Source organism: Xiphias gladius, chromosome 20 (genome assembly GCF_016859285.1).
Source record: "Xiphias gladius isolate SHS-SW01 ecotype Sanya breed wild chromosome 20, ASM1685928v1, whole genome shotgun sequence".
Classification (NCBI taxonomy): Eukaryota; Metazoa; Chordata; class Actinopteri; order Istiophoriformes; family Xiphiidae; genus Xiphias; species Xiphias gladius.
In genome coordinates, this window is record NC_053419.1 from 843,633 (window position 1) to 915,721 (window position 72,089).

Here is a 72,089-nt window from a genome sequence, read left to right on the forward strand (position 1 = left end):
GAGCTGTAGTCAACCAAAGAAAATCCCGGTCGACTGATATTGTACCTACTCTTCAACCAATTAATTGGTTGCGGGGGAAAACACTAAATCTGCATGTTATCTGTAGAATAACTAAAAAGGCCACAGTGCACTGAGTGCACTCTACCGGGTAGCATTATTAGTCTAAATGACTTAGAAATAAATAGAAAAGGCCACTATCTGCAGCATATTAAATCATTTCAAATTAATTATTTTATACTGAAATGATAACAGACTCAGAGCCGACCAGCATGCACTTGCCCATATTCATATGATTTCTGAAAATAGAACTATATCAATTGGTGATCCTAGCACATAAACTATTAGGAGGAATATTCACGCAAAGCCTCAAGCGTTAAACAGGAAAGCTGCTGTTGTCTGTCTCTCCCGCACGTTTCTCCTAGTGAAAGTAACATTGGCGGTTGGACGTGAGCATATCGACTAACCAGTAGACTGGGAGACTACAGCCCATTATTTACACAGTTGTTATTTAACACTATGTAAAATCAGATTCTGAGATTTTTAATTTTGTTGTGAAGTGGATGAAATTTACAAAACACCTTTTCACATCACACGGTCCATTCCAACACCACCACAACACAGTACTTTCTCAAAAGTCCCTGGCTCACAACACCACCTACCTGCTGCTGTATGATGTCTACAGATATTTAATACCTGTAGCCTGGGGTAAGTGTCCAACTCCTGCTACTGCCAATACTGCTGTTTTCATTTCATCATACTGTTGATATTACTACTACCACTAACACTACTATAATATAGCTACTGCTAGTACTACTACTACAATGAAGACTACCACTGGTATTATTACTGTTGCCATGCAAACATACAGATTGCATGGCTTTATGATCGATTTTATGAGCCCATTACTATGTTTGTGGCAGAGGGGAGAGACATTGCCCTGCAGTGGTAGAGAGAGGCAGCAGAGCAGTGGAGTTAAATTACATGTAAAACCAAAATATTTTACATCTGTGTCTGTGAATTAAGAGTTTGTTCCGACCAAAACTGTTTGTTGAAGCATTAGAAAGATTAACCAATACGGTTTTGGTTTCCCTTTGTTTGATCAAGTTCGGTTTCAGTTTCTTTAATCAGAAAAACGGTTGTAAAAAAAAATTTCTGACAATGGCTAAAAACAAACTGCAACCACTGACATTTTTAATTACTGTTCTAAAGCAAAAGAGTGTGTCAGTATATATGTCTTGTAAACTGTGAATTTTAGGAGGACTATTGATCAAAGGGAAATTTGCTTTACAGCCTGTCATGCAGGCCAGTTTTTTTTTCCACTGGCAGAGTTTGGCTGAATCCTAATGAGCCCCCTAAAGGTAATGTTAGTGAATTTTGCATTACTTTACAATAGCTTTTACGTTCCCATCCCAAAACTGCCCTGGTGTTGCATGTGAGCCAGTTGTAGACTATGTAGCAGCTGCACCCTTTTCAGGTAAACAGTTTTCTAACGTTGATAAAACCTGAATGTCATAGCATTTTTGGCATCCTGTTCATCCTGCGCTCTATGTAATCAACTTAATGCCTCATTCTGCTTAATCTAGACATGGATGAGGAACTTGAAGATTTTCTAAGGTCAAGAAAGGGTGCTGAAGAAGATATAAGCCAAAAGAAAATGGACAAGATAACTATTTTACTATACTAAAGAATTATTTTTTGAACAAATAACTTTTGCAGTCTTTACTGAACACATTTTTAATATACCTTTTTTTTTCGGGTAAATGTACTTTGTATACTGTCTTTCTAATTATCAATGGCAAATTTCTATTGCACTGCAGGGTGACTACTTATGACATGTCCAGATAAGGTTATTTTTCATGGTACTACATCACATACATACATGTGTGAGATTCAATTGGATACTTAATTCTGAACATTAAAACATGTTGTATATACAAATACAAAGAATTATTTAACTAATTTTATTTATGTATTTAGTTTGAAAAAATAACTAGCAAATTTCATGATTTTGTGTCAATCGAAGTGACCTATGATCCTCAGTGGGCTACAGCAATCTACATGCCCAAGTTTTGTGTTCATTGCACCCGACGCGTGCAGTCTTTAACACACTTCTCGTTGTAGGAAGATACTCCTTCCTTTTTTTTTTTTTTTTGTGGACTCAAAAAATTTTTTAATTAATTTTTTTTTTATCAGGTCCTTAGAGAGAAGATAAGTGCAACAATTTATGCAGATTGGACTGAAGTTTCGCATTAATAGGAATAATTGTTGCCAAGATATGCAACACTTCCTGTTTTGACTGCAATGTATAGGAAGTTCTTCCTTTATAACTTGTCTATTTATTTTGGATTTTCAAAATTCTTTTAATAACTCTTAATCATAAGAGTCCATAGATTCTATTGCAAAGTGTCGCGCACGATGTAAATCTCAGGTTGAGACTAGCACAGACCCTGGAAAACATCCCACCAAGGCTGGAATGTTTCTATTCCAGTGGAGTATTCAAGAAAATGTGCTTAACATAGCCTGGCATAAACCCTGGACTTGGGGTTCATTGAACCTATTGCAACTTACCCCAAGTTTTGGTCTAAGTTATCCAACAATCATGAGGGTGCTTAAATGCTACATGCAACAGTTTATGCAGATTTGACTTCAACCAAAAATGAGTTTGAGGCCTTACATTATGCATATTTTTCAACTTTGTGTAAAAGCTCCACCTAGTGGTCAATATATACCAAATCTTTTAATTTTTTTCTCGTACATCCTGCTATGCTCTGTTTTTCCTTCCTCAGAGGACACATCTGCCTTTGTTACTCACCACATGCCCACTCACTACACTACATGAGGCATGATCGTGGAGGAGTAAGATCATGCTGGCAAACTTCTAATGAATGGGTCTTTTATTTATTTTTTTTTGCTTGTTCTTCTTTTCAAACTAGTGCATTGAAGTTTTGGACTGAGCGTGCTTGAGCCATTGACTGCAATATAACCCAATGCATTACAGAATAAATTTGAATTTTTAGATTATTGCACTGTTCATATTTTTATTTGATTGAAATGCCAACTTATGCTCACTGGAGAGCTGGGTTGATGGTAAGTGATAAATTGACTGCACTTATACAGCGCTTTTCTAGTCTTATCGACCACTGAAAGTGCTTTACACTACTGCCACATTCACCCGTTCACACATACTTTCATACAGGGCTCTTTTCTATACATACGGTGCTTCCTACACACACTCACACACCAATGATACTTTAGTGTGTTTGGGGTTCAGTATCTTGCCCTAGGACGCACTTAGTGGACGACCCACTCTACCTCCTGAGCCACAGCCGCCCCTGGCCACATGGTTGATGACCAGATTTTTTTGTTTATTACTGGCAGCTTACTACTTTTTTTTCTCTACCTATTATTCACTGCCCCTTGAGATGCTGCTTAACTATGGAACTGAACTTTATTGTACAGCTGCTCTGCACTCAGGGGTATTAATTAACCAAACCTAAAAGTTGGCTTCTCCCCCATTGACTGTTGGATGGACATGAAGAGAAGGACTTGTGCTCGGACTACAGCTGTCCTTGATATAACTTATGGGTACTAATTTTGCCCTAGAGTATATGTAACAGTCAGACAAAGGACACCGTGTGTAACTCCACTCTTCTTTTGAACCCCATGCTACGGGGCAGATAATACTTTACTCAGTTTCCTTGAAATATTTGATTTATTATTATTAATTTTTTCTCTCTAATAAGTCTTGGCCTACATTTTGAGTGTAATTCCACAAATATTGTTACTATCTTTACTAAATGAACACTTCTACCTTTTTGAGCAATAGAGGAATGCCAAGGAATGGCAAGTTTGAGGTTTAATTTGCCTTTCGCACTTTTGTTAACAGCAGGGCTATGTTCCACTTAGTTTGGGTAAGTGTGGGGGATTGAGGAGTGGGAGGGCTACGTCATTGTCTTTGTGGTGGATTTGTCCAAGTTTTTTTTACATTTCTTGACTGTTGAAGCTACAACTTATACCTCCCCATGTTTCCTACTCACGAATAGGACTAAAAACAGGAGAGTAACCTTTATAACATGGACCGTAAAAGGGGCAAATCATCCTCGTTAACTGAAACAAATTTTTGCTTAGCTTTTGCAGCTTAATGTAGAGAAAGTCTTTCATTCTAGATTTGACTCTAAAGCCAGAGGCACAGCAATACTTATCCATAGAGACATTCCCTTTGAAACTAGTGAACGATTACAAATCCAATGTGATTAAAGTGAACATAGTCCCTAGGTTTCTGTATCTCTTCAAAAACATTCCAATTTTAATCCAATTTTTGCTCTATTTTAGAGCAAAAATAAATCAAAGGAATTATCTTAAAATATATATGGAACAATAATCAGTAGGCATTTCCTTGAGAGACACAACAGAGAGCGAGGAATGGCTATGCCTAACCTTTTCGATTATTACTGGGCAAGTAATATCCCAAAAGTTATCTTTTGGGTCAAGGATCACTGTGATTACAATGTGCCAGAATTGGTTGCTGCAGAGTCTTATAATCCTCCTACTCACTGTTAAGTCTCCTCTGCCTTACAAATCTCTGCAGGCAGCTCGGCCAAAAATCCTGTGTTATCCCATACACTTAAAATTAGGTTGCAATTCAGGAAGCATTTTGGTTTGCAGAGCCCCTGTGTAATGGCACTTATCATTTCTAACCACCGCTTTCCCATTCCCATGCCTCGCAACAGTTTATTAAGGATCTCTATTTGGATGGAATATTTGCTTCCTTTGAACAGCTAGTAAAGAAATATACACTGCCACATGCCCACTTTTTTCAGTATTTACAATTGACGGATTTTGTTAAGAAACTGTATTACTCCTTTCCCAACAAGTCTCCAACCACCCCAGTCAATAATTTAACAAAAATATTACATTAACCGTTTAGGAATTAAAGCCATTTTTATACATAGTCCCTCATTTTCAGAGACTCAAAAGTAATTGGATAAAACAACATAATTATAAATATAAGGATTATTTTTTATTACTGCATGAAAATCCTTTGCAGTCAATGACTGCCTGAAGTCTGGAACCCATGGACATTACCAAATGCTGAGTTTCCTCCCTTGAGATGCTTTTACAAGCCTTTTACTTCAGCCGCCTTCAGTTGTTGCTTGTTTGTGGGTCTTTATGCCCTCCGTTTTTTTCTTCAGTAAGTGAAAAGCAGGTTCAAGTAGGTTGATGTCAGGTGACTGACTTGGCCATTGAAAAATATTCCATGTCTTTGCCTTGAGAAGCTCTTGGGTTGCTTTCGCAGTATGTTTTGGGTAATTATCCATCTGTACTGTGAAGCACCATCCTATCAGTTTTGCAGCATTTGGCTGTATCTGAGCAGATGGTATAGCCCTGTACACTTCAGAATTCATCCTGATACTTCTATCAGCAGTCTGATCATCAATAAACACCAGTGTCACCCTGTTCCAATGGCAGTCATACATACCAATGCCATAACACTGCCTCCACCATGTTTGACAGATGATGTGGTGGCTTTGGATCATGATCCAAAGCCATGTTGTAAAGGGTTTTTCTTCACCAAGGAGAGAATTCTGCGATCATCCACTTTAGTTGTCTTCTGTGGTCTTCCAGGCCTTTTGGTGTTGCTGAGCTCACCAGTGCATTCCTTCTTTTTAAAAATGTAGCAGATTGTTGATTTGGCCACTCCTAAAATTTCTGTCATGTGTCTGAAAGGTTTGTTTTGTTTTTTCATCCTGATAATGGCCTCCTTCATTTGCATCAACACCTCTGTGGACCACATATTGAGAGTTACCATGAACAGCTACCAAATGCAAATTCAAAACTCAGAATAAACTCCACACCTTTTATCTGATTAATTTGTCAGCAAATCCAATTTGTTTCTCAATCATGTGACATGGCTTTCCAACGTGGAAGCAGGAGGAATGAAGGTCCCTCATCTTTCCCTCCAAACAATCGCCCTGTCAAATTGTCCTCCATACTGCCAAAAAACTGTACTCTCTGATAGTGTCCTGCTAGGAGTAGCATGGATGCTGCTCACTCTGTCACTCTGGATTTGACGTTGTCATTTTGTGAAACGTTGCGCGTGACACAAAAGACACTTTGAGATTCGAGTGGTCAGAGCATCCAGACTGATATGCATCTGTGGAAATCCAACTTGTTCCAATCCAAAGTGATTCCAGGAACATCACTGACGATGTGTCCAGAGGCACCAGTAGATGGATGTACACAGCATAGGTCAGCAGCCCATTATTCATGACAAGATTATGAAGATTTTGCAATTAGCAATTTGCAATAAGGCTGTTGGCATGTGGTTTTAGGTTAAAATTTTCTAAAGCAAGGTAAATATCTTGCACATCATCTCCTCTCTTTTAACATTTGATAGTTCTCTCATGTCTAGGTCTCTCTCCTCAGGCCTGTCACTGCCTCCAGCCTTTGTCCCACATTAATATTACCGGCACAAGACCTAGGGGAAATCTGGACCAACAGCAAGCGGCACACAGGCTAGGGAGCACTGGGTAGCCAATATATAAACTGTGGATTGATAAAGCGCCAAAGTTATTCTCCTGCCCAGGCCAGATCTTGTTTATTTCGGAATATAATTTCATCCAAGTCCAAGTCAAAATGTTTCAAAGTTCTGAGTAAATACAAATTATATTAAAACTAAAATATTCCACAAATTAAATAAATAATTGTGTAACCAAAAATTTAGCATAGCATTAGTTCAGGCAAGCCACAAAGTCAAGCTCAGCCCACTCCCAGTACATTAGGTTATAGCAGCTAATCTAATTGCCAGCCCACGTCAACTGATGGCTCAGTTGATTCCCCTGTACACTTACAATTGTCAAATCTCATACAGGGCAACCTATTTAAGGTGCTTTAGCCTACCTAACCTTGCTGCTTCCTCTGCAAACCGCTTTCGATCTCCCTCACATGAGAGCGCCCAGACTTTTGGTGTATACGCTTCAACTTACCCTGCTGCTCGTTATGTCCATCCCCATCCATGATGAGGATCCTTCGCATATTGACTGCACGATGGAGTCACAGAATCAGCGATCTGAAGCCACTTGTGAGGAGGATGCCATTTACTTCTAACGGAGCTCTCGTCTGGAAAGCTGCCGAGAAAACAAAACACTGCTCCTGTATCTCCACTGCAGTCTGAGCTCCAACTGTTGGTCCAATGTCAAAAAGAGCACAAGTCCCAGTCCCAGCAGCCAACCGCGCAGACCTGGAGAATAACCCCATCTTGTCAGGCTTTTCCAGCATCCATTCATTGTTTGCCAACATGAACCCTAAAATCCAAGCCCCGGAGTCCGTTTTAGCACCAGCCAGTGCGTCCCCCCAGCCCTGTGTCATTGAACGATGACAACACCCCACCAAGCATTGATGGCATCACAGTCCCGCAGAGATCGCGGAGAAGTGCAGTCACAGGCTCCACTGGGGTTCCATTCTTTGCTCCTGCTGCTGGAATTTCGCCCAATCTAAGAAGCCAAATCCCACCAGGTAATGACTTCAATCTAGTAAAAATGTGTCTGTGCTCAGAGCTAAGTGATTGTGGCTTATTATGGATTGTGGAGATGTGTCAGTGATGCTGAAGGCTGGCGACCCCCAGCTTTCTAAAACTCTAACTCTTAATTTAATGTGGCTTTTGTTGTATTCAGATATGTTATATGTGAAGTTTATCCATTATGTAGAGCAAGGCTGGGCACTTATCTAGGCATCATTTCTGACCTGGCCATGACCTACGAAGGAACACTATTTTATGAATACCACAGGTCGTTCTCTGCAAAAGTTGCCATGTATGTCCAGAGGTTCACCCAGAGACTGGACTGGTCAGTAGTCGGCCTGGCTCTCATAAGCAGCCATTTCATGGGGCATCAAGCTTTCTCCTACTCCATCTGTGGCTCTTTCGCTCACTCCCCCAATCCGTGCTCCAAATCTCTGGCTATAGGCCAACCACTCAAGTCTTTCCCAAGCGCCCAACCTGGGTAGACTGAGCTGCTGTGGACACGGGCATCCAAAATCAGTGTGCCTGAGATAAACCCGCTTGTGAGAAAGGAAAAGAAAAAATCTAGCCATCAACCCCGGTCAATGTCCCTGAGCTGGAGAAGGCTCTGAAAAAGCATCCTAACTTCTGTTTTATCAATTATTTGATTACAGGACTGATTCAAGGGTTCAGGTCCAACTGGTTGCCAAAAGTGTCATTTGTTTGCAATAATTTACAATCTGATTTGAAGGAGCCTGAGATAGTCGATACATTACTGGAAAAAGAGGTTAAGAAGGATTCAAAATTGGTCCATTTTGTAAATCATCCCTTCCAACGAGAGGCATTAATCCTTTAGGTATAGCTACCTGTAAATATTCTGGGAAAAAATGCCTAATCATTGATTTATCTGCTTCTCATAAGGACAGAGCTCAAAGCATCAATAGTTTAATTCCTTTTGCACCATTCTCCTTGTTTTATGTTTCAGTTGACAATGCCATTAAGTTTATTAAAAAAGCAGGCAGGGGAGTGTGGCTAGTCAAGGCAGATATCACAGTTGCTTTCAAGTGATGTCTTTACACCTTTTGCAATGGCAAAATTGGGTATTCCTCTATCTGAAGAATAAATGTCAGCCCCCCTTAAGACTACTGACTTTCTAAGCACCACCTTAGACAGCAATCTGATGCAAGTCTCCCTGCCTCTCGGGAAAAGCACAAGAGGCAGTAGTGTTGTCAAAAAGAAAATTATTTTCTTTGTTTGGGCATCCAATTTTGCAATGCATGTTATTCCCCAGGGACACTCCTTTAAATCCAGGCTTCTTGAACTGGATTCTTGACCTCTCCTTGACCTATTCAAATCTGTATGGTGAGCTTGGAGGCAAGCTGCAGATCTGAGCTGCAGCTCTGGTTGCTTTTGTGTGACTAATTGAACAGTATCTCATTCTTTTATAATGAGAACCTAGAATTTTCATTAGCTATTAAGTTATATAGAGACACAATCTCCTCCGTTGGTTTGGGGGGATTTTCAGTAATCAGTGGTTCGCTGATATTTGGCCAAAAGAACTGTCAGCTATAACAACTGTACCCGGTTGTTATAGCTTGTGTTCTGTGGGTTAAAACAAATCAAGGAGACAAATCATATTTTTTTTTCTTTTTTGTGACAATGAGGCCACTATTAATATCATTAACAAAGGGCACTCCTCAGTTCCTTTATTCGATTTACAAGGCGCCTTACATGGTCATCCGTGTTGTGCATCTTCATTATTCAAGAAGCTCATAGTACAGGCTTGGATAACAAAATTGCTGATTCTCTGTCCCAGTTTGAATTTCAGAAATTGTAGCTGACAAACTGTGCCAGATAAAACATGACCTTGAAAATGTATATGCTCTTCCCTGCTTCCTATATGTGATCTGGCTTAATCCACATGAAAAAATGTACGATTCTGGCCTTACTTCACCCTCTTTTGTGCCACCTTCTCTGTAGCTATTTTGCCTGTCAGTATCTCTATAATATGTGTCTCAATAGTTTACTGTTTTGAATCCTGCAAAATGCAGTCATCCTCCATAAAAGGACATCGTGGATGTACAATTCCATCTGTGCTGTTTGGATCCACCCACCAATAGCCTGCTTGAAAACCCATCTATTCATCTCCTGTTAATGGCCTTAAGAGAGAAAACCACAAGGCAATGATATACATCTTCCTTTCACTCTCCCATTCCTGCAAAAATTGATCACATATTTAAGGGATGGGTGCTTTGATCCTTATACAGACTTAATATTAGAAACAGCCATCCTCACAATTTTTTATGGATTTCTCAGAGGTGGCGAGTTCACTACATGCACAGAATTTTCCAATCCTTTGCATGACCTCACTATAGCCGATGTAACAATTACCCCTCACTATTTCTCTATATACTTAAAACACTCAAAGACTGATAGGGATAGGAAACTAGGAGACTAATTCTACTTTTTCATGTCTTCTATGACTCTCCTCCTCTGCAATCCTGCAGGCTCCCACCAGAGCGCTCACTGCTCAATCTCTCCGCATCCATCATCCATGGCTCCTGTCTCAACCCTCAAGGCTATGGGCCGATGGTTGTCATCTGCCTATGAAGATTACCTTCAGACCGAGGCTCAAGTCATCCTCGTTGTTTAAAAAACGATGGTTGCTCTGTGATCTGCTAGCTCATAAAATAATATTATGGCTTAACAATTTGGGCTCTCTTCATAACTCACTAGCTATGTTACCTCAACTAGCAAGTCTGCGTAGATTCAATTGGCCTCACTGCATGTCATTTTAGTCTAAATCCCTCTGAAGTTGCACAACTAGCTTCTCCTGCTGGCACTTCATGGCGGTGCATGCAAGGTCAGGGAGGTTTGCCTGGTATGGTTGTTTTGGGGGTCTTTTCTGCTGCTCCTCCTGCCTCAAGGTTTCCATGTATGCACATGGAAGGGCAGGGAGGTGTGCTTTCCCTGCCTTTGGCTTTCCACATATGCCATGGGGTGCAATTGTAAGAGAGTGTAATGTGTGAGACTGTTGTAAACAGGTTATGTATATGTTATGCTGTGTGTTTAAGCAGGATTGTATGTGCTAATATTACAATGAAAGTAAGAATTAGCACAACTGAATGAGTTGCTCTGGACTTTTATCATTATTATTATTATTATTTTGGTACCTGTTAGTATTTAGAGTAAACCAATTTTTGTTTACGTTGAATGTATGTTAAATTGTTTTGAATTCATGTGCACTTATTTTCCTTTGGGAAGAATATTAATGTGACTTAATGTAGTTCAGCCAGGACCACTCAAGTCAAAGAATTTTTTTTAAATTTCCATCTGCAGTAAGTTATATTTGGCAATTGAGAATTTGCGTTGACACCATTGTTTTTTCACTACTTGTTATTAGCTGAATAGTGTGTAAATATATGCGAAAAATAAACATTAAAAAACTGATACTTTGAGCTCGTAACACACTGTCTCTCATTTTAACTGAATTAATTGTTCCTCACAGTAATAACGTAACAAGTCTATCTTTACAAAATGGGCAAAACTTCAGAATGCCAGTGGAGATAGAAGAGACATGGGAATAATAAATAAATGTATTAAAACAAGTGTATGCTTACCAGATCACAGAGGGAAACAAGGAAAACATGAGAAAACACAAATCCAATTTTGTTAGCAATTGCAACAAGTCACATCTAGTGGAGCCAGAGGCAGATGTAACAGCATACTTAATGATACTGTCACATGTATGCGTTACATTACATCACCATATGCCTCATCCAGGAAACATAATGAACAGAAAAATAAAAAGGGAAATGGTAAGATTATTTGAATATAGTTTACTTTATTACGAACACCATGCAAATACTGGCTAGTTCCTCCCTTTGCTCTCAAAACAGCCTAAACTATTTGTGGCCTGGATTCCACAAAATGTTGGAAACATTCCTTTGAGATTCTGGTCCATGTTGACATGATTGTATCAAATCATGTCTGCAGATTTGTCAGCTGCACATTCATGCTGCCGATCTCCTGTTCTACCACATCCCAAAGGTGATCTATTGGATTCAGATCTGGTGACTGGGGAGGCCTCTTAAGTTCACTGAACTCACTGTCATGTTCATGACACCAGTTTGAGACGACTTTTGCTGTGTGACATGGTGCATTATCATGTTGGAAGCAGCCATTAGAAAATGTTAAACTGTGGCCATAACAGGATACACATGGTCAGCAACAATACTCAGATGGGCTGTAGCATTCAAACCATGATTGGCTGGTATTAAAGGGCCCAAAATGTGTCAAGTAAACATTCCCGACACCATAACAACACCACCACCATCAGCCTGGACTGTTGACACAAGGCAGGTTGGGTCCACTGATTCTTGCTGTTGATGTCAAATTCTGACCCTACCATCAGTGTGCCTCAGCAGAAATCCAGATTCATCAGACCAGGCTACGTTTTTCCATGTCTGTACTGTCCAGTTTTGGTGAGCCTGTGCTCACTGCAGCCTGAGATTTCTGTTCTTGGCTGACAGGAATAGAACCCGACTTGGTCTTCTACTGTTGTAGGCCACCCCCCTCAAGGTTGGATGTGTTGTTCATTCTGATATGCTTTTCTGCTCACCACAGTTGTAAAGACTCGTTGTCTGAGTTACTGTACCAGTCTGGTCATTCTGCTCTGACCTCTCTCATCAACAAGGTCCTTCCATAACCGCTCACTAGATTATTTCTGTTTTTCACACCATTCTATGTAAACTCCAGAGACAGGAGATCAGCAGTTTCAGAAATACTCAAACCAGCCCTTCTGGCACCAACAGTCATGTCACAGTCAAAGTCACTGAGATCAAATTTTTCCCCCATTCTGATCTTTGATGTGAACATTAACTGAAGCCCTTGACCTGTATCTACGTGATTTTATGCATTGTACTGCTGCCACATGATTGGCTGATTGGATGATTGCCTGAATAAGCAGGTCTACAGGTGTTCCTAATAAAGTGCTTAGCAAGTGTATATTCATTACAAACCTGTTTATTGATATTTTGCAAAAAATCATAATCCAGGAGTAAATATAAATTTCAGGCAAAATGTAACTGAGAAAGAAATTTAGTTGTATATGAAAGTGATACTGGTAGTGATCTATCTTTAAGAGTTTTTTGAGACCTTTGAGATCTCAAACAACTATGACAGCCTGGCAGCAAAATCATCCTCATCAACCCAAAGAGCTCTCTATCATTGTGGCTAACCACTCATTAACACAACACTAGTATACCAAGATTTATATCATTGTACTTACTACATTTGTGCCAATACAGGTCTGCTGTTTACAGTACTGCTGCTGCTGCTCTCTGTGGTTCTTCAGCCTTCAGGATCATCACTGACTACAAAGGATTTGCAACCAAAATCATGACATCAAATATCATAATTGTATTTACGTCAGTTTCTATCCCTTTCTGGTTGCCACTGTATATATCGTGTAACAATTCCTATACTGTGGATGATGTGATATGGATGTTAAAGACCTTCAAATGAATGCTGAGTCAGCACTTAAATCCAATATGATGGAGTGCAATGCAAATACAGCAAATCATATACCACTGTATATGAAACATAGCCTTTTTACATAGCATATTTACTGAAGAGAAAAAAAAACAAGCAAAGCCTGAGTACACCATAAATTGACAAATAGACAATATTAAACCACCCAAAAGCACTCTGTCCTCTGATTCCTTTCTTCTTCTGTAAGAGAGCAAACATTTATTTCACGTACTGGTTGCACACTGCAGGATGTTTTAAATATTAGCATTTTATGCCAGCAGTTGTATTCTGCAAAATCATCAAAGCAAGGAAGGGTGTGGCTGTGGAGGGCTCACTGTAAATGTTGCATCGTTTATGCCCTGATTTTAACCTCTCAGGAGATATTCCTCTTTGTGGAACATTGTCAGTTCTTCAGCACCTCTGGCAATCCCTAACCTGCTCATGGCCTATGTCTAACCTCAACAACAATGGCCTTTGTCTAACCTAAAGGATTTGATGGGCAGAGCGTTCTGCAAAAGTACACAATGTGGGGGAATGCAATGCCTATAAGACTGAACTCAGGGCTGAGCCCTCCGCTCTTTATAGTTGTTGAGCACCAGCGGCACCAAGCTAGCCACGGTTACTGTAGCTGTATGAGACCATATTTATTTCCTTTTATCTTCACAGTAAACACGTATGCAACACTTACCTGGGGTGGGATTTCTAGAATTCAGACAACAGACAGACGAAACGTGCTGTAATTGTTACTTACAACTATAAGTGGGATGGATTTATTTATGTCAGTTTAAAGAACAGTTTGAAATAGAGATTTAAGGATGACTCATCATGCTAGAATTAAATGAATATATCGCCTGTATGCTGCTGTATGAAAAATACCCTTAGTCTACTTTGGTGTTCCAACTGTTATTAATTGAGACTGGTGGGGATACACCTTTGATCAGTGACCATTTATTATATAAAGTAAATAATGAGTAGCATCAGACTAGGTCCAGTGGAGAAAAATAGCTGTCAGAAACCACATTTGAAGCTAGACAATATAACGTTATATTTTCATGACCAAAGACCAAAAATATATTGAGTTTAGTGGTGTATACATGAAAATCTAGTGGTTGTACTGTTTTCAAGATGAACTTTCAAAGTTTCGACATAGTTTCATACACAGAAATAATCTGTCACAGTTGAACTTCAACAATAAATATATAAATATTATATGTATATATATACATATGTATGTAGATACAGTGGGGTCCTTTTCAAGTGGATGGGAAAGTGGTCTCAGACTATTTGGCTTTTAACTTTTGATTCCAGGCTTCTAAGGGGCCCTTTTCATGTTGGGGCCCTGGTTACTTAGTTCCAACATTTCCCCCACTAATCACGTACACAATCCCTTATTTGCATCTCTAATTCACATCTACCTGAATGAATTTGATTAATGATAACTTAAACCATTTATCAGACAAAAATAGCAAACATATGTGCTAGATGCTGGACAAGGAAAGTCATTCTAAGATATCACCTTGGGCTTTAATAACGTGGTGAGCCATTGTTTACATTTTTATTGACAAAAGTTCAAGATGAACTTTCATTGTTTCAATATTGTCTCATAAACAGAAATAGTCTGCAACTAAAATGTGCAGCGCTAAATAAACCACCTGCTTTTATTTTGAAGCTTGTGATCGGGGGCGGGCAGGCTCACCCTTTCTGGCTTGACGCCTCTGAGAACAGCGGTGTATTGGGTTTCAGGGGTGTCGCAGTTACTTACAGAGCAATTTCGTAATTCGGGAGCATCGCTTAGTAAGGAAGTACAGCCATGGCGCAGGCTCTTAAAGAAAGATTCGAAAATTTTCTCCACGAAAAGAATCTTTTGACAAATGTCCTCGCCAAAATCGAGACAAAAACTGGAATAAGCAGGACATACATTGCTCTCGGTGAGTGTTGACAGGGATGGGGATGGAAAAAGAGAGAGACAGCAGGAAAAGACGACTGCATCACAGAGGAAAAGATTGTAAGGGACGGAGTCCGACCGAGGCAGAGGCTCCGCGTTCCCCTTTGGCCATAAGCTAACTAAAGAAATGAAACGTTTTTAATCAGTAATAGTCGTTCCTGTTTTTTATAATAGGTCTTACATAATATGTTAGGTATAGTATATTTGTAGGGGGAAAGCGTGACAAACATCTGGTATGATTTGTTCCAGCTGTCATCGGTATCATCGCAGTTTACTTGGTCATTGGTTATGGAGCCTCCCTACTGTGTAACCTCATCGGCTTTCTTTATCCAGCCTACATATCGTAAGTGTATTCATCTTAGAGCAGTTTTATCAAGGAGGGGCCTGCCCGGCACCCTCTCTCACACACACACACACACACACACACACACACACACACACAGTAAAACAACACTGATGGATTTGAAACCACCTAACTTAAGAGTTTGAATTATTGTTGTTGTTGTCATTATTATTGTCATATTCTCACCTTAGAGACTAACATACTGTAGTCTTGAGTAGTCACTGTTACAATTATTATTATTTCTTGAAAAATAAAGGCTTTTATTTTAATCACAATGTGAAGGACCATAGGCTACCTGTGTTTTCAACATTCTAGCTCCTCAGCTACGATTGAGGTATACTACATATTTTTGCTGACCAGTTTTGAATGAATGCTGTACAGTTTTTTAATTTTTAAAAATAATTTTATCCTCACCATTCCAGGCCCATATTGTTGGGTTTGTTTCTCAGACTCGACTAAGCTCCTCCAGAAGACATTACACAAGTGTTTTTACAGGTCACTAGCTACAAGTAAAATGATCCTTATAAAATTATTGCAGTTTCCCTCTGACAACTGTGTGATCCTGACTTGATTAACTGATTTTCTCAAATTACAGTTTTTTGTGGTTCTCATTTATTCTTAAGACTGATATTGTGATGTCATTATCTCATAATCTCAGTGACTGGTGTTCCATGTAGTTAACAAAGTATCACTGTTGGCCTACTACTGTTCTCCGTCACTTTGGCTTTGCAGTCTTCTTGGATGCCTCTTTGCCTCAAGGCTGTGAGCAATGACCAGAAAAGTTATAAGAGGAGACAGACCAGTTAAAGCATTTTCAATAGAAAAGTCTTAAGGTCAAGATGGTGGTTGTACGACACATATCTTGTCCCTTCCTGCTGAAAGCCAACTGTCTGCTTTATAACAGCGAAATGGGAAACATATCAAACCAATCCTGTTGTTGAACTGACGCAAGAGAAACCTTGTGCGTGCGTAGTAGAAGTATAACCTGAGGAAAAAAGCATTTTAAACCTTATTTTTGGCCAAACTTTTTATACAGTTTTTATCAGATTCGACCGGTGATTCTATACATGCAGTTTTTATGTTCCGGTGACCATTGGAATTGAGGTTATGGCTCTCTCCCCATTTAGATAAATTTTGGTCTTGTTAGCACTAAATAACTGCCCGGGGGTTGCCAAGATGGCTGCCGAGTGGCAAGACTTGTCATAAGGACTTTGGAATGACTCCATGATGAGTCTTATATTGAATGACCAGAATTACTCTCAGCAAATGAGACTTTGATACTATGATTACAAAAATAGAACATTTGTTAGCTTTAGTTAATATTATGATCAGGTCATTATTTTAGGAAGCTGAATTAAAAATGTTAATATGAACAGCAGTTACGTTTAGAAAGTAACATGATTTGGGTATGATCTCTAATGGGCTGAAGAAAGTCAGTTTAATTGTGTAACCACAACTACTTCTTTATCCCTTATGACAGCTTTAGCTGTATTGCTGTTAGTCACAATGAGCCATTGAATACGGTTCCTCAATATCACCACTATGATTTAAGTTCCTTACAAAAGAAGGGTGCAGGAAGTGTCTAAACTACAGAGCTATCTTCATCATGTTTTGCATTGTTTTACTTTTGATCTGAGAGAAGACCATTTGACACTTCAGAGACACATGTATAAAAAGACACATAACAGCATAAACTAACAATGTTTCTAAATAACTTAAATTGACGACTTAAGTAAACAATCTATCTGACATTTTGTCAACTGAACTCTGAACTGAACTAATTATTAGTTCTGAAAGTGATAATTAAACAATTTAACCCTGAAACCACAGCTGCAGACCTTCTGGCCTGCTGGTACCTATCTGCTGCTTCAGAAGACCTCTGGGTCAGCCAGGCCCCAAAGGCCTTGCTCTTCAGCTTGACGCCTTCCCTCATCACCGGTGTCCATCAGCGGATTCTCAGGTTGCCACCACGACAGGCACCGATAACCTTCAATGACCTCCACACTGGAGGCTTGACATGGCCGACTCAGATTCCATGTCCCCAACCTCCCCAGGGATGTGTGCAAAGTTTTTCCAGAGTTGGGCATTAAAGACCTCACAGACAGGGGCCTCCGCCAGACGTTCCCAGTTCACCCTCACTACACGTTTTTCGTCTGCCGCGTCTGTCCGGCTGCCTCTCCTGCCATCTGATCCGACTCACCACAAGGTGGTGATCAGTCTACAGCTCTGCTCCTCTCTTCACCTGAGTGTCCAAGACATACGGCTGCAGATCAGATGATACGACCACAAAGTCGATCATTCATCTTAGGCCTAAGGTGCTCTGGTACCAAATACACTTGAGAACCACCTTATGCTTGAACATGATATTTGTTATGGCCAATCCATGGCTAGCACAGAAGTCCAACAACAAAACCACTCAGGTTCAGATCAAGCAGGCCGTTCCTCCAAGTCATCCCCCTCCAGGTTTCTCCATCGTTTCCCACATGAGCATTTATGGTTCATCCGGGAGACTATGAGTCCCCACGTGGTTTCCCTGTCCCTAGAGCTATTCTAGATTTTGACCATTCTTTTTTTAATCTGTCCCTTGTGAGCCTCCCAACTTTATGGAAGTTAGAAGAGTACCCCTTTAATTAACATGTAAGAAACATCCCATTAACATTTAGTTGACTACACAAGTTCACTGAAATTTGTGGTACAGTGGCAATGAACTTTTATTTTTGATAAAAATCATCTGATCGTGATTCATCATTGTGTGAAGAAGAGAACAAGTGAAAGAAGGTGAAAAAATGAAGAAAGTCAGAAAAAAAAAAAACAAATTAGGAATGGAAGTTTGAAAAAATCATGACATCAAACAATGAGATGACCACATACTGGACCAAATAACATTTTGGTCTCATGGGTAATGTTGTCCTTATATATCAAACTATTTCTCTCAGATGTTGTTCATTTCTCTTTCCAGGATTAAGGCAATTGAAAGTACTACCAAAGAGGATGACACTAAATGGCTGACCTACTGGGTGGTATATGGAGTTTTCAGCGTGGCAGAGTTTTTTGCTGATATCTTCCTCTCCTGGTTCCCATTCTACTATATTGGAAAGGTAATCCAACTGGGGTCTGTGTAGACAAATGTGCTGAAACTTTGATTCATAAAACTAAAAATAAAAAGACAATCCAAGTATGCAACTTCCCTGGTTAGCAGAGTACTAATCAGTGTGTTCAGGGTGGAGCACACTGCATTGATGGTTAAATAAATTCATAGTTTTGCCTTATGTACACCATCACAGTGGATTTGAAATGAAGCCATCATCAAGATGTGATTGAAGTGTAGACTTTCATCTTTAATTCAAGGGGTTTAACAAAAAATATCTCATTACCAGTTACGGGAATAACAGCCATTTTATATATAGTCCCCTCATTTTCAGAGGCTCAAAAGTAATTGGACAAACTAACATAATTATAAATATAAGGATTATTTAGGATGAAAATCCTTTGCAGTCAATGACTGGTACCCATGGACATTACCAAATGCTGAGTTTCCTCCCTTGAGATGCTTTGCCAGGCCTTTACTGCAGCCGCCTTCAGTTGCTGCTTTCTGCCCTCAGTTTTGTTTTCAGGAAGTAAAAAGCAGGTTCAATTGGGTTGATGTCAGGTGACTTACTTGGCCATTGAAGAATATTCCATGTCGTTGCCTTGAGAAGCTCTTGGGTTGCTTTTGCAGTATGTTTTGGGTCATTAACCATCTGTACTGTGAAGCCCTGTCCTATCAGTTTTGCAGCGTTTGGCTGAATCTGAGCAGATAGTATAGAACTATACACTTTAGAATTCTTCCTGATACTTCTATCAGCAGTCACGCCATCAATAAACACAAGTGACCCAGTTCCATTGGCAGCCATACATGCCCATGCCATAACACTGCCTCTTCCATGTTTGACAGTTGATGTGGTGGCTTTGGATCATGAGCCGTTCCTTTCCTTCTCCATACTCTTCTCTTCCTATCATTCTGCTACAAGTTAATCTTGGTTTCATCTGTCCAATGAATCTTGTTCCACAACCACGCAGGTTTAGATGTTTTCTGGCAAAGTCTAATCTGGCCTTTTTGTTCTTGAGTGTTACCGGTGGTTTGCACCTTGTGGTAAACTCTCTGTATTTGCATTCATGAGGGCGTCTCTTGATTGTAGATATTGACAATGATACACCTGCCTCCTTGAGAGTGTTCTTGACCTGGATAGATGTTCGAAGGGTTTTTCTGCACCAAGGAAAGAATTCTGCAATCATCCACCCTAGTTGTCCTCTGTGGTTTTCCTGGTCTTTTGGTGTTGCTGAGCCAGTTAATTCCTTCTTTTCAAGAATGTACCAAATTGTTGATTTGGCCACTACTAAAGTTTCTGCCATGTGTTAATATTGATATCCCTTAAACATATGTTAAAAGGTTAATATTGTTTAATGGCATGTTCTGTTAATTTGTGTGCACAAATTGTTAATTAGATTGCACAAATTAAGTATTTCAATAGCGCAAATGAGTAATTCATGTACAATGTACATAAATTAGGTTTTCTTCATGCCACCTGCTGGGCTCTGTCTTGTTGCACCTCAGAAGGCTGTAATAACTTTTATCTGCTGATGTGATTAACTGTAAGAAATGTCCTTATGTCTGCTGATTATAGAATATATCACAATATGACAGCTTGGATTATGTTGAGATCACAAATTCTGTGATCATTACAATCATAAGAAAGCAACATGTATTATATTTACACCCATGATTTCTGTGGCCCTATATGGTTTACCACTACACTTCCAATACCTGTCCACGATTCAGTCGCATCTTTTCCCATCTATCCTTTTGAACTGTAGTTGCACTATACAGTATACAGTTAATCATGTAGTCACATGTTTTGCATCATGATGGCAGCTAAATTCAAAATAGAACAGTTGTTTAGAAATATCCCAACAATGGATGGCTCTAAAACAAAAGTAATCTGAGGTCTATAGATTTAACTATTGGTTTGATGGACAAAAATATCAGCATTCTTTTACTTCATGGACAACAGTGTTTTGTTACCATGTGATCCATCTCTTGCTTTGTTTTTTTAGGTTGTGATGTTGTTTACAAAATGATTTCTTTCAACATAAACTTTATTGTTGAGATTCTTATAAAGTGGAGTAATTGACAGCTTTAAAATGTGACCTTGAGAATAATTTTACCATTACAGCCTTTAATGTAACTGTGATGTCTGTGTCCTGATATAGTTTGATGAGAGAGCTCTTGTCTTCTTTCCCAGTGCACCTTCTTGGTGTGGTGCATGGCTCCAACTCCTTCTAACGGATCAGTCCAGATTTATAACCGCATCATTCGACCATTTTTCCTCAAGAATGAAGGCAAGATTGACAACGTGGTGAAGAATCTCAAGGACAAGGCATCAGAAGCTGCTGACAAGTTCAAAGATGAAGGTGAGTAAATCAAAATATTTGTGTAGTGTTTAATGTAAATAAAAACTGACCCATACTGCATTTTTAAGTAAAGGAAAAAAACCTGCTAACTATCAGCAAATGTCCCAGTATTTCAAAATCAAGAAATCCCTCAGATTTTGTCATTTGTCACAAATTTTGAGGGATCAGGAAAGATTTGTATTAAAGATAACATTAACATCAATGGAGAATAATAATAGGTTTTCAACAGTAAACTTTAAACCAAGTAATTATGATTTTTAAAAAGTACTAAGAAACAACCAAAAAATTTAAAGAACAAATAAACAAAAAATTTTAAACTTTAATTAAGAAAAGACTACACTGTACAATATTGTTTTAATGTGCTATTTCATGGTGACCAAACACATTAGAAAGCAGTATTGTCACTTTCCTCAGGTCATGCCTTAAAGTGTTTTAATCTCTAAACAGCCCACTGGATAAACACAATATTGTGACTTATTGTACGTTTATGCACTTTACAGAAAAATGCAAACCCCAGAATCCAGTCTTTGACTAACTAATTTTACATTTTCGGACCAATAGGTAGGATTAAACATGTCTTTCATAATCATATCAACATCATTTGAAGTTAAAAGCACGTGTAGACAGAGCCACTTTTGCCTACTCACCTTCAGGTCCAATTTAAACAAGGGTTGGTACTGTATGGCCCCACTAGGTGGAACCAAAATACAAAAATATTCACCCAGGCTCATTTAACATAGTGTTTATGAAATTCAGACTACAGACATGGAAGTAGTTTTCTGTCAGATAAAAGGAGGCAATGGAGAATGTTAAATTCCTAAGGTCTATAATGTCATAATGAAGGCATGCCAATCTACCTAATGGGAAAATTGAAATATTTTTATGTTCAATTTAATTCAATTCAGTTTTATTAAGATAGTGCCAAATCATAACAGAAGTTATCTCAGGGCACTTTTCATATAGAACAGGTCTAGACTGTACACTTTATTATAATTGAAGCAGCGGGTGTTGAGCAGGATCATGGGGGCAGTAGGTGGTTTGCAGTCACAGATCCAGACTCTGCAGCACCAGGGGCAGAAATACTTGCAGAAAGCGACAGGAAGAGAGAGGAGAAAACACAAAACTACTGGAGAGAGAAGTTAGTAACAAGAAGCCAACTTAGTAACAAATGTTCATCTGTTGAGCAACTAGTATTCATATTTAACTATTCTAATACTGTTATACTGATTATTTTAATATTATGTCAATGCATGTATTAAAATACAGATATTTGTAAATCATTCTTTATCAATTTATTAATTACTCTAAATTTTTAGCAGTTGTCTGGTATAACCCTACCAGTCTATCTAGCCTGTCTTGAACCAAGCAAGGACATTAAGTGAGGTGAATGAGCTTTTCCTCTGCATTCCAAAGTATCATTGATTAACATGTAGTTAATAATTGGCAGCGCAAACACAAGTTTTTAAGTTAATTATTCATAAAAATTAAGCTGTTTAACTATTTTTCCTTTGATATATAAAATAACTTTAAGTGCAATGTACTTCACTGCAAATCATTTCAAGCTGACTCAATTTAAAAACGGAAGTGTCCCTGCTGCCTTAGGAATGTGAGACTGAACATAGGTCATTTAATAAGTTTGACAATGTAACACTAACAAAGTAGATTTGTGATATTACGTTGATTTGACAACTGTCATGCTGACAGACATTACAGATTTGCTTTCCCTTGACATTTTCTTTGTTTGAAGAGTCAGTTCTTCATTTGACATGAAGAACCTGTAGCTGCAGCTGGTGAAGCCCCTTTGTACCAGATTTAGTAAAAAGACAATTTGCAAGGCTGTTTCCTGTGACTTCATTAAATATTAAGTCTACGGGTATAGGGACTGAATTCGATACTAGCCTTCAATGCAGTTCACATGACTTAATTTAACAAGTTTCTATTGGGAATATTCTATTCAAACTACAAAACAGAGTGGTAATGAGAGAAAAATGCATGCTGGGAACTCTGCTAATATGCTGATGATTTTTCTTTAGAAACTTAATGTAATGAGTTTAGTGATCTCTCAGCAGTACATTCATTCCACTCATCATTTCAACTCAAAAGACTTCAAGTCAGAAGAACTAGTTTTTATAAGCTCTGAAGTGGTCTGAAATTTAAAACTAGAAATTTTTAAGTTGAATCAGCTTGAAATTAATAAGTATATAGGTAATATTTACTTATATATTTATAAGAAAAGATAAGCTGAGATAGAATAAGGCCAATGTTTCCAACTCGTGACGTGATAATGTGACTCTACTGCCAAGACTGACCTAGGTATCATGGCAGGACCAAAGGGTAAATCTCCAAAAGTGCAGAAGTAAACCAGCTACCCTGAAAGTGGGAATTACTCCCACCCCCCACCCCCACCCAAAAGAAAACCATGGATGGTGTTGCATCCGCGCAGACTGAAGGCTAGGTTGGGCTAGCGGGAAGTAACAGGAAGCAGAGTCATCAGCTGGACTTTGTAAGGTCTACATTTATGCAAAGATCTTTATAAACTGATCTCGAAACTGAATTGACTAACTGATTCACTATAGTTACTGATGAAATGAAGCACTGGAGCTCTTCACTGGTGACTGAGCGCCATTGTCAGCTTAGCTGTGATTCACAGTATGGTTACTTCCTCATTGAAAGCTAAATTAAAGACAGCAAAGCCACAGAATCAATCATAATCTGATAACCTTATTGTAAAAAATAGGTTGCAGACCTATTAACCCTGTGTGCTGTGTGTATATGGCTATTTTTGAAAGGAACTGAACGTAACAGCTCTGACTAGGAACAGACTGAAAGAATTCAGATTCAGAGCAGAATGTTAGGCTGAATGAACGGAGATGCATTCCCTAATGTTGTCTTTACTGAACTGCATTTGAATGGTGATACCTCCAATTACTGTTGTATGTACTGTCGAGCCTGAACAGTGATGCGTTCACGTACAGTTTTACAACCTGCAGTGCCTTATGTTCACTGGCTCCCCTCTAAATAGTGTTGGGCAGGTAGTATACAGTGGGTTTTTAGAGCTTTTTCTCTTAAAACAGCTTCCTGCTGCATCCAAAAATAGTGCTATGAGAGCAGTGAGTGAACCAAAACAGTAATGCTGTGGGCCAGACAGATAAACGCTGACTTGACTCTGTACAGCCAAAGGAAGCTTCAGATTCGGTTGATAAATCTCTTTAGGTTCATTACTATGAACAAAACCTTTCACATTGTAACATTGTTTTCCATTATAATTTGATATATTGTTCTACAAAATATGGATGTAGCCTCTTTAAAGTTTATTAAAGAGGAGCTGAATTTCAAAACATTTAACAAAACAGTCCAATTTAATAAGAAAAGGATTATATAAATTCTAAAAAGAGAGTAGTAAAACTGTGATGGGTTGGTTACTTGCTCGCTAGCAAACAGGATTTAGCATGTAAATAACATAAATTCTCGGTTATTCACGTCAACAGAGAATGAGGCCTTTGTGTGAAATAGTTTTTTTATTTTCTAAGTATTTTCCGAAATAATTTTTCATTAATTAGCCGCCCTTGTTTTCTGATGTGCTCTGATTTTAATTTGCTGTTGAAGCAAACTGTACGCTTCCTCCGCATTTACCTGATGATAAATGCAGTACTGGACAAAAGTTAAGTTTTTTCTTGTTTCTTGTTTGTGTCTATTATTTTCTACATTGCAGATTAATACTGAAGACATCGAAACTAACACCTGTGACACATATGGAATTATGCAATAAGCAAAAATACCCACCTTTTGCATTGATAACAGCTTTGCATACTGTTTGAATTCTCTCAACCAGCTTCATGATGTCGTAAACCTGGAATGTTTTTCCAACAGTCTTTAAGGTATTCCCGCAAATGCTGAGCACTCGTTGACTTCTTTTCTTTCCCTCTGTGGTCCTCATCCCAAACCATCTCAACTGCAGTTTAGGTCAAGTGATTGTGGAGGCTAGGTCATCTGATGCAGCACTCCAACATTCTCCTCCATGGTCAGATATCCCTCAAATTGCCTGGAGGTGTGTTTTGGATCATTGTCCTGTAGAAAAACAAATGATGGTCCCACTAAGCACAAACCAGATGGGAAGGCGTGTCACTGCAGAATGCTGAACTGCACTGGTGAATTCTGAGTAAGGTGCCAACAGTGTCACCAGCTAAGCATCCCCACACCATCACACCTCCTCCTCCATGCTTCACTGTGGGAACTACACATGAAGATACCATACGTTCACCTTGTCTGCATCTCACAGACACTGTGGTTCGAACTAAAACCAACAAGTACAGATTTTTAATGTCCATTACTTGTGTTTCCGGGTCCTCTTCCTCATATTGGTCTCCCTCAGTAGTGGTTTCTACTGTTAATGGGGGGCCATTAATTTGCGATTTCTGAGGCTGCGATTTCTGAGGCTTGTATCTCTAATGAACTTATCCTCTACAGCAGTTATAACTCTTGTTCTTCCTTTCCTGGGACGGTCTTCATGAGAGTCAGTTTCATCATAGTGTTTGACGGTTTTTGCGACTGCACTTAAAGAAGCTTTCAAAGTTCTTGAAATTTTCCACATTGACCGACCTTCATGTCTTAAAGTAATGATGAACTGTTGTTTCTCTTTACGTGGTTGAGCGGTTCTTGCCTTAAAATGGATTACTACAATAGTCGAATAGGGTTACTTGCTTTATACCAACACTACGTCTGCACAACAAAATGATGGTTTGAAACACTTTAAGAAGGCAAGAAATTCCAAAAATTAACTTTTGACAAGGCACACCTGTTAATTGAACTAAATCATTTTCAAAGACGTAATCAAGGCAAAAGGTAGCTTCTTTGAGGGATCTAAAGCATGAAACATATTTTGGTTTGTTTAACACTTTTTGTTTACTATATTATTCCATGTGTTATTTCATAGTTTTGATGCCTTCAGTACTGTGCTACAATGTAGAAAATAGTGAAAATAAAGAGAAACCCTTGAATGAGGAGGTGTCCAGGTTTTTGACATATACTTTAAGTATAACTTCCACTGCACTAATTCAATCAGTACATCACAGTCATGTCATAATTCTCACTTTGTTGAAAACAAAGTCCACTCTCTTTAGAAAAACAAAACAAAAAAAACAAATATTGCCATATATATATATATATATATATATATATATATATATATATATAAAATATAATATAATAATATATGTAATTTACCCAGTCCCTTGGGTAAATTAATAATAAAATTCTCTGCACTGATGTTTAACATAAAAAGCATTCCAGTGACTCAAAGGGCACCCCCCTCCCTTTGCTGGTAGGCTTGTAAAGTGAAACATCTGCAGGAAGTGTTGAATTTTGATGACAGTAGCTTAGCATCTAACAACCAGATAATGTGTTCAGTAGCGCGCAATCATCCGCCAAGGCCATTGTCAAAGAACATAGATCAGACTTCAGAGGAAAAAGTTCAAATTCATAGTAAATGATCTGGATCTGCCCCAAAATGTAGTGGGTTCTTCCCTGGCCCCTGACCCATCCCTCCAGCAAGTTTGCTGCAAATCGGTTCAGTACTTTTTGCATATTCCTGCTGACAAATAGACAAACAAACAAATAAACCAACAGACATGGGTGATTACATTGTGTGTTTGGCATAGGTACAAATTTGGCAAAGTGAAAGATCATGATATTCAGAGCTTTTAGACTCTAGGTAATAAACAAGATATCTGACATTTGTGTGTAATTTGTCCACAGCCAAGAGAGCCACAGCAAACTTGATGTTTGAGGAGAAGAAGAGCTCCTAAGGAGGCTTCCTGTCCACAGTGTCATCTCTGGAGCTGATTCTGTTACGGAAGAAATGTTGCCTTGAAAATGTTTGTTTTAAGAGATCCTGTTCAGTATGTGACCTAAATCTTCATCCAAGCTGTATTAGATGTTACACGGTCTTCACATGTATCAATTAAAGCCATTCCTCCAGGTCAGTTTACTTGCCTTCTGGAGGGCTGCCAGGTAATTGTATGCTGGTCCTGATAGCTTTATGAACCAAATAAAGACAAACTTACTGAAGTGGTTCTCTGATTTTGATTTTTTCTGTTCTTTCTTCTCCATTCAAAAAACGGAGAAATTTTAAAAACAGCAAAATTTGTGCAGTATTAGTGAGAATAATAGCTTGATAGACTTTCTCTAAAACCTCTTTATAGGTTTATAGCCTCTTTTATTCACAGACATTCTGAGGTTTCCATTCATTACAAGGAAAACATTAAGTAAGGTTGTTCACAGATACCTCCAAGTAGAGCCCTTCAGACATTTGGAGTTACTGTTGTTTCCTCATTTGGTGGAATATTCAGCAAATGATTCCACAGTCTTCCACATTTCTAGCCATTACTATCTAGGAGTAGTAGCAATTTGGATTAAGCAATATTTGTTTTTTTACCATAGTGCACCCAAATGGCAAAGTGGATGAAGTCTTATTCGTGGTCTCAATCTATACCCTTGTTCCAAATTTGGTTGCAATTGGTTGAAGCATTCAAGAGTTACAGTATGTTGAATTGATTTGATCACACCCACAAAAAATGTAGGATAGGGAGTAAGAAAAAAATTCAAAATGGCAAAAAAAAATTTAGGATGCAAATTTGCGTGACCTGTATCAATCTCTTTGGCATCATCCACTGAATCCATAGACACCAGATTTTTTCGTCTACGTCTCACAGTTGCCAAGACATAAGCCAAAATATTACTATATTTGCAATATTTGTTAGCTCATTCCCACCACATTATCACTACCATTGTTCAGTATGTGAAGCAGTGAATTATGGGGAAGCTGTTCACCAATTTTCTGTCTTGTTGCCTTTGTAATTTTTGAGATATTATTCATTTTTCATCATGCTTTACTAATTTCTCGTAGAAAACCATTAAAAAAAATTTCCTTACAAAATTCATATATAACTAACCGTCACAGATATCCGCACAAAAAGTTATAGCACATATCTTCTGAACATGTTTAACATTTTAGTTTGCGAACGATGTTTATAACTCAAAGCATGTAAGACTACTGGCGTATCAAAAAGTGTACGGAAGAAAAGGGACTAATAATAACTATCTGCATTCCATGAAGAAAATGTGTGTGATTGCTGCATCTATTGTTGTCAATTCTAATGATTGATGCATAAATGAGGATGTTATTGTAGTTAAATCAAAGGACAATATGATACAAAAATAGTATATAGGTGTAAAAGTATTAGTCAAATAAAACATCAAGACCTCACCACATTGTGGCGCTATCACAACAACTTTTGACTATGTGAAGCATTTCACCAGTGGCCATCCGTCTGTCAAGTTTCATTTCTGTAGCCTTTACAGTTTTGAAGATATTAGCAAATTTATACACTCCTCATTAAAAAATGTATAACTCATTCATTTTTAAGAGATATCAACAAGCTGTTCAAAAGCTAATATGGCCAAGTCATGCTTTACATTTTAAAAGTGGAACCATGTTTTTAGCCATTACTATCTGGGAGTAGTAGTGATTTTTGTTAGACAATTTTTGTTTTTCTACCATAGCACCCCCTAATGCAAAGCTGCATGAAACTCTTATTCGTGGTCTCAGTCTGTAGACTTGCAACTGGATGAAGCAGCCAATCATGGAAAAACAAAAAAATTGGGCAGTTTTCAGTTCCAGTCAGACCTCCCCAAAATTCCAAATGGCAGGAAGTTTTTTGTGATACAAATGGGCGTGTCCTATATCATTCTATTTAGCATCATCCACTGAATCCATAGAGGTATCATGTGGGACTAGTTAGGTGCCACAAAAGTGAGCAGAAGATATACAGTCCTGGTTCAAATTATCTGCACCCCTGAATTTTAAGTACAAAATGTAAAATATATCTTCAGAAACAAATGCAAATGAACCCATTTTGTATAATCAAAATATTTAAATAAAATGCCCAAAATTAATGAACAAAAAAAAAATAAAAACTTGCATAATAGTGAAATAATACAAACAAAAAATGTACCCCAGACACAATTCTTCACACCCTTCACTAATATTTGGTTGCAGAACCTTTAGCAACAATGGCAGCCTCTAAACGTTTCCTGTAACCATCTAGACGCTTCTTGCACCTGTTTGCTGGCAGTTTCTGAAACTCTTCCATTGCTATGTGTTCAAGCTCTTTTAAGTTTACAGGATTCCTTTTTGCAATGGCAGATTTCAGTTCTCTCCAAGGGTTTTCAATGGGATGTGTGCTTTAGGTTATTTTCCTGTTGAAAGACCTTCGCCTCAAACCTAGTTTCCTGACACGAGGTAACACATTTAGCTCTAAAAATTCCTTGATAATCTTCTGATTTCATCATTCCTTTGATACATTCAATGCCTCCAGTATCATAGACAGCAAAGCAGCCCCACAATATGATACAACCTCCACCATGTTTTACTGTAGGTAGCGTTTTCTATTCCTTATGGGCTTCATTTCGCTGCCTGTAAAGAAACTGATGCACTGCGTTCCCAAAGGGCTCTACTTTGGTTTCACCTGTCCATAGAACATTATCCACGAAAGGCAATGTAGCAAACATTAGTCTCGCCTTTTTGTGCCTTTCTTTCAATAGTGGTGTCCTCCTTGGCCTTTGCCCAAGGAGCCCTACTTGGTTTAGTGTGCAGCATATAGTACCAGTTTATACCACCACTCCAGATTGCTTCAGGTCAGCCTGAAGTTTCAGCATATAGTAAATATAGTACCAGCTGAAACCACCACTCCAGATTGCTTCAGGTCAGCCTGAAGTTCTTTAGATGTCTTGCGTGGTGTTTTGTTCATCAATCCGCATCAACCTTCGCAGACTTCTCTCATTGAGTTTCTTCTTAGCACTATGTCCTGGAAGCATCTTTACAGTTTTATGACTGTGAAACTACTTGATAACATTACTAATTGTTTAAACAGGGATTGTAAGTTCATTGGTGATTGCCTTGTAACCTTTGGAATTGTTATGTTTTTTGATTATAAAATTTCTGATGCTTTCAGACAGGTCTCTTGTCTTTACCATTTGGAAAAAGAAACAGCCCCTTTTTATGCAGTAAAACCATCATTCATTGGTTAATTCAGGTCATGTGAACAATTAAAATTAAGCACAGGTGAGTTTTACATGATTTTTTTTTTTCTTTTTGTGGAACTAATTTAAATTCATCCACAGTGTGCCAATTAAAAAGTCAAGCGTGCAATGTATGTCTGTATTTTTTATTTCACTATATGAAAGCATTTTGCTGTTGTTGTTGTTGTTCCATAACTTTGGACATTTTATTAAATATTCTGATTACACAAATTTAGTTCATTTACATTCATTTCTGCAGATATTTTAAATTCTATACTTCAAATTCAGGGGTGCCAATAATTTCAACCAGGACTATAATAATAATGAAACTAGAAATTGAATTTCCTGAATAAAATGCAGTGTGATGGCAGAAACTCCATCCCAACCCATAGGGATCAACGGTCAAATGTTTTCCGGCAGAGAACCATGGCCTCAGACTTTGAAGTGCTGACTCTCATCCCAGCAGCTTCACACTCACACTTCACGCTGCAAACCACACCAGCGCATGCTGAAGGTCACGGTCTGATGAGGCCAACAGAACCACGTCATCTGCAAATAGCAGATACAGAATTCTGAGGCCCCCAAACCGAACATTCTCCCCCAGCGCCTTAAAATCCTGTCCATTGAGATCACAAACAGGAAAGGTGACAAGGGACAACCCTGGCGGAGGCCACCCACTGAAAACGTGTTTGAATTCCTGTTGAGAATGCGGACACGACTCTCACTCCATTTATATAGGGACCAAATGGCTTGTAGCAACAGCCCCAGAACCGCATATTCCCACAGTAACCCCCACAAGATTCCCCAAGGGACCTGGTTGTAGGCCTTCTGCAATTCAAAAAGCACATGTAGACCGGATGGGCAAACTCCCATGACCCCTAAATTTGCCTTGCAAGGGTAAAGAGTTGGTTTGATGTTCCACGGGCAGGACGGAATACGCATTTCTCCTTGTGAATACGAGGTTTGATGATTGGTCGGAGCCTCCTTTCCAGCACCCTGGCATGAGCTTTGCCCGGGAGGCTGAGCAGTGTGATACCCCAATAATTTGACCTGACTCTTCTGTTCCCCTTTTTAAAAATGGGAACCACCACCCACGTCTGCCATTCCACAGGCACTGTCCCCGAACTCCATGCGACATTGAAGAGGCATCTAAGCCAAGACCGACCAACAATGTCCAGAGCCTTCAGCATCTCAGGGCAAATCTCATCCAATCCTGGTACCTTGCCACTGAGCTTCTTAACTACCTCAGAGCCCTCTTGCCAGAGATATGATTGAGGCTTCTCCCACGTCTTCAAACACTGCCTTTTCCTGAGAGGACATGTTGGTCATGTTCAGGAATTCCTCAAAGTGTTCCTTTTACAGCCCAACTATATCCCCAGTTTGAGTCAGCAGTTCTCCTCCCCTGTTGAAAACAGTGTGGGCCAGACCCTGCTTTCCCTTTCTGAGATGCTAGATGGTTTGCCAGAACTTCCTTGAAGTCAACCTAAAGTCTTTCTCCATGACCTCCCCAAACTCCTCCCCTGTCCAGGAGGATCACCGGTGTCCACCAGCGGGTCCTTGGGTTGCCGCCACAACAGGCACCAACGACCTTCCGACCACAACAGCCATCTACACAATGCAGGCCTTGAACATGGCCTACTCAGATTCTATGACCCCAACTTCCCCCAGAATTCATATAAAGTTCTTCCGGAGGTGGGAAGTAAAGACCTCAGACACAGGAGCCTCTGCCAGATGTTCCCAGTTCACCCTCACTACACCTTTGGGTCTGCCAGGTCTGTCCGGCTGCCTCCCCAGCCGTCTGATCTAACTCACCAGGTGGTGATCAGTTGACAGCTCTGCTCCTCTCTTCACCTGAGTGTCCAAGATATACGACCACAGATCAGATGATACAACCACAAAGTTGATCATTCATTTCAGGCCTAAGGTGCTCTGGTACCAAATACACTTATGAACCACCTTATGCTCGATCATGATATTTGTTATAGCCAATCCATGTCTAGCACGGAAGTCCTACAACATAACACCACTCAAATTCAGCTCAAGGAGGCTGTCCCTCCCCATCACCCCCGTCCAATTTTTTCTCCATTGGTGTCCACATGAGCAAAGTACCCCATAGCCCCATATGCGTGGAAACAGTATGTAATAGGACTTTGACAGAAATGTGAGTCAAGAGTTTGATAAACACCACAGACATCAGAGAAGTAGTTTAATCAACTGATCTGAATCACCTGTTTGTACCCAACTGCACTCAGAGGTTGCCATGGTGATGTTAAAGGCTTAGTTTCTACTGAGTGACACTCAGACTTTAGTGAGATTTGGCTCGGCACACCACTCAAACTCCTGCTATTCAGTCAAAAACTGTAGCTCCTATCACCAAAGTTTCTACACTCTCAGTGCTACAAGACTCGGCTGCACACATCTGTGCAATTTTGTGATCCTGGGTTTCAAAAAGGTGGAAAATGCACCGAGTCAAAAAAAAAAGAGTCCTTTCTTTTTTCTCTGAAAACCTGCTTCTCAATTTGAATTGCAGTCAATGGGGCAGTTGGATGGTACTCCTGCAACTTTGAGGCTTGTAGTTCAAAGTATGTAAGTCACTGTGCTTTGGTAGTCATCTTGTCTGAAAGAGCCCAAATTTGCCTACGTTCTGGCAAAAAATTATGTGTGAACAGTGAAATATGTGGCTTTGAGGATGAGTTACATAGGAATTTTTCCAGAACACCTTCACTCACCCTAGCCTCTGAACATTCCGTCCATTCATTTCTATGGGGAAATTATGAAATGTATCTCTGAGAAAAGTAATGCCTGGCATCTCCCAATCGACTTACATGTTTTGGCGTTTGAATGGAGTTTCTACAATGAACGGTGCGGGACTACTTAGGTGCCAAAAGTGGGTGGAAGATATAATATCTAGAAATTACATTTCCTGAAAATGCAGTGTGAATGCTGAAAGCTGAAAGAAATTCCTGAAGAAATGCTGAAAATGGCTGAAATGAAGAAGTGAGACATGGAAGCTAAAAAGTGGAATGAATTAGAAGCTGAAAGAAATTCCTGAAGCAATGCTGAAGATGGCTAAAAAAACAGTAGATATCAACTGAAATGCACTGTTTTGAAGACTTTGAAGCTTAACTCTAAAATTGGAGCTGGGAGATGAAGTCCATTAACTGAAGAAGCTGAGAGCTGCAACAGCTGAAAGGCAAATGATATTACTAACAAAGCTGGAAGTAGAACTTCTATTTTTGGAACGAGCTGAATATTTCAGGAATTTTAAATAGTAGAAAAAAGCTGAATAATAGAAGAATTGTCCTGAAAACGCTGAAAATGTTGATATTTTAATAGTTTTTGTATACAGAAATAGTTAGCGACCGAAAACTTGGAAAACTTGAAAGCTGACTTGTAAAAAATGGAAGTCCAATGAAGTCCATTACCTGAAGAAGCAGAGAAATGAAACATGTTGATGAAACAGTAGAAGGGCAAATGATATACTGCCAAAGTTGGAAGTAAAAATAAAATGCCTTAAAACTGTGAAATAAGAAAGTCTTTGCATTAATATCAGGCAGATAAACTACATCAGCTGAAGGTTTGAATTTATTAAAAGGCCTAAAGTGTGACATTTAGCCCTTGAATAATGGATCCCACAGAACACCATTATAAACTCAAAAATTGTCAGAAAAAGCATAAAACTTAAACTGCGTTAAATCAAAAACTGTACAAGATATCAAACAGCTGAATACAATTTTTTTAGCTAAAATTGCTGAAAGTCTTGAGACTCGTTTAAAGCTTAAATTAAGTCTGTAGCTGAAAGTATGCAGTTAGTTGAATTTCAAAGGGGAGAAAGTTTTAGAGGATTTGAACATTCATTTCAATGGCAGGAAAAGCGGAATATTTTAAAAATTATAAATAGTAGAAAAAAGACAAATGATAGCATAAATGTCCTTAAAGAGCTGAACATTTTGATATTTAAATGGTTTCTGTAGCTGAAAGTATGCAAAAGTAGTTAGACTCCAAAAACCGTACAGAAGAATTGCTGAAATAAGAACTTTAATAATAATAGAGAAAATGCACAGCAATCCCACTATAATTTTAGATATCCACAATGTTCCACAATGTTTCATCATGATCCATTCCCGATAGAAAACCATTCAAAGAAAAAAACATAAAAAAATTCATATAAATGCAACCATTATGGATATCTGCACCAAAAGTAAAAGCACATATCTCCTAAACATGCCTAACATTTTAGCTTTGGAACCATGTTTCTAGCTGCAAGTGTGTAGGACTAGCAGCTTGTCAAAAAATGTACATGGGACATGGAATAATAAAGAGCAAAGATAGCTTCAGAGCTGCTTTCAGCAGCAATCACAAGAATAAAGAATAAAGAATGAAGATGAATTGGCAGCAATCACACAGTACCCATCAGCAATGACATATTGCTAATGGGACATAATTCAATGAGATATTCCTAAATCAATAGTGATGTTGCCGTAAATGTTACCTATAAGGCCATATACTGTAGTATTATCACTTACATGCATCCTCTGAATATATCAAGATATAAGTTCATAACATATATGAAATACCCAGAGTAAAATTTGTGTATGTACGTATATCAAAAATATCTATATGATGGATTTTTATATGGTATTATATTTTGCAAACATAGATGTTAAGGATATATATTTAATTTATATATACAAGTTTATTAAAGCAACGTATATACAAACATTCTTTATGTAAGGGCAGGTGTGTGTGGACCCAAGTGCGAGAGAGAGAGAGTCAGGTCGAAGTACAATGTCCAAAATCCAAATCTTTAATCCGTGAGACGTAGCAGAGGTCAAAATACCAGGAGTCATTTAAACCAGGCAACAAGGCAGATCAGGAACAGGCAGAATCGATGGTCACAAAAATACCGGAAAAACAGATCATACACAGTGAATCAAAATCGGGACTAAATGCGAGAGCGCTTGAACACAATGGTAACCAAGACAATCTGGCAATGCATGAGAAATGAGGCGGGGTTTAAATACACAGAAAACCATACACAGGTGAAAGACATTAAGGTGGAGACAGTAATCAACACAGGTGGGAAAAACCAGGAAGTAAAACAAACAGTAACACAACAGAACCAACTTCAAAATAAAACAGGAAATGAATACAGATCCTGACACTTTACACTAATATATGTTTTTCGTATCAATTTTAAACATACTTGGCTATCTTTTACATTTAGTTATATATTTAGGGATTTGGGATGTATATGTACATAACATATACTGTATGTCTACAATATAAACATATATTATATATGTACATATGTATAAACAACTTACAGAGGATATTTTTATAGGTCTAGGATAAATTGACACATAGTATATATAGTATAGTAAATATGGTGTGTGCCACCTATGTTTAATATGCATAAATAATATATATATTTTATTTTAATGTATTTTTATATGTCTAGAATAAATTCATACATAAAAATAGATATATTGGGGTTTTATTTATGGCCCCATATTTGGTCCCCATATGTTTTTAACATACATGTTAATTTTACATATGGACATATAGAATATTAAAATACATTAAGTTATTTATAGAGTTATATATATACATGACCTGTTCTTGTACATGTAAGAAATATATGAGTAACTTACATATATATATTCAGGTTTAATTTATGCTTCCAAATATAAAAACATGTAGGTGCCCTACACATCATTTTATACACATTTCCCTGGAATTGGGCCGGACTGCACCACCAATAGGCTGAAACCACCGACAGTAATCTCATAATAAGACAATTACATTAACCACTCATGAAAGGCAGCCTCGCCAGGTAAATGGGCTACATTATTGTGAGGGCAGTCAGGCTAGCATTTGGCCAATGCAGAGACTGAAGAATACAACGCCTGCGCAGGGAGGATGGAATGTGGCTTATATCCATCATGAAATTTCTTATGTCTAGCCTCTAAAGTCACAGGACCATCTGCACTGCAGATGTTTATTTTTTTTTTTATTTTTATTTTTATTATATCTATTATATTTTAGTCAAAAACTCCTTAATCGAGACCAATAAGGTAAGAGCAAGACCAATACCAAGCAAGAGTAAGACTTTTAGACCTAGACTTTTATGTTCAAGACCAGTACAAGATCGAGACTGAAGGAGTGTGAAACATCAAAATCGAGACTGCTCACAACAGAATTGGGCAGCTAAACACCCAGCCATCCAGCCTATTCTTAACAAAATTAGCGGCCTAGCAGGGCCATGGGTTATGAGTTACTGAAACTACATACTATGCAAATTCTGTCCCTTGACAGTATGGACAGGGTCATTTTTGACCTTTTGGCCTATACATTGCCTCATTATTTATACCAAATTTTGAAACACAAATCTATTTTGCATGCAAAAACAACCACTGACTTTTAGGTTTTTTCCCTTCTTTCAAAAAACATCCACTAGCACAAAATACCAAGGGCCTATATTATCCAGCACAAGAGTATATAACAACTACAATGATTTCTCTCTGTGTGTTTTTTCCTCCAATGTAAGACAGTGCTGCCTCCCAGGCTATGGTTATGGTTACCATTATGGCTGGGGTAACGAAGCACTGCCTTACAGGCAATTTCAGGGCAAAAGCTTTCACTGGATTTTGAATGGCATGCACACTCTTGGAGTTTTAAGTTTGGAAGCAAATATAAACCTAAAACTTGGAGAAGAAAAGAGAAATGTAATAAAATGATAAAATTTCAGATGCAGTCAGTCGCTCTAAGAATTCTATTCATCTTCATCTGAGGTGCTGTAATCAGGGTTTTGCTCCAAGTTCTTCTTCCTTGTCGTCACTGCCCGATAGAAGGGCATCAGTGACCTCTTGTAGATTAAACCTTGCCATGGCTGAAAACAAATCAGTTTCCCAAGTAAAATGAAAGTCAATCAGGGTTAATACTTCGAGTGTCATATATCCCAAACACTGTGTCTTTTGAACTGTATTTATTTCTCTGGAAATGATTTTAGTGCTTCCTGTGGGTGTGCAGACCCTTGCATGAGTCTGATTTTGTAACATCTAAAATATAACAGACCCACAGGTGCTTGTTTTCTTGTAGAAACACTTGAAGATCTGGTGAAAGTATCAAGGCCCCCCTTGATCTCTTTCGCCATTGTTACATTTGTAGTAAAGATATGATACTCTTAACTTTAAATCCTTTTACAAAAGTTACTTTTTTTCATCAATTCATTCAGGGTTTGAAAGCATTCTTCCAGGAAAAAAAAGTCTCAAGACTGATATTAACCCTCAAGATTCCTGTCTACAAAATGAACAAAAAATGTCAATCTGCTTTTATATAATTTTCCAATTCAGCGGAAACTGCCCGACCTGACAACACCGCTTTTGTTCTAGGTGTGCACCAAAAAATTTGAACCTGACCGACAGACCGCGGATGACAGAGGCCACCACACTGCTGCTGCTCCTGAAATCTGTGTGAACATGTTTGCTCTGGTGGATTGGAAAGATGAAAAACAGGACAGAAGTTGGAGCATTGTGCCAACTTTCCGGGAACTTTTTATGGACGGACTTGATGACAGACCAACGTACATCATGGAGCGGAGGGCCGGGTTGAAGAAGAAACGCAAGGGCAGGTGGCCCTTGTATGAGACAGTGGTGCATAATGTCGCAGGTAGGCTCATTTCCTCAACTCTGTGTTATGATTCATACGATGTTATTGCACAACTAAGTGGCATATTAATGTAAGGTCGACTGCTGAGGGGGCAGCTAGCTTAACTGTCTGACTACAGATCAGCTAATTTAACTGATGATGCAAATAACTCCTGTTTAAGACACACTTAAGGTTTGGCTAAATGTAGTATAAAGGTAAGGTAAAACCACAGTTCCTTGCAGTTTGAATTCTTGTCAGCAATAATTATTTGAATCAGTAATGTTATTATTTTCTTAAGGATCATACTCTGGGTAAATTGTGAATGAATTCCGATTTTACTTCAATTTTTCTATGACAAAGTTGAAATAACATTATTGTACATTGACCAGATGTCCCGGTTTGTCTGGGATTGTCCCTGTTATAAACTGGGTGCCCTGACAAACATATGTAAAACCACAAATTCAAATAATAGTTATGATATTACACTTTTCTCAGCCCTTCCATAGACATTTATCATGTTCTGTCCCATTCATTATTACTTAACCCAATATAAAGACATTTGAATTCAACTGTGATTTGTCTGTATGTGCGTCAGTCGATCAGTGTGTCGTTGCCAAGGCTGTTGCTATGAGAAGTGTCATAGGCTATGACGCTGGTGGCTTTTTCAGACAGAACCTGTCTGTATGCTAAGGGTTAGCTATCATGCCAAAGAGAAAGTCAGTCTTTTCTAAAGAGCTCCAGGAAGCTTACTCATTTCTTTGTAAAGTTCCCGGCAACGAAATGGCTGCGTTCATGGGGTCCATGGTGTTGAAAGGTGCGCTCGGTGGCTGTGCTAATCGCTGAATTGTCCCCCATCCTGATTAAAACGTCTATGGTGCGTGCATAATGGCATAAATGTGCGTGTGCGTTAATGTGCGGTACGCTTAAGGGTCCCGGTTTCAGTTTTTGAAAAGATGGTCACCCTACATTAGTGAATGCCATTGTTGCACCTAATTTAACTAAATGGCAGTTTAAATGTAGACCATATTCTTTTAGGTTTAGGGATAGCATGCGTATGCCTAAAAGAGAATATTCTTCTTTTGTTTTGCTGGTGGAGTTGAACCCAAATAAGTGATTGCAATTAAGTAAATTTTCAGTCAGACTAACATGTCACAGTCATTTACGATCTCTGTGGTGTTCCGATATGTTCAGCTGTAGCTTTGTAGTGTCTTAACGGTCAAGCTCTTACTGTAAAATAATAACAAAAACAAAAAGTGTATTTTTTGTATTTATATTTCCTTTGTTTGACATCCGATTATCTATCTATTCCTCTTTATGTGTCCCACAGAGAGGCAGTCAACCCTTGAAAAGATAATGAAGGACCAACAGCAAAGTCCAGAAATTCCCATTAAGTGAATATGCTTGCCAAACCCAAAGATTGAATATGCCAGTGATGTGGATGACGGAGCAACTACCCCAAAAAAGGGTACATCAACTTTTTTATTGAAACCAAAACTAGCATTTACAATAATAATGTAAACAAATGGATAGCCTACTACAAAATTTCAAAAACTTCAGAAATTTTCAGAAGCTTTCAATTTTCAAAGAATTTGAAGGAGATGAAGCTCCATGACACAATGGTATAATACTGACTTAAAGACCAGACCGAACAATGCCCTCATTAGTTATGATGAAAGCACATTGTTCCTCTGATTGATATGTTGAATAACTGATGAAATGATGTGCAATTGCTCCCAAGATCTTGACAGGATCTGCCACTTTTCACAACCAAGCAGAGCCAGCCTGTCACTGGCCACAGCCAGTGGGTATGACCAAGGCATCCAAGGCAATGGACTTGTCTATGTTGCTCTGCCTGACTATTACTTAGGGGGCACAATAAAACTTTTAAACAAATCGAAATATCTCTTCAACTGTTTCAGTGCCATCGATTATGATCTTGCCAGTTGGTATTTCCAACCCTATGGTTTTGGATAGGATGATCTTCATTTTTTGCTGAGGAAATCTCATCGTTGGACAAATAGAGCTCAAACTGCTGTGGTCTGATGTCTAGTGTGCTCTTTGGTTCACTCTGTAAGTCCTCAAATATAAGTGAATTATGAGACAGCTCCACATCAGCAGCATCATAGTACGCTGCCTCCTTTACTTTGAAAAAGAGGCCTGTGGAGTGACGTCACATCTGTAGAGGCATAGTATTTGCATAGTCTCGAAAGGCTGGCTGCACTTGGTTGTGAATAGCTGCTGATCCCATCAAGTTCTCTGTAATGGATGCAGATACTTGAATCCAGTTTTCAACATATTGATCAGAGAGAGTCTGATTTCATCATAATAATGAAAGCATTGTTCGGCTTGGTCCTTAAAGGGTTGGAGCTCAGATCCAGTGGGATCTGGTCTAGTTTATCCCTGAATACAACTTATCAATAATCATTACATCCTAAATAATCAGATTTACTAACCCCAGGTTTTAAAACTCAATACTTTGTTTGTAATGTTTTATAAAGAGGCAAGCAAGTGGGGTAGAGTTTGACAGGGAGCTGTTGGAGAAAATAGAATTACGCCATGGACCTCTATTCCCTGCTTGTCCAACTTTGGCTTTTCCACACTGGGCTGAACCACCTTTGCCTGCCTCACCTTCTCTTGCCCCACCTTTGCCACACATCATACAACACCTAAGGGAAGAAAATGAAGCCCTCAAAAGAGAATTAGACAAACTTAAAACAAGTGTTATCAGTTGTAAGTCTTTAATTGTGAATATAATAATATATATTACTTATAAAGTAATTTTAAAAGTTGGTCTTATGGTATATAAGTTTACCCTATTGAAAACCTTAATTTTCACTCTGTTTTGCTCTCTAGAATAACCGAAACTCCTTTGCACAATGGAAAGGCTAGGAAAATGGCTAGAAGCTGAGGGGCAGAGCCCACAGCCAGGATTGGCAGCACTTTCTACCATAAAGGAAACTGTGAGTATGATGTTTACCGGACCACTAGAGCAAGGCCTGCAAAGACCTATAACCGTGTTAACCATGTTTTGTGAACAATGCGTGGACACTTTCAAATCACGTAGATATGTGAAACTGACCAACACTCCCAACATTCATAGAAAGCCAACATTAGAGCAGTGTAATATTGCAACCAAATAATTGTTTCTGGTGAAACAATTAATTCCACTGGGAACTACTGTTACTGTGAGCATGGACAATTGACGACCCCCCTTTTAACCGTTTACCGCAGTTATTTTACACATGGTTAACTGAGTATGACTGTTGTGTAACTTGCACAGTCCTAATTCAAGTCCATGCATTTTCCTCATCGACTGATTAAGTTGTATTTGTGAAGTCACAATCTGTAATCCAAATGTTGCCAGAAAATTTTTTTTTAGAGAAAATATTTTCAGCTATATTTTTGTTGAGGGAGATGCATACATCTTTCCCTTCAATGGCTCAAACTGAGAAGTAGAAGGGTCACTCAGAGAGTGCAACACCTGTGTGCTGCATGTTTTACAGTGAAATGCTATAGAACTGATAATGCATGCAAGATTTTTCCATCAGTTCAACCTTTCACTGTCACTGATGGTCAAAGGTCATGTGACCAATAGAAAGGTCACATTTGACTTTATATTAGTGTTACCTTACCCTGTGACCTTGACCTTTCACCCATTCGTCTTAAAATCGAGTCAGCTCTTATTTCCTTACCCTTAACTCTTCCACTGAATTTGGTACACATCAATTCAAAACTCTTTTGACTTATGTTGTATGGTATACACACACAAAAACACACACACACACACACACACACACACACACACACACACACACACACACACATACACACGGACAGGACTGAAAACAATACCCCCGCCACTGGAAAAAGTTAAACTAAATATTCATTTGTGTTGAACAAATATAATCTTGTGAATTTAAGCGTTCATCTATTCATCCACTGTCTATACTAGAAAAACTACAAAGTGTGGAGTGGCAAAGTAAAACTGTATAGAGCTGCCATAATTTAATACATGAACAGAAAACCCTGATGCTGGATCATACTATTTGTAACTGTCACACATGATTGTTACAAAAAGCTTGAAATTCAACCAGGGTCAAGAGTGTAATAATAATAATAATGATAATAATAACAATAATAATAATAATAATAATAATACTTTTTATTTATTTATTTTATTCATTTGTCATAGCACCTTTCACAGAAATAAAATTCACAAAGTGCCTCACCAAAAAAATACATAAGACCATAAAAAAATAAAAAACAAAGCAATACAAATGTACAACAATAAACACATAAGCCACAAAGATAAAAATTAAAGAAAGACCATAAAAACACAGGCAACCAAGGACCCCAAAAGAAACACCAAAGAACAAGCACAAGACATCTCAAGGTGTGACAAAGGCCAATTTGAACAGAGGGGTCTTCAGGTGCTTTTAAAAAGCTTCTACAGAGACCTAAGACCATATGCCTAATGGAAGAGAGTCCCATATTGTTGGAGCCACTACTTCAAAGGCACGATCACCTTTTGTTTTCAGTCTAGAACACAGGTAGTAGTAGTAGTAGTTAGTAGGCCCTTTTTCTCAAGACCTGGCGATATAGGGATGGAGAAGGTCACGGATGTACTCAGGTGCCTGACCATGAAGGCCTCTATACAGGAGAGCAAGTACCTTAAAATGAATTCCAGGGAATGTAAATAAAGTAAAGTGGATGTGATATGAGTCGTCCTGCTGGATCTGGTTAACAGCTTGGCAGCAGCATTCTGGACCATTAGTAGACGGTTCTGAGAGGATTTGCCAAGACAAGTGAAAAGGGAATTACAGTAGTCCAGCCTGGAGGACACAAAAGCGTGAATAATCATCTTCAGCTCAGGTTGTGGCACAACAGACATGAGCTTTGCGATATTTAAAAACATGTACGGGTCAGTGGTTTAATATGGTGGTCACAATGCATATTCTGATCAAACTGAAAGACAAAGAAACTGGAGGGAGAAAGAAGGGATGAAAGGAAGATGAATTACGAGAAGGATTTGACTGTGCAGATTGAACTCAATGACAATGGAACTGATGAAATACATCCGGGAACTGTGTGATGGACTCATAGCATAAAAAATATGAAATTACAATGAAAAGTGCAACAGGAAAGAAGAGACTCATGGATGGTTTCAGGATTGGAACGACAAGCATCATAGGCAAGCAGCTAGCGAATGACAAGCCGGTGGTGGTGTATCTGGGGCTGCCGGCTTACATCTCAGATGAGGAGATCCTGGAGAAGTTGCATGGCTGGGGAGTTTCGGCCACATTACCTGTAAAGAGAAGAATGTGGCCAGGAACAAGGACTGCAGACAGGGCGAGGTTTGTAAAAGTTAAGTTCTAATGAAATTGTGCGGTCTCTCTCATACTCAGCAAAGTTTAATACAGCTACAGGTTCTGAACATTTCAAGGTTATACACAACAAGCAAAATCAAAGTGTGTAGGATTTACCTACAATGAATGCGTCAAAGCCATCAAAAGGTGTGAGCTGTGCCATAATAATCAAGAAAATTGTATGTTTGATAACAGCAATAACGAGGAGGAGCTCCATGAAAAGTCTGAGGAGGCAATGAGGGGATCAACAGCGAGGTGGGAAGTAGAAGGGAGAGGAGGACATGGAGTGTGTGAATGAGGGCGGCTGGTGAGGCTCATACACTGAGTCCCAGCGCAGAGCCGTCGGCCAGCAGAAGCAGAAGGAGCGCACCAGAGCTCCAGCCTCGATGCGGTGGCGCAGTGCCTGTCCTCCGCTGGACAAATGAAGCATACTGAGGCTGGGACGGAGTCTGAAAAAGGCCCCGGAACCAACCAAATCTTAACAGGTGAATCCCTGTTCACAACTGCTGTGCTTCAGTTCACACAAAATATTCTGAACTGCAATCCCTCCTCAATAGATTCCTCGACTCTGACTCAGAAATGGAGCTTCTGCAGATAAACCAAATCCGCAAAATGCAGAAAAAACATAAACATAAAAAGCAAGGCCAAAAATAAAACATGAATGGGAAAACCTTACTGCGACACCTCTTGATGGCAACTATTCTCTCGCTGAATGCCTGTGGGCTCCGCAATAGAGAGACAATTGAAAGCATAACAACATCTGTGAAATGAGACATTTTCCACAGACAAGAGACAAGTGGGATTATACCATGACAAACCAGGTCAAAAGAGAGTGGAAAGAGCCTGTTTTCCACACTAATGGCACTGCCTGATCATGTGGAGTAGCGGTAATGTGCAGGGAAAAGGTGTTTGATAAAGGGGATTGTGTGTGTACCAAGAGCCTTCAGGAAGAATGTTAGTTTATCTGGAAAAGAAATAGAAACAGCACAGCATTATCAATATGAAAAAGAGAAGAAAAGAAAATCTTTGTTAAACAAATATATAGATGATGTAATAATGACTGCTTACTAATAGGTGACTTTAATATCATGTGAAGCAAAAATGATGTATCAGTGAATAATGTATTTAAGGAAGATGCTAGTAGACAGGTATTGTATTATGTAATGAGTGATAATAACTTGGTGGGTGTAGGGAGAGTTTTACAGCCAAATAAAAGAGAATACTCCAGGAGGCAAGTTGTAGAAGGAAAACTAACAGTCCAGAGCCTAAAACAGTCCAGAATAAATATATATTAGCAACCTAAGCTTTATTCTCACAAGTTGCAAATGTCACATACTCAACAAACAGCTGAAGTGGTCATTCCCTCTTCAGTGTGTTGTTAAGGGCGCTCCTATCTATCAGATACATTCCAGTTTATGCACGTTAATGATAAATCCTCCGTATTTTCAAAAGTTAGTCACGGAGTTCCACAAGGTTTTGTGCTTGGAGCAGTTCAATTCACGTTATATATGATTCCTTAAGGCAATATTATTAGGAAATGCTCCATAAACTTCCATTGCTATGTTGATGATACCCAGTTGTATTTGTCAATGAAGCCTGGTGAAACCAATCAGTTAGCTAAACTTCAAGCTTGCTTTAAGGACATAAAGACCTGGATGACAAGCAACTTTCTGCTGTTAAACTCAGATAAAAGTTATTGTACTTGGTCCCCAACGCCTCAGAAACCCATTATCTAAAGATGTAGTTACTCTAGATGACATTGCCCTGGCCTCCAACACCATTGTTAGGAATCTCAGAGTTCTCTTTGATCAGGATATGTCCTTTAACATTACAAAAATCAGGCACATCCTTTGTCAAATTAATGCTGAAAAACTAGTCCATACTTTTGTTACCTCTAGGCTGTATTGTTGTACAGTAATTCCTTATTATCAGGCTGCCCCAACAAATCGTTAAATACTCTCCAGCTAATCCAGAATGCTGCAGCACAAGTACTGACAGAAACTAAGAAAAGAGATCATATTTCTCCTGTGTTAGCTTCCTTGCATTGGCTCCTTTTAAAATCCAGAATAGAATTTTAAAATCCTCCTCCTCACCTACAAAGCCCTTAATGGTCAGGCAACATCGTATCTTAAAGAGCTCATTGTACCCTATTACCCCAGTAAAACACTGTGCTCCCAGAACGCAGGCTTGATTGTGGTTCCTATTCTCCAAAAGTAGAATGGAGGCAGAGCCTTCAGTTATCAGGCTCCTCTACTTTGGAACCATCCTCCAGTTCTGGTCCGGGAGGCAGACACCCTCTCCACATTTAAGAGTAGGCTTATAGTTAGGGCAGGCTCAGGCTTGTCTTGAACCACCCCCTAGTTATGCTGCTATAGTCCTAGATTGCTGGGGGACTTCCCATGATGCACTGAGCTTCTCTCTCCACCTCTTGCTCTCCACCTGCACGCATTCATATGGCATCAATGCTTGTTACTAACTTGACTTATTTTCTCTCTGCTTTCTCATCTCTCTCTTCTCTCTTCCTGTTGCTTTCTGCAGACTCTCTGTTGCTAGAGAGTCTGGATCTTTGACTGCAAACCACCTACTGCCCCAATGATCCTGCTCAACACCCACTGCTTCAAATATTATGATTACCATCTATTATTATATTTAGTTTTATTCGTACTATTATTCACGCTATTATTATAGTTATTAGTTTTATTATTAGTCTCATTTTTGTTACAAATCTTTGTTATACGTCTATTGTGGTATGTCCCCCCCTCCCTCTCTCTCTCCCTCTCTCTCTCTCTCTCTCTCTCTCTCTCGCCCTCAACCCAGCCAGTCAGGGGAGACGGCCGGTCACCATGAGCCGGGTTTTATACAAGGTTAAAAGGGAGTTTTTCCTTGCCGCTGTCGCCAAGTGCTTGCTCGTGTGGGAATGTTGGGTCTCTGTAAATATAACTATAAAGAGTACGGTCTAGACCTGCTCTACATGAAAAGCGCCCTGAGATAACCTCTGTTATGATTTGGTGCTATACCGTATATATAAAATTGAAATTAATTGAATTGAATTGAAATAGAGAGAGCAATAGAAAATTTAAACAAAAATAAAAGCCCAGGCACAGACAGTTAAACAGAGGAATTCTACAAAGCCTTTGAAAGCAGTTAGGCTCCAATCTTGTTAAGTATTTACAATAACATTGAGAGTAGAGGTTTAACTCCCAAGACTTTGACTCTTGGCCTGATACAACTATATTGTATATGATGACAGGGGACAAGACCCTGCTAGAAAACTCACTCTTCCTTACTTTTTCTTCACCATTAGTTTGTTAACACAGATTACAAAATTCTATAGAAAATACTAGCAAACAGGTTGAAATCAGTCATGGCATCAATAGTCAACTGGTCCCAAGCTTACAGCATTCCTGGGTGGGATATCACAGACACAATCTTATCAGTTAAAGAAAAAATGAATCAAATGACAAAACAGGGAGGCATTTATTTAGGCATAGATCTGGAGACAGCATTCAGCAGGGTTGAACACAGTTTCTTATGGGCAGAAATTATTACCCACAGAAATTCGGATTTTGCAATAACTTCATTAACTGGATAAAACTACTCTGCAATAACCCATACAGCAGTATCAAATGTAATGGCCACATCACAGGAAAATTTCCAATCCAAGATCAACAAGGCAGGGCTGTCCTCTCTCCTCCCTATTGTACAGCCTGGCAGCCAAACCTATCAGTTTACCACATGCAAGGCCAAATTCTCACTAACATCAATAATAGCATCTCGACATTTCACTGGCCGATAAAACGAATTTAATAGCACACAAAACAATCACAAACAACTACAGAAACGGAGGTCTGAATCTGATCGACATAATCACCAAAAAACATGCAGTAAGAGCCAAAATACTCCAAGAATACCTGCAAAACTCCAACAATCACGTATGGACTATTTTCATGAATCATTAACATCATTGTAATAAACATTATATCTGCCAAATTTGTCCCCAAAGACAATACTCTCACCGCCGTCCATATGATGTCCCCTGACACTGGCAGGAATACACAGATTTAGGGACATCATGGACAAACAGTGAAAGGTAGATAAAGAAAAAATCCTGAATGCATTAAAAAAAAACATGACGGTGAAAAACAGGAGAAAAAACACTCAAAATCATGTGATTAAAACTGAAGCAGGCTTGTCTTGAGAGTGGAGGCAGACCTTTCCAAACACAACCTGTAAAGTGCAGGATTACGCTCCGGATTTCCTCCTGTGGACTGGTCCAAACACCAAGAACTTTCTGGAAATAAAATCAAAATTCTGGTACACCACATTTCTGAGGCAAGTCACAGAGAGACCTGCAATAGAACTAATCTGGCAAAATATTTTCCCTGACAAAAATATACCCACAATCTGGCATAACATCAACCCGACATCAAGCAACCTGCAATGTGCAAACACAGATTACAAAATATGACACAGGAGAATCTTCATGGGCTTCATCCTGCACCAAATCAATAAAAATGTATATGGCAGAGACTGCACCGTATGTAGGAAGAAAGAGGAGGACTAGGAACATCTCTTTCTCCCTTCTGCGTCCGCTTCACGGAGCAGGTCAAAGATCTCCTCGGGAGCCACTGTGGCCTCAGGATCACTGACCAAAAGGACTGGCACAGGACTCAGCTCTTTGGATAACACACAAAATATAAAGCAAAAAGTATAGGACCAAAGCCAGAACCCTGAGGTACACCACAGGACAGAGCAGAAGTATCAGACCTGTAGTGGACCAAGTGACACACAAAAACTCATATCTGAGAGGTAGGAGGGAAAGCAGTCCAGGGCACTCCCAGAGACACCCACCCACTGCCTGAGCCTTGAAGTCTGGATTCTGTGATCCACAGTGTCGAAAGTTGCACCAAGATCCAGCAGCACCAAAATGGAACACTCACCCCATTAAGAAGACATCATTATGTCAATAGAGAATCTGAGATGAGCAGTTTCATTGGAATTCCTCTGTAGGAAACAAGACTGAAATTTATCTAAAATGTCGTGTGCCGTCAACAAAGCAGTGAGCTGTTTAGCAACAATCTTTTCTAAAATTTTGGAAATAAAAGGCAGCTTGGATATGGGCCTGTAGTTATTTGGAACAGACCATCAGCGTTTCTGGGACACAGCCATGTAGCAGGGAGCTGTTTATAATAGAGCTTTGTATCTGTTGCAGCTTGTTCAAAATGCAGTTTCAAGGCTGCTAACTGGTACCAAGAAGAGAAACAACATCTCCCCTGTACTGGCCTCTCTTCATTGGTTACAAGTGAAATTTATAACTGATTTTTAAGGTTCTGCTGTTATTCAGGTTCAGGTATTGTTATTATTATTAAAAGCACTACATGTATTGGCACCAGGCTACATTTCTGATATCCTCAGCCCCTATTCCACCACAAGGCCCCTTAGATCCTGTGACAAATTACTGCTTCACATCCCACGGGCCCAGTGCAAATATTAGGGTGACCAAGCCTTTTCCACTGGTGGTCCCACACTGTGGAACAACCCACTTCTTATGAATAGATCTTCAGATTTAAAAGACATTTTTAAATCCCATTTCAAGACTCATCTGTTTACTTCAGCTTTTGATTCAGTCCGCCCTTTAAGCTTACAATTTTATCAAGTGCCTATCATGTACTCTGAGTAAATTTACATTTATTTGTTTCATTTACTTATTTTTATTCCTTTTTTTCTTTGGTCAAAATCTTTTGCTTTAAATGTGCTCTGTAAATAAACTTTTGCTGTTTCTTAGGCAGCAAGGCCAAATAGGCAGGCGCTGGTGATCTAACAGAGTCCCTGGACATCACCTGAGTTGATGCTATTATTAGTAAGTAGTGTATGTCTTGTTTTTCTTTGTTCAATGGGCTGCATTTGTTAAAGTCAAATCAAACATAACTGTAAAAGACGTGTAAGATGATTTCACTGATACCATCAGTATTAATCACTTACATCTTTGGCATCTATAATGCTTAACGGCAAAATAGTGGGATCTGTGTTTAAAAGGGGCTAGTGTGACCAGACTCGCACATCATGTAGGACGTGGTGTAGATTTGAGCACACCCTTTCAACAATCTGAATATTACCTAAATTTAAGTAAATTGTCATCATCCTTCACAGTTTTAATTCACAACTGCTTGTCATCTAACCTGTGTTTTTGAAGTCTAAAAAGCCTGTTCCATGCATTGTAATAACACTATGAAAAAAGTAAGAATTAGCCCAAAACAAAATATGTCTAGGTGGTCTATCTAACTACGAATTTATTTCTAAATTTTCCTCCAAATACTGTGCTGATGTGTGGCCATTTCTTTTTCTACCCGCAGAGGCACGACTCCAGACTAAATGGTAGTCATTGTGGTTCTACGCAGCTTTATTAATAAACTTGTACAACACTGCCATCTATTGGTCAGAAATTTAAACAAAACAATACACACAATACACACAGTTTCTACCACTAGTTTATTGTTTTGAAAATCACTATGCTGGCTTTCATAGAATCCGTACAATAAAAAGTTTTGCAATACTCAAATTTGTCTGTATTTTCTTAAAAACATGGTCCTGCAGTACATACTAGGGAGCAAATGTGTAGTTGAGTACACAAACACTGAATCTGGCATACATCTAATTGTGTGCTTGCTTCAGCGAAGTAGCACACTGTACACTCTTCCTTACTTTTTCTTCTCCTGCCTGAATTTTATTTGCTAACTAGTTCTACACCATTTAAGCTATTGACACAGTTCAAGCTTTAAATTAAAGTTGACCAATTTTGTTTTCGTATTTTGAGCAAATTTTGAAATAAAGTGCAACCATTCAGATTTTTGGTATGATTTATAGTTTTAACAGTTCAAGTTTAAAATTATCATTTTTAGTCCTATTAAATCCACTAATTTTCACTCAGCTCTGCTAGAATGGGTGATGTCATAATCTGCTTTGTCCTTAGAGTTAAATAAAATTTTAAAACCTGAAATGCTATCTTTCTGATCACGGTATTATTATTATAGATACCGTGATCCAGAAATTCCCTGGCAACATCAGGGGCCGATTGGGGGTAGCATGTAACTAAAAACTAGCTTCGGGAGTCAAATAATACTCTAGAGACTTAGTTCTACCATTACCAGTGGTGGATTTTTTTTCTTTTTCTGTATGTTTCTTGTTTTTACTCTGTGTTTTGTTCAAACAGTGATGTAGTTAAATATATGATCTCAATAAGATGTACTTATTTTTTTTCTCTTTAAATAAAGACTGTTTAAATAAAGATGCTAACTGCAACATTTAACATTTAAGGCTTAAATGGCTGCCATGTGAATCTGCAAGATGCATTGTACTGCAACACTATAGGTATATATGTATATAACTTCTGTTAAAAGAATGTATATGTTACGCTGATAAGTGAATACATGTTTTATGTACGTACACCATATGTATCATATATTTGTGTAATTTATATCAGTGTAAATTTTTATTTTGTGTAATGTCAAAGGTAAATGGACTGCACTTATATATATATATATAGCACTTTTCTAGCCTTATCCTCCACTCAAAGCCTTTTACACTATTGCCACATTCACCCTTTCACGCAGCGCTCTTGTGTATACATATGCTGCTTTACACACACACAACAACACACACACACACACACACACACACACACACACACACACACACACACACACACACACACACACACACACACACACACACACACCGGGGGCGATTTGGGGTTCAGTATCTTGCCCAAGGACACTTTGAGGAGGAACCAGGGCTAGAACCACTGACCTTCTGGTTAGTGGACGAGCTGCTCTAATTCCTTAGCCATAGCCACATCAGCTGCAAGAACATGTATTTTACATACCTGTAAGTAAAATGTATTAGACTTACATGTACACATCATGTTTTTCCTACATAAATAGCAAAAACATATATATAATTATTTTTTTATATATATAAAATCAATATTAAGACTATCTGACATATATTATTGACATATATGTAACATGTAAATAATATACTAAGCATGTATGTGTAAATTGTGTATTACATATTTATACACATACATACATATGTATATATATATATATATATATATATATATATATATATATATATATATATATGACATATATGTCCAAAAATGTATTCTACATACATAAACATAGATATTTGTATGGGCTCGACATCTATGGCAATATATGGAATTGTTCCAATTTCTAATAGGTTTCATATATAGTTTGTACATATGCAAGCAGTTGGTGACAGCGGCCAGGAAAAACTTCCATTTACAGGTAGAAACCTTGAACAGAACCCAGTTTATGGTGGCTGGCGGCCTTCCCTGACCAGCTGGGTTGGGGGGGTGGGCATAGCACAGTAGATGTATAACAAAGATTTGTAACAATAATGAGACTAATAATATAACTAATAATTATAATAATAGGGTGAATAATAGTACTTATAAAACTAAATAATATTTATAGATATTATTATAATTAATAATAATAGATGATAATCATAATATTTGAAGCAGTGGGTGTTGAGCAGGATCATGGGGGCAGTAGGTGGTTTGCAGTTACAGATCCAGACTCTGCAGCAGCAGGGGCAGAAATACCTGCATACAGGAGAGAAACAAAGTCAAGTTAGTAACGAGTATTGATGGGATATGAATGTTTGTAAATGGAGAGGAAGAGGAGGAGAGCGGAGCTTGGTGCAATCATGGGAAGTCCCCCGGCAGTCTATGCCTATAGCAGCATAACTACGGGGTGGTTCAAGACAAGCCCGAGCCAGCCCTAACTATAAGCGTTATCAAAAAGGAAGGTTTTAAGCCTACTTTTAAATGTGGAGAGGGTGTTTTCCTCCAGGAACGAAACTGGAAGATGGCTCCACAGTAGAGGAGCCTGATAACTGAAGGTTCTGCCTCCCATTCTAATTTTGGAGACTCTAGGAACCACAAGTAAACCTACATTCTGGGAGCGCAGTGTTCTACTGGGGTAATAGGTACTATGAGCTCTTTAAGATATGATGGTGCCTGACCATTAAGGGCGTTGTAGGTGAGGAGGAGGATTTTAAAATTCTATTCTGGATTTTACAGGGAGCCAATGCAGAGAAGCTAACACAGGAGAAATATGATCTCTTTTCCTAGTTTCTGTCAGTACTAGTGCTGCAGCATTCTGGATGAGCTGGAAAGTATTTAGATATTTGTTGGGAAAGCCTGATAATAAGGAATTACAATAATCCAGCCTAGAAGAAACAAAAGCATGGACTATTTTTTCAGTGTGTTTTTGAGAAAGGATGTGCCTGATGTTATGTAGTTGAAAAAAGGCAGTCTTTGAAGTTTGTTTTATTTGAGAGTTAAAGGACATATCCTGATCAAAAAGAACTCCGAGATTCCTATCATTAGATAATGTGTTTCTGAGGGGTTGGGGACCAAGTACAATAACTTCAGTTTTATCTGAGTTTAACAACAGAAAGTTCCTGGTCATCCAGGTCTTTATGTCCTTAAGGCATGCTTGAGGTTTAGCTAACTGATTGGTTCATCAGGCTTCATTGACAAATACAACTGGGTATCATCACTATAGCAATGGAAGTTCATGGAGTGTTTCCTAATAATATTGCCTAAAGGAAGCATATATAAGGTGAGTAGAACTGCTCCAAGCACAGAACCTTGTGGAACTCCTTGATTAACTTTTGGGAATATGGAGGATTTATCGTTAACGTGCACAAACTGAAATCGATCTGATAAATAGGACCTAAACCAGCTTAGAGCGGTTCCTTTAAAGCCAATTAAATGTTCCACTCTCTGTAATAGGATATGATGGTCAAATGCAGCACTAAGATCTAACAAGACAAGTAAAGAGACAAGTCCTTTGTCCGATGCAATTAGAAGGTAATTTGTAACTTTCACCAGTGCTGTCTCGGTGCTATGATGCAGTCTAAATACCGAATGAAAATCCTTAAATAAAGTATTATTATCCAGAAAATCCCACACCTGGTTGGCGACAGCTTTCTCAAGATTCTTAGAGAGCAAGGGATGGTTAGATATGGGACTATAGCTGGGCTAAAACATCTGGATCAAGAGTAGGCTTTTTAAGAAGAGGTTTAATTACAGCTGTTTTAAAGGACTCCTGTACATAGCCTGTTAATAAAGACATACTGATTATATCTAGTAAAGAGGTGCTAACTAAGGGTAAATCTTCCTCAAGCAGCCTAGTTGCGAAGGGGTCTAAGTGACAAGTTGATGTTTTAGATGAAGACATTATTGAAGTTAGTTGGCGAAGATTAGGGAGAAAAACTGTCTAAGTATATATCAGGTTTTACAGCTGTTTCTAAGCTGCCTGTGTTTGAAGATAGGTTGGTGCTGGTTGAGGGCAGGAGGTGGTGAATTTTGTCTCAAATAGTTTTAATTTTTCTTTAAAGAAGCTGACGAAGTCGTCAATACTGAGAGTTATAGGAATACATTGATCAATGGAGCTATGACTCTCTGTCAGCCTGGCTACAGTGCTGAAATGAGGCCTAGGGTTTTTATTTTCCTCTATTAGAGATGATGCTGATCTGGCATTACAAAGGGTCTTCCTATATGTTTTAAGACATTTAGTAGGAAACCATATCCTTTCAAGTTTTTAGTAGTTTGCTTTAATATGCGGATTTGGGAGTTAAAACATGGAGCTAACCTCTTTTGTTTGTGGGCAAGAGAGGCGAGTGTCATTCTCATTGAGCCTGCAGCACTATCAACAAGATGGTCAATTCAGGAGGGACTAAAGTTAGCAGGAGTCCTCTGTTATATTGTAAAATGAAAGGGAATTGAGTGCTGATGGAATTAGTTCCTTAAATTTAGCTACAGCACTATCAGATAGAAATCTATAAAAGACATTTTTGCCTAATAGTGTGTAGTCCAGCAATAGGAATTCAAAAGTTACTAATTAATGTATTTCAATAAGGTAAGCTCATGATCTGTTAATTATACAGCAAAGCCATCCAGACATGAAAGAGGATAAAATAAAGCCTGTATGGATACAGAAACATTAGCGAATCCAGTGCAATTTAACTCTTGCAATATAAGTCAGTCTTTGGTATGATCTCAGCTTGCTGTTTAATGACACCATCCCTGAGTATCCAGACAAAATAAAACCTTACACAATCGAAAAGAATCCTGAACATCCATGCAATAATCCCTACACTAATGTTCAATTCTGTCAGGACTGTGGCAGAAAAGTGTTGATTCTATTCTGCAGTTTTTTAGGACTTAATTGTAGTGTTGTTCTAGACTGTGTTACACTTGTACAGTAATTGTTAATAATAGGTTTTCACTACCATTTAAATACATCTGTAAAGAAAATACCAGGAACCTCTTTTTATAAAACACAAGATAAGTACTAGATTAATGGCTGCTGCCCAACAGACTTTCTCCAATCCTACAACCATCTTCTACATAATTTGCTGTGCATTTTATGTCACGATTCGTCTCTGGGCTCTCTTGTTCCTGCCTTGTTTCTCTCCAGTACAGTCACCTGACTTTCCCTGCCCATCTGCACACCTGTTCTCACTCTGCCACACCCACTTCATCTTCAATCAGCCATGGACTATATATTGACCATCTACCATCATCCTTTACTAACTTACTTCAACGATTTCTTCATCTAAACTGTCAACGTATCATCCAAACCCAAACTCAATTATATCTCATTCGAAAGCCTGGTTCTTAATCTTACACATCCATCATGGAAAACTTAAAAACCCTGTTCTATTTGTTATTACCATGCTCCTGGCCCGTACTCTGAATTTTTATCTGAATTCTCAGAGATTTTATCAAGTTTAGTCCTTAGTACAGATAAAGTAATTATAGTCGATGATTTTAATATTCATGTGAATGACCTGTGTTTATCTCATTAGACTCAGAACTGGCTTCACTCAGAGTGTAAATAAACCCACTCTCTGTTTTAACCACACCCTCAACCTTGTTCTGACTTATGGCATTGAAACTGAACATTTAATAGTCTTTCCACAGAATCCTCTTTTATCAGACCATTATTTAATAATTTTTGAATTCCTGTTACTGGACTACACAACACCAGGCAAAAATATATTTTCTAGATTTCTGTCTGATAGTACGTTAGCTAAATTTAAGGAAGTGATTCGATTAGCACTTACTTCATTGCCATGTTACAATATAACAGAGGACTACTATGCTAACATCAGTCCCTCCCAAATTGATCATCTTGTTGATAGTGCTGCATGCTCAATAAGAATGACACTCGACTCTATTGCCCCTCTAAAAAAGAAGATAATAAAACAAACAAGGCTGGCTCCAGGGTTTAACTCCCAAACCCGCACATTAAAGTAAACAACCCAAAAACTTGAAAGGATTTGGCGTTCTACTAAACTGGAAGAATCCTGCTTAGTCTGGCATGATAGTCTTAAAACAATTAGGAAGACCCTCTGTAATGCCAGAACAGCCTATTACTCATCTCTTATAGAGGAAAATGAAAACAACCCTAGGCTTCATTTCAGCACTGTAGCCAGGATGACAGAGAGTTATAGCTCCAATGATCCATGTATTCCCATAGCTCTCAATAGTGATAACTTCATGAGCTTCTTTAATGATAAAATTACTATAATACTAAACTATTAGAGACAAAATTCAGCACCTCCTGCCCTCGGTCAGGATTTACAGTGCATCATAGCACAGAGACAGTACTTCTGAAAGTTACAAATGACCTTCTAAGATGCATTGGATGATGGACACATTAACGATAAATCCTCCATATTCTCAAAAGTTAATCAAGGAGTTCCACAAGGTTCTGTGATTGGAGCAGTTCTACTCACCTTATATATGCTTCCTTTAGGCAATATTATTAGGAAACACTCCATGAACTTCCATTGCTATAGTGATGATACCCAGTTGTATTTGTCAATGAAGCCTGATGAACCAATCAGTTAGCTAAACCTCAAGCATGCCTTAAGGACATAAAGACCTGGATGACCAGGAACTTTCTGTTGTTAAACTCAGATAAAACTGAAGTTATTGTACTTGGTCCCCAACTCCTCAGAAACACATTATCTAATGATAAAGTTACGCTGGATGGCGCTACGCTGGCGTCCAGCACCACCGATAGGAATCTCGGAGTTCTTTTTGATCAGGATATGTCCTTTAAATCTCACATAAAACAAATTTCAAGGACTGCCTTTTTTCATTCAAGTACCATTGTAAAAATCAGTCACATCTGCTGGCTCAGGCTTGGCCTGAACGACCCCCTGGTTATGCTGCTATAGGCCTAGACTGCTGGGGGACTTCCCATGATGCACCAAGTTCCTCTCTCCTCCTCTTCCTCTTACATCTGTACGCATTCATATGGCATCAATACTCATTACTAACTTGACTTCTTCTCTCTCCCCCTCACAAGACCTAGAATGTCACTACAACTGGCATTCACAAATTAATTCATTTATTGATTCCTGAATTGTGACAATGTTGGTGAAATTAAGTGGACATAAGTTCTTTATGTAGTGGTTTTGTAAGTTTTGTGATCTACTTTGTTTGTTGTTGATTGTCCCTGGCTTATAATTTGATTTTGGAACATTTTTGTTAGACAGCGTATGTGTAAGAGAAGTGTGAAGAAGACAGCAGATGGCGATACATGCTTGAGCTTTCTTCTTGGCTGCAATTGGAGTGATAATTGACCTGTTCTACCTTTTGAGCCAAAGGTAGAGCGGGTTGTCCACTAATTGGAAGGTTGATGGTTCGATCCTCGCTCCCCCAGTCCGCATGTTGAAGTGTCCTTTGGCAAGATCGTGAACCCCAAATTACTGTGCCATCAGTATGTGTGAGTGTGTGTTAATCAGATTTATGAATATGTATGTGAATGGGTGAATGCGGCAGTAGTGTAAAGCACTTTGAGTTGTCGATAAGACTAGAAAAGTGCTGTGTAAGTGCAGTCCATTTATCAAAGTTCAACTGAAACTAGGTTTTCGAACTGCCATTGTCTGTTGCTTTGTTCATTTCTGTGAATCCAACTAATAAATGGTTCTTTGTGATAATGTGTTAAGTGGAGTCGGTTCATTGGTTCACCTACAGGCATTTGATTATGGTATGATTACACTGTTTTGCCCAGAGTAAGTGCATATAAATTAGTGCTTTTGGTCAGGCCAAGGTTTTGGATATACATGTTCAAAAGATCTCCTACATGTGTTTACTTTGTACCATGTTTAACAATTTTTATTGTAGGTCGTGGATTTCATGTAATTAAGATCAACAGTCAAACTGAGTAATTAGTTAGTACAATTGTTTTAGGAGTTACACTGAGCATGTTCTTGTACGGTCATTGAAAGATTAAAAATTGAACAAGGTTCAACATTAATGTGACCTAAACATGCAAACCCAAAACTTTGATTTTCAAATGTGCCTTAAATAAATCTAAAAAGTTATCTTTATAATTGTAAATAAAGGTTTTTAATAAATTGGAGACAATGGGGAGGCCGAAAACCCCCCCCCCCCCCCAGCTTCATTTGTTGTAACTTTTTAAAAATAAATTTTAGTTTAGTTTATTTCTAAAAAGTTCAACTGCCAGAACAAATTCAGAAACCTCTGGCTGTTGTCAACTTTCAGCTGATGTTGGAAACTTCAAGTGATGTCGGCAGTCCACCATCTTGCAAATGAGGACTAGCACGCTCTACAGTTCAGGTCCACCCAATTAAAATCATAATGTTAATAATAATGTTAATTAAATGTTGTAGCAAGGTAATTTTTTCTGACCTATTTTAACAGACAGACCTTAGAAATTAAAACGCTGCTGTAGCTAATTTAATAATCTCAGTAAATTAATGAAGAATCCCTTAGATTTGGCTCTGCCACTTCACAGGCATTAAAACACTGACAATTAATGTAGCTGACTGGGAAACAAGACTAAGTCAAAACCTAGTATGTGTCTGGACCGCCTTTTACCTGTTTGCTTCTCTTCTACTCTCTGTGCTTACATATACAGTAATTTAATAAAGTTTAATTCCCAATAAAGCTGTTTTCATTTACATGTTTTTCTGTTGTCAGAAAGTATGAAATAGTGACTGAAACGTGGCCCATAAGAGCATCTGACAAAATCACCATACACAAAAATTAAAGACAACGGCTGTGCTGGATTCCGGCTATACAGTTACAGTTACGTACATAAATATCTGGAAACTGACACAATGTTCGTAATTTTGCCTCTGTGTACACCATCACAGTGGGTTTGAAATGAAGCCATGAAGATGCGATTGAAGTGTAGACTTTCAGCTTTAATTCAAGGGGTTTAACAAAAATATCTCATGACCAGTCATGGGAATTACAGCCATTTTTATACATAGACCCTAATTTTCAGAGGCTCAAAAGTAATTGGACAACTGACAATCAGTTTCATGGCCAGGTGTGCCCTGTTTCCTCGTTATTTCATGACAAATTAAGCAGATAAATGGTCTTCAGTTGAATCCTACAGTTGAATTAGCTTTTGGTAGCTGTTCATGGGCACCAGACAAATGGTAGGAATTTTAGCAGTGGCCAAATAAACAATTTGGTACAATCTAAAAAAGAAGGAATACACTGGTGAGCTCAACACCAAAAGGCCTGGAATGCACGGAAGACAACTTAAGTGGATGATCGCAGAATTCTTACCCTGGTGAAAAAAAACGCTTCACAACATCTATCCAGGTCAAGAACACTCTTGAGGAGGTAGGCATATCATTGTTAAAGTCTACAATCCAGACGCCTTCCTGAATGTAAATACAGAGGCTTTACCACAAGGTGCGAACCACTGGTAACACTCAAGAATAGAAAGACCATATTAGACTTTGCCATGAAACATCTACAAAAAAACCTCCCCACTTCTGGAACAAGATTCTTTGGACAGATGAAACCAAGATTAACTAATACCGGAATGATGGGAAGAGAAGAGTATGGAGAAGGAAAGGAACGGCTCATGATCCAAAGCCACCACATCATCTTTCAAACATGGTGGAGGCAGTGTTATGGCATCGCCATGTATGGCATTTTATTGAAACTGGTGTTGGTCCGACAAATTTCGATAGATACTCTTAGTTGGCTATAGACAATATTTGACTTTACTATTTGGTTACTGATTGTAATTCTCGGTGAGAAAGTACGAAAAGAAACAGTTTTAGTGTCATCTGTTATATGGACACAATTCGTTATACATTTTACTGTCCTGACTTAAGCAATAATAAAGGAACGTGTTATTTTTGTGGATGAACTTATTTACTTTAGAAACAAATGTTGTGAAATAATGTTTTATATTTTGAGTGAATGACAGCCTTTTGCAAGACAAATGAGGTGTTGTGCAGCACACAATACAAACAGATTATTCAGTCAGTGTTTTGAAAAACTAATTTCATTATTGGCCTGGCCTACCACGAAAGTAACCTAGAACTCAAACCCGGGGTACGATTGATGGATTAATGATTTTCTTGTTCATCAAATAACAATGGACATTTCTGCAGTGCCTTTTTAGGCGACCCTGTAGGGGGTACTACTTAAGCAAAGCGTTATCTCCTGTTCCATTCAAACAAATATATAATAAGTCATGACATACTCACTCATCGAGCACTTTATTAGGAAAACCATACTAATACTGGGTAGTTCCTCCATTTGCTCTCAGAAAAGCCTCTATTCTTCGTGGCCCGGATTCCACAAGATGTTTGAAACATTCCTATGAGATTCTGGTCAATGTTGACATGATTGCAACACATCATTTCTGTAGATTTGTCAGCTGTACATTCATACTGCCGATTTCTTCTTCTACCACATCCCAAAGGTGTTGTGCTGGATTCAGATCTGGTGACTGGGGAAGCCACTAGAGCAACCATTAGAAAATGGTAAACTGTGGCCATAGCAGGATACACATGGTCAGCAACAATACTCAGATTGGCTGTGGCATTCAAACCCTGATTGATTGGTATCAATGGGTCCAAAGTGTGCCAAGAAAACATTCCCCAGACCATCACCCCACCATCACCTCTGATATGCTTTTCTGCTCACCACAGTTGTAAAGGCTGGTTATCTGAGTTACTGTAGCCTTTCCTCTCTGACCTCTCTCATCAACAAAGTCCTTCAATAACCAGAACTGCCGCTCACTGGATGTTTTCGGTTTTTCACACCATTCTGAGTAAAGTCTAGAGACGTGTGTGAAAACCCCAGGAGATTACTGCATGAAGAAGCAGGTGTACAGGTGTTCCTAATAAAGTGCTTGGTGGGTGTAGTTTAGGGGCAAGTAAAAGTCTAATCAAAAATTATTTAACAGTGATTGTGTCTTAACAGATACTGTCTAGAACTTTGCTTGTGATAGCTGAAGTGTAATGACATCAACCTACCAAGTATTGGTAGGTTTTGTTTGATGTCTAGCAGAATCAAAAAGTTGACAAATTTGTTGAAGAGTTGGTAAGTGAGTACACTGATTGATTTTAATGGCTTCATAAACAACTATATAAAACAGTTCATAAAAATTCATGCACTTTCAGTGTAAATTCATTTTGAAATAGAGGAAATTTATGTACAACAGTGTGAACTGTAACAGTGACTTCATTCAGTTGGGTGGTTCACCACAAATATACTTGGCTGCATAGAAACATTATTATTGCCTACACAGAAAATAAAATGGAAGAAAACAAAATCATGTAAAAAGGTTATTTAAGATCTAACAGGTGCTTCTATTGAAAGACAACTGTCTTTCTTCAGACTGTGATTACAAAAGTCCTTCCAACTCGCTGATTTCACTGAGACAAAAGAACTAAGCACTAGTGAATAAAACTGAGTATCGTTTAAGAACTTTCCCTTTACCAAAAGTTACATTCTGAAAGCATTATCAGGAAAGAACTATTGTACATAAAGTCAAAAGTAGAACGACAAAAAAGCCTGAGTTGATGAGGAAAAGTAGAGTCATAATAAATCCAAAAAGCCTGAGGAAAAAGACCATTGATTTACTATTTTACAAAAATTTACAACAGTATTACTCAAGGGAAAAAAAAAACAAATCATGATACAAGTTGCTCTTAAAAAAAAAATCCAAGTTATTTTTTTACAACTACGATATGTTATTAAATAATTGGAAAAAAGAAAACCTACTGAGGAAATGAAAAATGCTGTAAATGAGGTACTTCAGGTGGTGAGCCTGAGCCCAGACTGGTTTCAACCTTTACATCAACTTGTAATGTGATTCATGTGACTGCAACTGACTTCTCATCAAGTTAACACTTAAATAAGCTAGATGATCACATTATGTATGATAGAGAGACAGAGACAGACAGACAAACATAGAGAACAGTCAAATACAGGATCCAGTGTCATGGGTTGGTGGGAATATGAGGCAGCACTCAGGGTCAATTGTGTCTGTTTCCAGAATTTAAAAAAGTTTATAAAAATAACAAAAAAAAAATTGTGCTGCATGCTGTTGAGTCTACACAATGATGCAGCTTTAAACTCTTAAATATAAAAATATGCTTTGATTTTCTATCTGCTACCTGGTTTGAGCCACGCCCTGGCGTTCATCTCCCAGGTTCCCGAGATGAGCTGAAGCGTGGAGATGACAGTCATGCTGAACTGACTGATACACAGTGCTTTAAACAGCTTCAGGTTGGAGTCAAAAGTCCCTGTAAGGCATTTGCTGAGTCTATGGCTGCTACTAGCAGACCCAGGCAGCTCCTGTTATGTCTTGCGGCTGCTCCAGATCTGCTCAGGTGTGCTCTTGTGATCTGACGAGTAGTCGAAAGGTGAGCGGTGCCCCATGGGTGAGCGGGAGTCGTAGGGTGAGCGCTGGTCTCGGGGAGAGCGGGGCCCGCTGGCTGAGGCTCGCTGCTCTGTCTGCCAGTCAGAGTGGTAACGGTAGGAAGAGCGCTGGTCTGAATGGGAATACTCCTTCATGTCCAGCCGGTGGTCTCTGCTGGTGCGGAATTCCTCCAGCTTCCTGTGTTTGCTGTCATTGTAGTATCTGCACATAAAAATACCATCAGCATCTTCAAGTAATTTGATGTTTGATTTTATGATATGTGACTAAAGATTTTAACCTTCCTTACTGTAATCTGGATGATGTCAGTGGACAGGATAAGTTATTTAGGCTGGGGTTTGGCCAAGGTTATGGTCAAGGTTGTGTTTAACAAAATGTAACAGATCACAGTTGTTCACACAGGTCACATTTTTTGTACCTCCTCGTCTCTCCACCTTCGAATACTTTTAAATATATGAAACAGCGATGGACAAATGACCTAAAATCTTTATGAAGAAAATATTTTTATACTTTAGAGCATTCATTACCTGTTCTGGTTTGACCAGTTTAATTACAATGTGACCATTAAAGATATTAGGCTGTTGGGTGTGGGTCGGTTGAACTTCTGATGAGGTGTAATTATTTTTGTAGTTTTTCTGTTTGCATTGTACATGCTTCCTATCGTCATTCCAATATACCTCCTAGCATTGCTATGCAGACGATACTAAAATATACATCTTATTCAAGCCTTGTTTAATGAATGGCGGATAATTTTCTACAGCTAATTGCTAAGTAAACAGAATTTTTTATTTCTGACCTAGTTGGCTGTCCCCCGAAGGTGACCAAGAGTCTTGATTTTCATTCCTCTTCTATTAATGTGATCCGTAATCTATGTGTTTCTATGGAGAAGGCTTTGAGTCTTGACCAGGATGTAAATTGTTAGTTTTTTTTTCCTGTTTCTACCAGCTCAGGCCCACTGTGCCGCCCCTAGCTGAGATGGAGATGATTATTCATGGATTTATTTCATCCCATCTTTACTGCTGCAATTCTCTTTTCACTTGCCTTAGCAAGACCTCCCTGGATCGCTTTCAAGTGGTCCAAAACTCTGCTGCAAAGCTTTTGACCAAGTCCTCCAAAAAGGTCTCACATACCACCAATTTTGATTTCTTTACACTGGCTTTTCATCATTCAAATTCGGAAGCTGTTTCAAGATGCTGGTGATCACGATTGGACGTTCACGGTCAAGCACCTGCCTATAGTAAGGAGGTACAGCAGCCCTACGATACCAGTAATACCCTTTTGATTTTTTTAAATGCCTGTTTTTTATTTTTAGTGGAACTTTTTCACTGCCAATACAAGTTTTTTTTCCAGTACAAGTCTTTCAATGCCAGTGTCTCCTTTTTAGTTCAAGTTTTGTTTTAAATGCCATAAGTCTTCAATGTCAAAATCTAAATCATTTTCCTGGCTCCACAGAATGAGGTCAGTGAGGTCCTCTGATCATGGTTTGTTGGTTGTTCCTCACTACGGGATTAAGACAAAAAGAGACTGTGCTTTTGAGGTTGTAGCTTCTAATCTTCGGAACTCTCTCCCATTAGACTTTCAATCTGTGGACACCTTTATATAAACAAGCTCAAGACCGCAAGCTGGTAGACTCGCTTTTGTTTAGTTTTCATCATCTTATTTAATGCTTTTTATGTTTGTGGCATATTTGTTGTGTGTGCACTTTATGTCTGTTGTGCTTTTATTTGCTTGTCTTTTATTGTTAAGTACTTTGTGACATCTGTTCTTGAAAGGTGCAATATAAATACTCTTACTTACTTCTGTTACTTTATAGACATTACCTGCAAGTTGTGATTAAATTTGAGAGATTCATAATGTATAATAAATTCCATTTATTGTCTAGCTCTAAATTGAACCTAACATAAACAATAAAACAGTTATGTTAACATTTCCTGAACCAATGACTGCAGAATCACCATAGATGTTGGGCTAAAAACTGTTTTGTGTTGCAGGTTGCAAAGGCTTTTTGTTCTCTTTTTAAAACTCCGAGCAAAATTAAAGGATAAGTCTGGTGATTTTTAATATTTTTCTTGGGTACAAATCACAGGTGCAGAACCAAACCAATGATGAATTGTTAATACTACGAAGTAGTGTATCTACGGGCTGATATATCTTTTTCCTTTGTGCAATAGAGCCCCACTGTTGTCTAAAAATATATCAATAGCCTGTTTTCAACCAAAAAATTATGGGACTATGGAACCAGAAGAACTAATTTCAGGAACCTAACTATGGCAAATTAGAAAACGATGGCAGCATTTGAAACAGTTTCCACATATGAAAAAGCAACAACAGAGTGAAAATTCCATATTTAATTCAGCTTTGGAATGTAACTGCTAGGAAACAATGACAAAATAACATATTTCTCTCCTTCCCTCCTGCCACTCTCATTTACTCTCTTGCTCCCTATTGCTCTCAGTTCAGATTCTGTCTCTAACATTAATAAACAACAAGAAATGTCCACCTGATGACACTAGAACACTTTCTTGTTTTATGAATGACGCAGTACATAAGTTGTAGTTGCCATGGTGTCTGTATTTGACCAATAAGATGTTTAGGACCACAAACTCCTCCCCTAAAATTCCTGAACTTTTGGAAACTACTGCCCCCGCAGTTGGGACTTCTATTACCACCTGGAGCTGTTTTTTTTAGCTCCTTGTTCCTATGGTCGAAAGACAGGTTTAATTCCCTCCTTAGTTTCTCAAAATGTTATTGGTCCTCTGGAAATTTTCCTTCAGTGTATATGTCTTAAATAAACCACACCCTGTAATAATGCATATGTTATATTAGTGCTAATTCATCTTTTCTCTTGTATAGGATTAATGTTTTTGTACATTGTCCCTGACAAAAAACATGACAAAGTTTATTTTTTTCCTAGAAGAAGAACTCAGGTAGTCTTTGTCCCTCACCTGTCCTGTCTGTCTCTGTCCCTGCTGTCTGGTCTGTAGTGGTCTCTGTCTCGGTGGTCTTTGCCATTGCTGAAAGAGGAGTACAGTCTTTTCCTGGACTCTCCTCCTGTGGTCTTCCTGTGGGACTCTGAGCTGTGTCGCTCCTTGCTGCTGCTGCTCTCATGATATCGACCTGAAGCCTGATGCCTTTCTGAGCTGTAGCTGTCCCTGCTGCTCTCATCCTGGTGAGAGTTGTCCTTCAGCCTTTCAACATCTGAGGATGAAGACCACAAATAAATCAGTAAACAGCGACAACCTGCTCATCTTATTCTTTATGTACAACATAGGGACACTGACTGTACCTGTATGTTTATAGCTGTGGGTGTTTATACTTCTAGTGTTCTGATCCATTGCCTGAAAAAAACAGAATCATCATCATCATCGTGGATTTCGAAAACCAGTACAGGATGCCATTCTGTAATCCTAATCAATATAAGGCCTTCGCATACCTGGGCATTCTCTTGTCTTTTTTTGATTGCATGCTTATACAGTTTATGTAGTTTCCTGGCGTCGAACTCAGTGAATTTGGAAACAAATATCCACAGGTTTCTGTAAAAGACAAACATCACCAGCTTAATATATGTAAGATATGAACCAAGATGCAAGTCCTAAGGGGCCAGTATACTCTGTCATAACTACTTGTTGGCTGTTTTGATAGCTCTAGAAAGCCTCCCCCCACACCTTTGTGACATCAGATTGGGGTGGGTGCATCCGTCCGTTGCTCTAACTTTCCGAAACTGACGATGTACATTCAAACCCAACTTCTCTCTCCAACTTTTTTTTCATTTGTTACAAAACTATTTATGGCAGTTTCATGAGTACAACTATGAATATCTTCCCTGAGACCGGCTGAAAATGTTTGCCCTTATCCCCACAGATATAATACCTCCCCCCTCTCTATGACTGCTGACTTTTCACTCGACTTTGGGCCATCTGAATCAGGTATAAAACACTTTTGATTTCTGACGTGGTCAAACAACACATAATATGAACCACGCCTTTACTAGTAAAACCCAACCCTTATCCCCCATCCAAACACAGACACAGTGACCCAGGTTAAATCTGCGCTGATGGTCAGCTTCACTTTGTGTAGAACTTTTTAACGTATTTGTTAAATCTGATAGAATCGTTGTAACAGACAGTGTATACAAACTTTCTCCACTGCTTGATCTGGTCAGGATTTGAATACTCCTTCAGACACTCAGTGATGTGGTCTCCAATCTTTATGAGGCACTGTCTTGTATGTTCGAGCTGCTCGCGCTCCGACAGCCCCTTCTCTGGTCTGTCCAGCTGCTTCAGCGCTGCTTTCACCGGCCGCATCCTCTCTTTACACTGCAACATTCAAACAAATTTAAACTCTAGAAACTCCAATCCACAACTTTATTAAACATTTGGATACAAAATGTTGGGTGGATCTTATCTTAGTCATCAAAGTCTGTTTTAATAACACATTATTACACACTGAGACAACTATAACCAAAATAAATCACAGTATAAATAAACTTTACAATACAATACATATAGTTAGGTACGTAAGTATTTGCAAAGTGACACAATTTTCATAGTTTTGCCTCTGTACACCATCACAGTGGATTTGAAATGAAGCCATCAAGATGCGATTGAAGTGTAGACTTTCAGCTTTAATTCAAGGGGTTTAACAAAAATATTTCATTAAGCGTTTAGGAAATACAGCCATTATTATACATAGTCCCTAATTTTCAGAGGCTCAAAAGTAATAGGACAGTTAACCGACAATCAGTTACATGGCCAGGTGTGGCCTGTTCCCTCGTTACTTCATGACAAATTAAGCAGAGAAAAGGTCTGGAGTTTATTCGAAATGTTGAATTTGCATTTGGTAGCTGTTCATGGGAACTCTCAATATGCAGTCCAAAGGTGTCATCATTAGGCTGAACAAAACTAAGTCAAAACTTCATATGTGCCTGGACCACCTTTTACCTGTTTTCATTTACATGTTTTCTGTTTCTGTTGTCAGACAACAGAACGAGTATGAAGTAGTGACTGAAACGTGGCCAATAAGACTACATGTAAACTAGCAGTCACTTCCAAGCCATTTCCAAGCTGCTGTGCACTGCTAAAATCCTGATTTTATAACTGCAACGTTGTCTGAAAAAATCACCATACGCATAAGTAAAAGACACCGGCTGTGCTGTGATTTCAGCTACATTTACGTTTAAAATTATCACTCAGAGAGAAAGGTAGAAGCTCGCGGGAGCTTCTAATATGCGGGACAATAGTGGTGACTCTCTTCTAAGGAAAATACCTAAGGTTTGTCCAAAAAAATCGCTAGATTTGTCGCTAGGTGCTTTTGGGAAGAAAAGTTCATAAAGGCATGTGAAAAGTCTGTAAATCTAGCGACAAAGGCGAGTGACAGTGCCTGTAAACATTAGAAACTGTTCAAGCCAATTCATTTTGTTAGACTAACATCCAATGGGGAAACTCCAACACTCAGTTGGCTGATCAATAGTGTAACTTCAGCACTCCCTTAATTCCTCAGTCAGTCACGGACATTTGCATTCATGGGGCATGCCCTGCTCTTGCGGTCCAGCCGAATAACAAAACAAACCTTTCAGAGAGATGGCAGAAACTTTAGCAGTGGCCATATCAACAATTTGGTACATGAAACCATGAAACTGATTGTCAGTTGTCCAATTACTTTTGAGCCTGTGAAAATGAGGGACTACGTATAAAAATGGCTGTTATTCCCATGACTGGTAATGAGATATTTTTGTTAAACCCCATGAATTAAAGATGAAAGTCTACACTTCAATCACATCTTGATGATGGCTTCATTTCAAATCCACTGTGATGGTGTACACAGAGGCAAATTACAAACATTGTGTCACTTTCCAAATACTTAAGTACCTAACTGTATAACAGGCTATGTTTTGCCATTTGCTGAATGTTTAACCACACATATTTACTATCTGAAGATGTGATTATCATTGGAACATACCACACTGAAGGTCCTCTGGTCCAGTTCCTCAGACTCCTCAGATATCGGCACATTCTCTCCACTTGCTGTTATATGGACTGGCACGTCAGAGGCTTTCTTTGTCCGTTCTCGTACCTCAGTTTTTACTTCATTCTGAAGAAAAGGATTTCAGAATTAATTCCTAACCAAATTATCAAAGTCTTTCTGTAACTTATTAACACTGGCAGCCTTCAGCATAACATTTAGTTCATTAAATTAAACAAGACGCCATAGTCTTGTTTAATAGTAGTAGTAGTTAATAGTTTAATAGTAGTTCAATAATGTATCACATCGAATTATTGTTTCACCTTGTCCATGCTCTCCTCTTGTTTATGTACTGCCTCCAGAGGCTTTGTTTCTTTTTTCTCTTTTGGCTCCTTTGACTCTTTAATGTCCCAACTTTCCTCCTTCTTTTCCTTTTTGCCTTCTTTTTTGATCTCTTTTTCCTTGATCTCCCTCTCCCCTGAAGAAGAAACCTCCTCCTGCTCAGGCTCCTCCTCCTCATCATCGTCCTCGTCATCGTCATCCTCCTCCTCCTTCACCACCACCCTGTCTGCTCGGCCCCGTCTGCTTGGTGGCTTCACTGGTGCCATCTCCTGAAAGGGTCAAAGCAAATCACACATTAACCTCAAATTCAAAACAGAAAACATTTATTTCATTCTATTGCAAAGAAAAAAAACAGTACCACTAGTGTCTAAATGTACCTTTTCCTCCTTAATTTCATCCTCATCATCTGACCTCTTGTCCGATGGGGGATCTGAGGAAGGACTCTTCATCACCTCATCTGTTTTTGTCGGCTTCAGAGTTTTGCTTTTTTTACTTCTTGGTTTCCTCTTCCGTGAATTGGCCTACATATATACAAAGAGGCATGGTAGATTCTGATAGACATTTTAATCTATCTATATCATTTATGAAAATGACTCATATATAAGCATTCTAATTAGTTATACAGAGGAATTTTGACATGCAGAGTTACTGTAAGACTTACTGTCCCTGCTTGTTTCTGTGCTTCTTTTTTGGCCAGGTCCTTGCTCAGTAACTTGATGAGGTAGTCTGCTCTGGTCTGCAGCTGTTTAGCCTGTGGCTTCTTGTCAGGGTCATCTGGTAGGAGCTGATCGACAGTGGACACAGTTAACATTATTGTATAGTTTTTATGAAAAAGCGTGATTGCTGTTCTTTTACAATGTTACTGATAAATGTATCCATGTTTTGAAGGTTATCAAAAATTATAAACAGTTTGAGTATGAGAATTTATAAGTGGAAGTCAAAGCTCCGATAATCCAATATTTGAGTTGGCTGCAGAATAGCAATGAATATGCAATTACAGTGACATTTCCTGAATACTTCCACACAAATGCGTTACAAGTTTACACATGCTTCTGTTCTAACATTTGAAAGGACAACATTAATACAAATTAATACATATTAAACAACTATTCTTGGGTCAAATTTATTTGCCTAGCCAACCCAAAGATGAATATTGGAAACACCTAATGTATAGTATGTATAGTACAACCGTATACTTTGTTATAATAATAATTTTCACACACACACACACACACACACACACACACACACACACACACACACACACACACACACACACACACACACACACACACACACACACACACACACACACACACACACAGACCTAACTGAGCCTACTTAGCAACTGAAGGTGGCTGCAGTAAAGGCCTGGCAATCCATCTCAAGGGAGGAAACACAGCATTTGGTGAGATCCATGGGCTCCAGACTTCAGGCAGTCATTGACTGCAAAGGATTTTCATCCTAAATAATCCTTATATTTATAATTATGTTGGTTTGTCCAATTACTTTTGAGCCTCTGAAAAAGAGGGACTGTGTATAAAAATGGCTGTAATTTACTAAATGGTTAATGTGATATTTTTGTTAAACCCTTTGAATTAAACCTGAAAGTGTACATTTCAACCGCCTCTTCGTGGCTTCCTTTCAAATGTATTGTGGTGGTACACAGAGGCAAATCTAACTGCACTCACGCGCACACAAGCACACATGCACACCTTGTGTGTGAGATTGAGGTCCGGGTCCATCTTGATCATCTCCCAGCTGCCATAACCGTACTCATAGATTCCTATGAGGAGGCTGGAATCATCCTCCTTTCCCCACTCAATGTCAAAGTGTGCTGCCTTCGAGTGGCATGGAATCATATACCTATTCAAATACTAACAATTAAAATCCAGACACACAAATATTTTTCATCACGTCATATTTAGCAACAGGGTTGCTTGATGTACAAAAATAATATAAGAGCGTATGTGCCATTAATTTATCGGATATTATACAGACTAATAATAATAAGCTGTGATGCCCAATCCTGTGTAACAGAAATCATGTAGTGTATCGGGAGCCTTACTTCTTTCTCTCCTCTGGGTCAGAAGGAATGGCCTTGTGAAGTGGAGCCAGCTCTTCCTCGTGGGAGATAACAAGTTTGGCATTCACCTGGACTCCAGAAATCCTGAATGTAGGGCCTTTTACCTTCCCTCTTCTGCCTCCTGATGATCAAACAAGTGGAAAAACAAGCATTTACATTATGTTTCATGCTTTAATAGCCATTTAATCCTGCGTAAAACAGTGGGGGGGGGGGGGGGATACATTTGAGGAACATAACATCACATTGTTAGATGAACAAAATACCATTAAATAGCTCTTATTTAATTCATTTACAATTTTTTTTAAATATTTATAAATCTATATCTGGATGCAGTGCATAAAATTCATCATAACATGGTGTGCACTGGTGCTACCGCAAACTTGGCTGTTCAGTTTCTGCACATGTGTATCTTTGTTGACCAATTGTAAAGGTGCTCTGTCGTTAAGTTGGCCCAAGCTTAAACCTCATCATCCTGGTTTAGAAATTAAATCTTTAATGGTATACAAGTATGCAAAAACTAGTATTTCCCATTATGAGCTGATGGAATCTGCTTGGTTACCTGACGTTTTGTCTGGTCCACAGGGGTTCTCTCTTAGTGTTCTCACACAGCCGTTGTGAACTGTCTCTGCCAAGCGTTTCAGGTCATGTTCAGACTTATCCACAAGTTCAGCATCACGAGCAATAGCATCCAACCTGAATGAAGAGGTCGCACATTGAGCTGACTATTTGGCATGTTGTTGTTAATAAAAACAGTAAGTAAATCTGATGCAGCTTACCTTTCCAATGGTCCTCCAAATTTTTTGTAACTCTTGACAAACCTGTAAGTAGTTCACAGAGATGTCAACAGGAATATGTTAGGAGTAGTAGATAAATAGCTGCAGTGAGAAATCGGTTGTTAATATCACCTCCGGATCTCAGCATCATTGAAACCCTTGATATTTTCTCGTGGAATGGTCCGAGGCCGTCCTCGTTTCTTTGGCCTCTTTCGGTCTGAGGGGGAGTCACTATCAGACCCAGAGTATCTCCTGTTCCTGCTCTGTCGGCCCTCAACAGCGGTAAAGCTTATCTGTTAACACAGAACCAGATAAATCGCTTAGAGGTTCATTAAGAACCCAAAACCTGCATTACCACTGAATAGCACAGAAATTACACTGAACATTTTTTATTAAACTAAAAACCTAAATTATGAGTCCTAATTATATTTGGGATGACAGCTTGTGTACCTGTTTGGCACAATTCCTCATGCGTGGCAGCATGTAGATTTCCTCCAGTTCCTTCTGTCTCTCCTCCTCCTCCATCCTCCTCCTCTGCTCCTCAGGAATAATGTCATCCCAACTCCGGTGACTACGCTCAGAGTCGATGTCTATTTCCTCATCCTCCATCATGGAGAAGTTGGCTACCTGCATAGGCCAGGCCAACAAACAACTGTAAATTTTAATTTGCTGAACAACAGAGAGAATAACATTTTTGGATGTTGTTCAATCAGTATCTGAAACAAACTATTTTTTTAACCTTGAACTGAGACAGCAGTTCTTCTCCCACTGTGGAGGGTCCAGGGTCATTCTCCCTGGTCTCCGCTCTTTTGAGGATCTCGTCAATGTCCATTTCCTACAGAGCAGAACAGGCCATGACATGCCACCTCAAAATATTTCAGAAAAAAGTGTAATTATGTACATATAATGCATTATAAAAACTAAATACCTGAGGCTCCTGCTCCTCACCCTCTGGCTCTTTGAAAAGCTCCTCAGCACCAAACTTCAGGATAGCAGAGAGCTCCTCCTTATTGAAAGGTGCTGAACTATATGCAATAAAATACATTCAAGTGAGATAACAACAAAATGTTGCAACAATCTTCGAGAGGAATACAAACACTACAGATGAAATCTCTTGATTTGATTTTTTGGGGGAAGGAGAAAAGCTGCACTCGTCTTAGTAACCCTGTCAATAACAAGGTGGTTGACAGGCACAGGAATTTTAGGTTAAGAGGGACATAGACAAAGAGGGGAGGGGAGGGAAGTTAATAAAGCAGCATAATGCCATATGTGTTGCTTGCCT

General features: G+C 38.7%; 2 protein-coding genes across 4 annotated transcripts in view; one reads left to right on the top strand and one right to left on the bottom strand.

Annotated features, from left to right (window-relative positions):
- The first annotated feature begins 14,736 nt into the window (after positions 1–14,736).
- On the top strand, positions 14,737–26,848 carry reep5 (receptor accessory protein 5). Its single transcript, XM_040157441.1, has 5 exons — positions 14,737–14,958; positions 15,225–15,318; positions 18,278–18,416; positions 20,601–20,769; positions 26,524–26,848. The coding sequence occupies exons 1-5, from the start codon at positions 14,841–14,843 to the stop codon at positions 26,571–26,573; spliced, it is 570 nt and encodes a 189-aa protein (XP_040013375.1). The 5' UTR covers positions 14,737–14,840; the 3' UTR covers positions 26,574–26,848.
- Positions 26,849–60,304: 33,456 nt separating this feature from the next.
- chd1 (chromodomain helicase DNA binding protein 1) overlaps positions 60,305–72,089 on the bottom strand; it is a 29,571-nt gene continuing 17,786 nt past the window's right edge. For 2 of the 3 annotated variants that reach the window (XM_040157020.1, XM_040157021.1), the window contains exons 19-36: positions 72,088–72,089; positions 71,736–71,832; positions 71,547–71,642; positions 71,258–71,434; positions 70,940–71,100; positions 70,811–70,852; positions 70,594–70,727; positions 70,017–70,155; positions 69,664–69,814; positions 68,610–68,732; positions 68,326–68,469; positions 67,930–68,217; positions 67,604–67,735; positions 65,783–65,961; positions 65,079–65,178; positions 64,932–64,983; positions 64,591–64,843; positions 61,567–61,849 (exon numbers count right to left, since the gene is read on the bottom strand). The exon at positions 72,088–72,089 is cut by the window's right edge and continues 147 nt beyond it. In XM_040157020.1, the coding sequence (XP_040012954.1) occupies positions 61,567–61,849; positions 64,591–64,843; positions 64,932–64,983; positions 65,079–65,178; positions 65,783–65,961; positions 67,604–67,735; positions 67,930–68,217; positions 68,326–68,469; positions 68,610–68,732; positions 69,664–69,814; positions 70,017–70,155; positions 70,594–70,727; positions 70,811–70,852; positions 70,940–71,100; positions 71,258–71,434; positions 71,547–71,642; positions 71,736–71,832; positions 72,088–72,089 (2,553 nt within the window). Of the gene's footprint in view, positions 61,850–64,590; positions 64,844–64,931; positions 64,984–65,078; positions 65,179–65,782; positions 65,962–67,603; positions 67,736–67,929; positions 68,218–68,325; positions 68,470–68,609; positions 68,733–69,663; positions 69,815–70,016; positions 70,156–70,593; positions 70,728–70,810; positions 70,853–70,939; positions 71,101–71,257; positions 71,435–71,546; positions 71,643–71,735; positions 71,833–72,087 lie in introns of all 3 variants that reach the window. The other variant, XM_040157019.1, reaches the window with a different exon arrangement.

Excerpts from the sequence above, each read along its gene's own strand:
- reep5 (XM_040157441.1), top strand. The coding sequence starts at position 14,841 with ATGGCGCAGGCTCTTAAAGAAAGATTCGAAAATTTTCTCCACGAAAAG. Across the intron at positions 15,319-18,277 it reads CTTTATCCAGCCTACATATC|GATTAAGGCAATTGAAAGTA; the intron begins GTAAGTGTATTC and ends TTCTCTTTCCAG. Across the intron at positions 18,417-20,600 it reads CATTCTACTATATTGGAAAG|TGCACCTTCTTGGTGTGGTG; the intron begins GTAATCCAACTG and ends CTTCTTTCCCAG.